The following is a 72,089-nucleotide window of genomic DNA, read 5'->3' on the forward strand; positions in this document are numbered from 1 at the left end:
TGCATCTACCCAGGCAGGTATATCACAATCAGAATCATGCTCAACATCAATTTCATTACCAATCTCATTAATAATCTCCTCTTCAATCTCTTCTTAATTCATATTCAACCTTAATTAGTCTCATTCATCATCATCATTCATCATTATAATCAATTATCACATTCATTCTCTTCATACCTCACTTCATACTTTGTTCTTCTCTTTCCAATTCATCAACTCATCTCTTTAATTCTCATTTCTAACTCTTCTATCCTTAATTACACTAGATCTATACTCTTATCGGGGTTTATAAAGGTTTAGAAGGCTCGAAGAATGGTTAAAAGCTTAAAAATTCACTTTTCAGAAAAACAAGGTGGCCGCGTACGCATGCACATACTCGCGTACTCATGAGTGTAATCTTGACAAAATCGCGTAGGCAGACCACCTTCGCGTACGCGAAAGGTTTGGGTAGTGGGACTTACTCTCGTATGCATGACTTGCGTCCCGTACGGATGAGCGTCATTTTGAAAAACTCGCATACGTAGCCCGTGTTCGCATACGCATGGGTGTTGACAGAGACCAACTTCCGTGTACACGAGCACAGGCCTTATCAGAACTTGAAAAAGCTGATATATTATAAAAAATCAGTTTTTAGCCCAAATTTCAAACCTTCATATCTTTTTCACAAAATTCATTTTTCAACCATTCTTGAACCGTTGGAAATATCGATAAATGAATTTTCATAAAAATCTAGTTTTATAAAAATTTTCACTCAAAAGACTGAGATGCGGCCCGCCGAAGTTGGTCAAAAATTAGTTTTAACCAAAAACAGTATTTACCAACTTTTCCAAAAGTTTACAAGCCAAAATCATTTTCACTCAACAAATTTACCTCAATCTATCTCTATTCACTTATTCACACTCAACTAAAACTCAAACCTACTTCATATACACATTTCAACTTAAATTCATTAATTTAACACCTCAAAATCTCATTTTTCACTATTCCATCAATCATTCCAATTTTCACACATTCAATACTGAAATTCTCATTCAATCTCATGCATCATCACATAATTCAAACACCACTTACCATTCTTACCTTTTTTCTAGCGTTCGGCCTAAAATTCAGGACCTCCGACCCAATATTCATCAATTCAATATATATATATATATATATATATATATATATATATATATATATAAACAACACATCACTATACATAATCACACAATTCTCATCCAAATCATCAATTACAACAACATCTCAACTACATATATCAATTCCAACCAAATATGTAATTTAAAAAAAGCCTAATCCTAGAGGTATCTTGCTTAGGATTTCATACTACATTATACGGTATTTAAATGAAACTAAAATCGTACCTCTTGGAAGTCAAAACTAAGCTCTTCACTTGTGAATCTCCACTCCAAGGCTCACCCAAAAGCTTCTCAAGCTAATTGCAAGTTCCCAAGGTGTACCCAAAATCATCCAACACTCTAATATACACAATTTCATACAAACATCAACCTAGGGTTCATGAAATCTCATAAATCACAAGGGTTTGAGGATCTCTTACCTACACTCACGAAATTGGTTGTGAAACTCACCAATAGCTCATACTATAGAGCACTCCTAAACAACCAAAATCACAAGATTTCTCAAAATCTGTAAACATCTTTTGAATTTATCATGAACTGCAAAAATGGGTATGAGAACTCGAGATTCTTACCAATCTTTTTAGATAGAATTATAGAGGATGAGAAGGGTTTCACATGGCCATAAACGGTGCGACAATCGGAGCTCCGGAGAAAAAGTTATGATGGATTGAATGTTTCAAAGGTTAGGGTTTCTCTCCTCTCCCTTCTCTTCTCTCATTACAGCATTGAAATACAAATGAATGGGGTGGTGGTACTGAAATAGCTTTAGGAAGGGACTATATGTTGGGTTTAGACCCAACTTGAACTCGGTTCATATATATGGCCTGTTTGGCCTAACTTTGGGTCAAAACCTTTGCGATTGGCGTTTTAATCTACGTTTTAAATATTTTTACTTTTTAAATCATAATTTTTAACTTTTTCACTCATAATTAATTTTCTCCGCTGTAGTACCAGGCTGATCTCAGCCGGTACTGTCGGTCAAATTTTCAATGCACGTTTTTATGCAGAAAAATATTTTCCAACTCAAAAAAATCCAATGAATCCAAATATTATATTTAAATTATCAAATTATAATTGCTAAATTTTTCAATTATTTTCGTCCATATTTAATTAATTACTTATTTAATTAAGGTTTGACCAAATTTTACAAAACTTGCTATCTTGATATTTTCGTGCTCAAACTCATCAAAGTTGTGTATCTAAGGGTATAGTTCGAGGACATCGATTATAGGTTAGGGTGCAAAGGGAATGTTTTGATAATATACGTACCGACTGATGTTTGTTTTACTTCTATGTTGTAGTTCTATTATTTGTTCTACCGATTCTTTCATTTATTGTTTGTCTATGCTAATTTGCTTTTCCTAAGACGTGATACTTCCTTTTAATTGTTTCTTCATTTCATTTGTTCCTTTCATTTCTATTCTTGTTGGTTCCTTTTTTTATTGTTCTTTAAGGTGTAATGTCGTTTGAAATTTGTGTTTGTTGGAAGCATTTGGTTTTTGTGAAGAATGGATATTGTTTGCATGAAAAGTAGTTGTGTTTGAATGGAATTACTAGTTTGTTGTTGGATTAGTGTAGTTCTTGCAGTGTTAATATGTTTTAATAATTTTTCTGATTTCTCACATTAAGAAAATCTTATTAATAATTTAGTGAGATATACCAATCGAAAAATCTTTCAAAAACAAGGAAAAAAAAAATTATATTTGGTATCTAGGAGTTAATATAATTTCTTGGTTACACACATTACTGTTTGAATATGATAGTGTTTTCGTTTCTCTACGTAATTGTAGTTATAATAAAAGAATCAAATTTTACTCATATCCCTCATGTATGACTAGTTGTATGAAGATAATGTTATAATTTTGAGGCTTCGACTTTTCACTTTATAACAGGGCCATGGACACTAGAATATACATATATATATCAAATCATACTAACAATTTGAACTATTAATTCATCATAATCTAACTAATATATATACTTGTTATCATCAGATATTGTTAGTTTTAATTTTAAACTCAACATAGTATAATATTTAAAAGATTGGTGTTATGAGAATTATGTTTAATCCTATGAAATTTCTAAGGTGAAAATATTATATTTGCTTCGAGTAGAAGGTACTTATGGTTTCAAAGGAAAAAGAGAAGTTTCGACTGAATAATAATCATAATATGCATAAATAGAGTACTATTATCATCAATTAAATAAATAAATAATATTTTTGTATGCATGCAAAAAATTACACTTGCCATTTTTAAAATATATTTTTGTATATATATACTAATATATTTTATATTTATAAAGTTTATCAATACTCTTTTTTTATAATTTTTATTAATTTTTAATAAATCTAACAACTTATAAAAAGTGACGCATCTAATATACTCAAGATTATTATGCTTATTTTAGTGGCACCCTACTCTTATCATCAATTAAAAGTTTACGAACATATATAATAAATAAAATATAACAGGAATATATTCCTACTAACATTTCTATATACAAATTAAAACCACATAGTAGCCTTCTAAATTACCCGGCTTGCAGAAAACTTGAAAACTGCATTTTTCAGCTTTATTATTATTACTTACATGAATTTTGATGTTAACCTTCCATTATAATTCCAGTGAAAAATCATCACAAAAAGGTTTTTTAAGAAAAATAACATTATTGGTTGTTTAGCTTATATTATAGCATTTTTCTTTTCAAAGTAATGCAATAACTCAAACCATTGCTTCTTGCACCTACATAATAGCTATATTCACTACGCCAGATGTGGAAGTTGGTGGCAGTTTTCTTAACTGCCGCTAAATGGAAAGATGGAGGTGGTTAATGTAGCGGTTAGGTGATGAGCAGCGAAATCATCGGAATTAACGGCGATTTTGCATCAAATCGCTGCTTTGCCAATTGAAACCCAGCCCCTAACTCAATTCTCATCATGAGTCCCACAAAGTCATGCGCAATTAAAGCATAAAACCCCTAACACAATTAAGATCTCTTCTAGTTGTTAATTCTATTTTTCGATAATCATTTTTGTCTGTGTACTTTCCAGTTAACATAATTTCATTTGATGAACTAATTTAAAATTCATTAATGTAGTCGAATAATTAATATGGGTTACTAGCCATGTGGACTTGTATAATTAGAACTTTTTCCATCCAGGTTACATGTACCATTGGATGTAGAAAATAAAAAGCCATAAAGCTCATTATTGCTAATTTATTCCTATTAGATTTGGGAACTATTCTTGAACCTGTACATAACAACTAAAGTTCTTTGAATATTTGTTTGACATGTTATGAGCAAGTTTATGACCAAGTGAAATAGCCTTTGATTCCAACTGCTTGCCTTCTTCAAAGTAAATTATAATTTAAGCACAAGACTTGATCAGGATTGTGCTTTTCACATTCTCTCACACCAAAAATCTCTCATGTGAGGAGTAGAAGTGCTAGAGATATAAATCATTTACTACTTATAATTATTTCTTTCTAGTATGAAAAGAGTCATCACAATATTGTATTAATATGTCTTTTGATTTCAAAATTGACTTTTTTAACTTGCTGTGTTTAATTCTTAAAGTATTCTTATTCTTATTCTTTTTAATATTTCATATTTTCATTATGGAAATTGAAAACTTAATAGCGATTTTGACGATCTTTTTCATTAAGAACAATCTAGTTTTTTCCAGCTCACATGATTCACCTAATTCAAATTTTAGGGATCTCAAATGTTTCTTGTGAAAAAGATGATAGTATATCGTTAATTAAGGTAAATATTATAAACATCTGTTTCAGCAAATTTTAATTAATTGCTTGAATATCAAAAAGGGGAGTCATAAATCATAATAGAACATAGTGTGTTGCTTGACTTGCAGGTAGAGCTAGCAATCAAGAAATTAAAGAGGAAGGCAGTGAAAGATGAAGTAGTAACAGAAAAAAATTAAAAAGTAGGCAATAAAAAATGTTTTTTAAGTTATCTAATTTAACAGTAAAGTAGAGACCTGTCACCAAACGTTGTGGTAGGGATGAATTATTTGGATGGAGAAAGCAAAAAAAAAAAAAAAATATATATATATATATATATATATATATATATATATATATATATATATATATTAAGATGGGTGTTATTTCATTAGAATTACATATTTTTAAGTTACTTTATTTCGAAACTCTTACTTAGCTTAAACATGTTTTTTATTGACATTTGAATATATACATATACACGTATTTATTTTGCATTTATATCTTTATGTATGAGTTTCACTGTCAATTCAGATTACTAAAGAAAAGAATACTAACACTTTTTAAAATTAATTAATGTGCTTTAAAAAGTAACGAAAAAAATACCAAGAATACTTCTAAACAAATAACCAAAAAATAAAAGGACAATGGTAGCAGTTTAGAGACATGTGCAATGAAAATTTCATGTTTCTAGATATCGGCGGATAAATGCCGCCACAACATGATAGATTCTAGGTTCATATATAATCGTTGCAAAGTAAAACTGTAGCAATCTCCTAATATTAAAACGTTTTGTCCCTGTCATATCATCGCTAACTAGGTACGCTTGAATGGTGGCACAATATTTAGGTTAGTAGGCACGACTGGATTTTTATGTGCGTATATAATAAAGTCAAGTGTATGTGGGGTAACCATGAACTCACTTCTCAGCAAAAGCTAGCTTTGAAGTTGATATAACAAAATGTTTGATATTGAAATTGAATTAATAAGTTAAATCTCAAGCGGCGTTATTTGTTTTTATGCCTTCTAGCTTCTATGATTGCGATTTATTAGAATCTGTATTGCCTTCTGAATCGGTAATTTGATCTCAATGATGTTATTAGGTTAGCCAGGGTTTAAAAGAAAATAGACAAAGGCAATATACAAACTTAACAAAGAGCACGAGCGAATTCAAATTTTTATTATTGCTATGAGAGGTTTTTTATTACGGTTATATTAATTGTACACTAAAGTCAGCCATACTATAAAATACATATTAAAATATAAAATATATATTAAAAATAAATTAAATAACATATATATATACTAACTGATTTTAGTAGTTAATTTTAATGTATAAATAATATTTTATTTTTTTTATTGTTATAAGGACACGAAATATTCGAAAAATAACATTTCTAATTAAAAAAATAGAAATTAATTACAATTCAAATATAAGATAAATATAAAAAAATTAGATATTTAATATTTCTTTTCTTTTAAAAAAATATAATCTAGTAAGTGTATAATTAAATTAAATTAACTAGCTAGTGCAAAACCCACGTAAATCTTTCAAATTTTCTAAAAGATGCTATCTCTAATCTGGATTTGAAAATGTACCTAATTCTTGCGCTAGCAAATAATAACTCTTCCTTGTTAATTAAATTATTAATTTAATAAAGAGAGAGATTAATAATTAAGTTGATGGTTGTATATCTAACTAGAATGTCATTATTTAAGCCTTCAAAAGGAACGAAGAAAAATAAAAAAGTGTGCATTTGAGGATTAAATTACAAAAGATCTGAATATCTTCCAACTTTCAATCTTCATAGGAACTTAAATCTGATCTACTCTCACAAGTCACATCTCATAACCACCATAAAAACATGATTTAATAGAAATTTTTTAGTCATGATTGAGTGCTTTATATATTGGGTTAGCTTAAAAGCATTATTTATTCAATGACATTAAGTGACGTTAGTCCAATAAAAGAAAAAGACGAATGGTATCTATCTAGTTGCCCCCAATCGTGTAAATTCCTCTCTCGGTTGGGGTTGTCAAATCCTTATCTCGATTCTAAAATGTCGTCTTTTGTGCCTCCAAATGTAGGTATGCTTATATATATATATTCTTGACTCAATTATTTTGTAATGATAAATTTAATTAATAATTTTTTGTTATATTTTTTATGAGTATTATAAATATTAATAAATTGATAATAATCAAAGATTACAATCAAACAATCCCTGATGCAAGTAAACCAGCAAGTGATTGAATGATACACTCCAAAACCAGACCATATATTCTTGAGAAGTTACTGTATAATGGCCTAGTTGTGGGCAAAACAGAATTTTTTGGAAAATTTGCAAAGCAGGAACCTCTACGATATTACATAGGCACTGCACCATCACACACCTCACCACATTATCAGCTATTAATTAAATTAGCGAGAAACTATCTGTTCGAGTCACTACGGCTAGAAATTTAAAAAAAATTTAAGTAACAAGGTGAGATTTGTTTGACGAACTAATTTTGAATATGTAAAAAAATAAATAATAATATTTTAATTATAATTATATTTTCAGATAATAATATTTATATAATATTTTATTATAATGATATTTTATGATAATAATATAATAATTGAATTCAAAATCTATTGGCATGAATTAATACTGACACTTTTATTACTAGTATTGTTTATACTAGTAGTCCATATATTTATTCTAGTAATATAATTTTTTTTTTTGAACAAGAGAGTTCAACACAATATAGTGGAGCGTCAGGTAACCAACATGTAGCCACGATCATAACGGAAAATAAAACAATGTAATTAAACTACCCCTGATGTCATCTCCGGCATTGCCATCAACAACAAAAGAGATCCAAATTATTCCACTCTCTATAACTGGTCAAGGATCTTTGAAACACCTCTTCTGGAATTAAAAATCCGCATGTTCCTCTTTAGCCAGACATTCCAAATAACCGCAAAGAAGTATATCATCCACTTGTTTCGCTCCTCCTTCCTGTTTACCACGCCTGTCCAACTCTCAAAATGTTCTTTTAATGAGCCCGGAATAGACCACGCTCTCCCGAAATCAGAAAGCCATCGACACCACACCTGCCAAGTAAACTCACAACCCAGAAACAAGTGGTGAATATATTCAACATCTCTTTTGCATAACACACATATGTTGTCCTCGTGACTAATTATTCCAAATCTAAGTAGTCTTTCTTTAGTATTTACTCTTCCTATCAGAACAAACCAAATAAATAACTCCACCCGTGGTGGCACCAAACCTTTCCATATGGTTCTGGTGAAGCTGTAGCTGGTGATATCCTCCGGGAGAGTATCTGACTGTACCACCTGCAAAAAAGAGTTAGTTGAAAAAATTCCTTCCTTGTCAAACTTCCAAATGATTTTGTCTCGCTTATCACAAGCTAGCTTAACCGGCCTTAAAGATTCATGCAAAATATCCACTAATTCTAACTCCCACTGATATAAAACTCGCCTCCACTGGAAGTTCCAAATCTACTCTAACCCATCCCAAAACCCACAATCCCCTATGACAGATCCTTTCTGATTTGAAACAGGGAAAAGTATCAGAAACCTCATCTTGAGCGAACCACCTTGTAGCCAGACATCTTCCCATAATCGAGTCCTCCTACCATCGTCCACCTCCATAGACAACCCAACAATCAACTTGTCTCTTACATTGTTATCTTTTAGCTGCAACTGACATATGTCCTTCCATGGACCCCCTTTAGTAGGTAGTGGCTGAGCTGCTAACATCATATTGGGATTCAAGTCATAGCAGGAGCATACAACCTTCTTCCATAGAGGACACTCCTCCTTTGAAAAATGCTACCACCACTTGAAGAGTAGAGCATCATTTCTAATCACTGCATCACCTACTCCCAAACCACCCTCCCTTTTAGGGGGCCTGAACCACTTCCCACTTAACTAGTGTTACACCATTCCTACATTCCTCCTTACTCTATAGGAATCTTCTCTGCAGCGATATCAACTTATCTGCCACAGCCCTCGGCATTTTGTACAGGCTCAGGTAGTACACTGGCAGGCTATTCAACACAGACTTTATAAGGACTAACTTACCCGCTTTATTAAGCACTTTTGCCTTCCACAAACTGAGCTTTTCCTCAACCTTGTCAATTATCGGTTTCCATATCTTGACCAGCCTTGGGTTTGCACCTAGAGGAATGCCAAGATATCTGACTGGAAGGTTCGCCTCTTTACATCCCAACAAACTGCACATATTGTCAGTCCAATGCTGTTCACAATTGATTGGGATTAAACTTGATTTATCGAAATTAATTGTTAATCCCGACATTATTTCAAAGCACCTTAGCAATCTGGCATAGTTTTTGATGGTCTCCTCTTCCGGTGGGAAGAATAATATAGTGTCATCTGCAAATTGGAGATGAGACAACTCTATACTTTCCTTACCAACCAGCAGCGGCAAAATTCGTTTGTTCCTCACTGCCTCCCCTATCATCCTGTGTAGGACATCCACTACCAGAATAAACAAGAACGGAGACAGTGGATCACCTTGTCTCAAACCTCTCTCCATCTTGAACGGTTTAGATGGGGAGCCGTTTAGTAGGATTGCCATGGATGCTATACCGATACACTCCCTAACCCATCCTCTCCATCTCCAACCAAAGCCCATCTTCTGTAGCACAATATCCACAAAGTTCCACTTTACCCGATCATAAGGCTTCTGAAAGTCTAATTTAATAATTGCTACCTTCTTCTTCCTCATCTTCAACCATTGCACTGTTTCGCATGCAATAAGTGCCCCATCATAAATCTTTCGACCCTTCACAAATGCGCTCTGAGTCTCCCCTACTAGACCTGGCATCACTGATCTCATCCTTCTAACCATCACCTTGGATATTACTTTGTATATACAGCCTACCATGCTGATCGGTCGGAGGTCTTTGATCTCCTTGGCTCTAGTGTACTTCGGGACAAGGGCCACCCAAGTAATATTGGAGTCAGTAGGCAACCTTGATGACCGAAAGAAGTCCAGAACAGCTGTCGAGAACTTTGTACTAACCTCATCCCAGCACTTCTTAATGAAGTTCATATTATATCCGTCGCTGCCTGGAGCCTTAGAGGATTCACAGTCCCAAACAGCCTCTCTAATCTCCTCCAATGTTGGTATTCTCTCCAGAGCACTTGATTCTTCTTCGTCAATCCACTTAACCACTCCATCTCTAAACCCAACCACCGGTGATCTCTCCTGATGATATAAGTCTCTGTAAAACTTTCTGATGGCTATCTTGATCCGAGCTTGATTTCTTATCAACCTTTCATTAATCACCAAAGCATCAATTCTATTATTCCTTCTTCTTGCCGATACCAAGTTATGAAAGTACCTCGTGTTTTTATCCATTTTCTTCGCATGCCTAGAGTGTGACATCTGTTTCCAGTGTATCTCTTTCCTCACATACCACTGCTTGCAGCAGCTTACTAGAGCCTTCCTTCTGGCCTCCACTGTACCATCATAAACTCCATTCCCAACCATGTCATCTACCTTCTTGATCTCTTCCTCAAAGCGCTGAATTTTCTTATCCATGTCTCCAATTTTTTCTTTATGCCATTTTTCCAAAGGCACCGATAGAGCCTTCAACTTATCCGTGAACTGCCCATCTCCAATATTCCTCTATTCCTCTCTGACCATTCTTAGGAATCCTTCATGTGTAAATCAGGAGTCTAAAGTCCGGAACGGACGCGGGCTACCTCTGTACTTGGTGTCTTCAACTATTATTGGGCAATGATCTGACAGGCCTCTCGGACCACCTTTTAATCAAATCTCCGGGAACTCCTCGGTCCATTCAACAGTCACTAAGACTCTATCAATACGACTACAGGAGCTACCTCTGTACCATGTAAATTTACGATCATTCAGTGGTAAGTCCACTAACTGCATATCTTGGATCCAACTCTTGAATTCTTCTGCAGACGCTGTTAACCTGTCCTGATTTTTCCTCTCATCAACATGTAATACCTCATTAAAATCACCCATGTAGAATATCGGAACTTGACATAAGCCAGCTATAAAACTCAGTTCCTCCCGTATAGCAAGTTTTTCCACTCGCGTATGAGTTCCATAAACCAAACAGAAAGCACAATGGAACTCATTTTTGAATAAACCCCCTCAACACATAACCACCTCTCCCCTTTGTAGCAGTTACTCATTCTAAACAACTCATCCCACATTAACAACAGACCCCCGGACGTGCCTTCCGATTCTACAAACTCCCAACCCACCGCATCACTTTCCTAAATATGAGCTACATCAATTTTAGTCACGTCTTGCAATTTTGTTTCAACCAAACATAGCATATTCAGTTTATGTTTCTTTTTGAGCTCTTTTATCATGCTCAACTTTCCAACCCCTCTCAGCCTCCTAACATTCTAAGAGCTAAAAATCATTTTAAAATATTATTACACACCTTTTTGAGTTTCTTCGGTCTGCTTCTTCGCGCCTTCTCTTTTTGTTTTGCTAGCCTCCTCTTCTCAGCTAACGCTTCATTCTGTTCTTGTAAAATCATCATTAAGTCATCTTCTTCATTGTATTGCACTGCTCCGGATTCAACAGCCGATTCTCACGCCTTCCTATTTTCAACCATCTGTTATTTCTTATCCGAACCGTTTTGAATACTGATCATCTGTTGTCCCTCATTAGTTTCCATGCCTGCTCTAGTTTCACTGCTTCCTTCATCAATTGTCGCAATATTCAGGGTCCTCCTATCATCCACTGCATTCGCACCTTCTTCGATGCTGATTAATTCCTTCCCAGGAGTCCAATCAGTCTCCTCGGTGTTTCTGCCTAGCTCGTCCGCGCTGGAGGGTCCGTCTTCTCTCATCGCCAGTAATGGAATCCCAGTACATGTTGAATCACAGCTTGTTGGTCCATGGGATCCTCCGTCGTTCTCTGTCCCATGACCTGCGTCCCCCTCATCTCTCCAGCTGGGTCCATGGATGGCTTCGCGGTGGTCTGGTCTCCTCGAGCTCTGGCCACGCGGTTCTGGTCCAGGTTCAAGCTCTCCCCGTCGATTTGTCCCTTGGCAACAGCGCTTAGCTTCGGGCGACGAAGATTGTGACCTGGATGGATCCCTACCCTGCCCAATTGCATTAGCGCCCCATCCGTTCCCTTCTCCAAGTGAGTTGGGCCACCTGCGTTTTGCTCAACTTGGACTGGCCTTTGGTGACACAGCCCATGTTCATTCCTTCCTCATAGGTGAAACCCTCTTTATTTTTGGCCCAACCTTTATACCGTTTTTGGACAACCGTTTTTCTATAACAGCATCCTTCATCCAGTCCGGCTCCGTATCCCCAGCTGACCGTTTCTTTTGATTCTGTATCATTGATCAGATCACAACATCCCTTTAGTTTAGCATTTCCTATTGCATCAATGCCTTCCGTTACCAATGGAATTTGAATTTGAACGGATTTTTCATTACTCCATTCATTCAATATATTTTCAGTAATTACCAAATTATCCTTTCCACCATCTTGCTCCCTTGAAACTGCCACCACCAACTCAGCCGCCGGATCTTTTTTTACCAATAACAATATCGAACTGCTCGCACCTGAGCTCTCGCAGATTTCTGGGCCATAATGTTTACCTATCTCATCATGCTTACATTATAATTCGAAGCTTTCGTGGCCAACCTCCTTAACTAGGACGTCAAATCCACTAGTACCAATTGTGATGTGAATCCACTCGTTGATTCTGTCCATAATACAAGTGTCAATTTACACCCAAGCCACACTAAAAGAAAGACATGATTCCGTGGCTTTGTCACATCTAACCACTTCTCCCCATTGGCTTCCTATCATTTTGAAAGTCTCTGTTGACCACGTATGCAAAGGAATACCATAGCACTCTAACCATACCCTTCAAGTTTCACTACGCTCCTCCTCATCCCATCTCCATACACTATGAAAGAATTTCAGGAGGTTGTTTAATTCGAACGTGTAGGCTTCTTCAGCACTGAGTATACTTTCAAACGTCAGGAGTGCTTTGTACGCTCCTAGTTCTCTGACTTCCACCACATGGGGAAAATTCTTACCGATCATGGCCTTCAAGGACTTATAGTCAATTGCCTTTGTCGTTCCGCATATTAAACTCCTCTGTAACCAATCCAGATTTGCCTTTGCTACCGGCACTTCCAACTTCTTTGTCCACGAATTGCCGTGCGGGTCTCCTGATGTTTCCTTCTTCTTCAACTCCTTCACATTGCTCCGCGCATCCTTTTGGCGCACTTTATTTTGAGGTTGAATCGTGACTGCATTCTGTACGGCATTTTTCTTCTGATGGCCCTTCGTAATCTTTGCTACATTCGTGCGTTGATACCTAGCTTCTCCTACTGTGACAATCTTGCTTCGTAATCTCATCCTATTCATTTCCGCAATAGCCTTCATAGCCCCTTTCGTTGTATATCGGATGAATGCGAAAATGTACAGTGTTCCATTTTTTTGTTTTCGTGACAAGTAGATATCATTTATCCGCCCAGTCCAATTGAACAGATGATACAGCTCTTTTTTGGAAATATCTTCTGAAAGATGATCTACGAAAATAGAGAACGATTCGTTTTCCAATCGATAGTACGCTTCTCTATTCCAAACCCTAGGATCTCTATGAGCAAACCTACTTCTACCCCTCTCGGTGTTTCCTGCCCTTCTCAATCTCTCTCTCTCTCTCTTTCTCTCATCTCAATAGTAATATATTGTAACTTACTATATCTAGTTTTAGTAATTATTTCCTTAAAATATTTTTTATTACCTAAGCCGGTGAGTAATCACCTCGGGTTCAATCTGTTATAATTTTGCCACCTCCTGTTTGCTCTTTTATTTATATTGACCTTTCAGAGTTACCTTTTTTTTTTCTTTTTACACATGTAATACAGAGAGGGAAAGCGAGAGAAAACAGTGAAACCGTTAACCGGCAAGCTTTTGAGGTTTAGTTGCATAATTCAAAAACTCCAATAAAAATTTTAAACTGATTAAAGTGTACGTTTCTTCCTCTTTTTTACAACTGTACTAGATTCGACAAGTTGAGAATTTTTTTCTTGAACTTACACTTCGATCATTATGTAGATCGTGATTTAAATATTATTTTGACTAAAATTAGAAAGAACGAGAGTTAAAAATTATCAGAAAATAATCAATTTTTGTTAGTTAACACGGAGACGTAATGTTCGATAAATTAATTACAAATTGATTGTGTTTGATACTTGATTGATGATTGATTTGTTTGATATATGAAAATGTATTTATATGACGTTAGAAGCTCACTGAAAGCATAAAAAATTTTAACGCTGGACACCCTCACTTTAGGTGTCCATCGTGCTGGGCGCCCCACACAGATACACCAGCACCCTCTCTATACATCTTGAGCATTCCACTTGACGCTCTACTTTAAAATTATGGACACCTTACCTGGACATGAACGCTGGACACTGGACGCGGGGTGCTCCCTTATAAATTTTATTAACATATATTTAGTTTATACCACATAATATAATATAGAAGTTTATAATATATATATATATATATATATATATATATATACGTTACATATATATTATGTATAAAAGTGATTATGGGAGTTGGGCGCCCTGTGATCAAATCCCATAGGCGTTGGGTGCTAAAAGTTTTCGTTAAGCACCTGCAACTCGCTAAAAATTATGAACACTTTGAGGGCGCTACGTGTCAGTTGAGGACGCTAAGTAGTAAGTACCACGTCCCGTGAATAATAAAATTAAAAACGAGGTTTTAGAAATATTAAGAGAAGAACTATAATTTAAAAAAGTTACAGAAGTAAAATATAGTTAAATAAAAATATTGAAGAGCTAAGATAATTAATTAAAAGATTAATAATTTAAAATATAATTAATTAAAGTTTATGATTAAATTACAAATAATTAAAATTTTGGGATAGAATGTAATATATAAAAGCTAAAGGATATAAGTAGAATTTAAATAAAAAATGAGAAAAGATTTTATAGTTTAGCGAAGTAGAAATATTAAAAATACGAATTTTGACATTAATATTAAAGATTTTTGCCTAAAATCAGATAAATGGGCCAAACCGAATTTGAACCGGGTCCGAACCGAACCCAAGGCTCAATTTATTAAACAGAGAACGTGTTCTCTTGCTTTCATTTTTCAGCACCGAGATTTATGTGAGGGAGAGAGAATCAGGAATAGAGAAAAACTTAATGTTCCTGAAAATTCAATCGCCCATAACTTTTGATCCGAAACTTCGATTGACGAGCCATCAGCAACTACGTCTTCGTCTTGGAATTCTCTTCAATTCTATTGGAACAAAGTGGTAAGAAATTGACGTTTCTCTTCCAGTTCTCCCTCTCCTCAATTTTGAAATTTTAGGGTTTGGGTATTGAGGAATTGAATAATTTTGATGGTTTAGGTGAACTCTAGTAGCAAATAATCACTGAATTTTGTCCAATTGATTCATCGGTAAGGTAAGAAACTCCTATTTCTTGGTGAATTTCTAATCTAGTGAACTCTATGTTGATTATAATGATATTGTGTGAATTAGATTGCATTCTTGTTGATTTGGACTTTAATTGGGCGGTTTGGAATAAAATCCGGGTGATTAAGTTTGAGGAATTGACGTTTGCAAGTTTAGAGCTTGTGAAAGAAAAGGTTTTTGAGGTGTTCCGAGCTTAGGGAGGAATCGGCCAAGGTATCGTTTTGGTTTCTCATAGATAATATATAATGTTTGTGAAAATATAGGCTAGATGACCATAGGATAGGTTGGAAATGTGGGAATATATTAATGCTAGTAACCTTGATAGAAATGTGAAATTATATTGCGAAAGAGTTGATGAATGATGATTTTGTTGAGTTGGTTGTAGGAATTGTGTTAATTAATGTTGTTGATGGGAGTTGATGGATGATTTTTGATGAATGTGAGTATTGATGATGAAAGATTGGGGATCAGTTGAGTTATATATATGTGTGTTTGTTGAATAATGAATGAATTGAGAGTTGGAAATGATTTTAATATTAGAATTGGTTTGGCTTATTGGAAATGATTTGAAAAGGGTTTGAGAGGTGGTTTGGTTGGGACCCGAGAAGGATGACAAAGTCCGAATTTTAAAGGAAATGCTGCCAAAATTTTTATAAAAATTGGAGATTTAATTTGAAGTATTATTTAAACAAGTATGGATAAAAGAATTATATTATTTGACTTTGATTTCTAAAGAAAAGAAATGCACTATGTTTTAGAACTTGATTTATTAAGAAAAGTATCATGTTTTGAATTTTACTTAGTTAAGAAGAGAATTATATTTTGAGTGTTAATTATTGATGAACGGAATGGGAGGTATGATGATGATAATTGTTGAATGAATTGAATGATGAAGAGGATAAATTTGATATGAAAATTATTTTGTGGGATCGTGGTTATTTACCGCCCACCAGATTTATATGAAATTGTTGTGGGGATCGTGGTTATTTACCACCGACGTAAGTGTTTGTTTTCCAATTGAAAATGTCTGTGGGGATCGAGGTTATTTACCGCCCACAGATGGTGGGGATTGAGGTAGTTTACCGCCCACCAGGTGAGGATCGTGGTACTGTACCGCTCACCGGTTTTCAAGAGGACGATGTTCGGGTTAGCTACCGGACATGTCGGGTTGGCTATATAACCGACAGATGAGACTCATCAGCCATAGGGCAGGCATACATCATATGCATATGTGTGTTTTATTTGATTGTGCATTAATTGGGCTTGCCTATGTGATTACTATGCTTACTTGCTATATTTGCTACCTGCTGTATCTATATCCTACTTGTGTTTGCTTTGTCTGTATTGCTTGTTTGTGCACCGGAGATTTTTGGGGGATTGGAGGAAGGCGTAAATTAGGGCTTAAGTTAGAATGGAATTAGAAATAAGAACCTTAGACAACCTACCCTGCTTATGGTTTTCCATTTATAAACTTTAAGATTTAAATCTGAATGTCGAAGTTCTAGGATCGCCTCTGACTTTCCCGGGACCTTATATGTTATGTATGTGGGCACCATTACCATGATGAGAACCTCCGGATCTCATTCCATATCTATGTTGTTGTTTTCAGATGCAGGTCGAGATGTGCCTCGCTCAGCGTCTGGAGTTCCCTGTGCAAGTGAAGTTTGGTTATTTTGAGATGTTGTATTTTGTATTTATGCTATGTATATATGTATATAGATTCTATTTTTTATATATTTTATGTTTGTCCCTCCTAGAGGTTGACTTGGAGAAACAGGTGTTTGTTATGTAGTTTGAGTTTTATTTTGGGTTGTATATATATATATACTCTGACCGGCCTTAGTTTCGCAGGTCAAGTATGGAGCTTGATATCTATGATTTTGGAACTCTGATCTGTATATTTTGTTTTCAACCTTCTTTTGAGCTTACCTATCTGTTTTATGATTATCCACGCGAGTATGAAACGGTTTTTTGTTTTCGCTTTGTTTAGCTTATTCTTCAAGGCTCCTAGATATAATTTCTTTCATTTATATATTTATATAAGTCCTTTCTTTTAGAGGTCGTAATACCTCGCCACCTTTACTTTACGACTTAAGCGTAAAGCTCTGTGTGGTAGGGTGTTACATTATGGTATCAAAGCGTGGTTCGTTCTTGTAGAGCCTAAGGAACGGACTGACTATGCTTCTGGGCATACTCTGGGTGTGTATATATGCTAAGTAGGATATCTAATTGATATATGTGGCATATTTTGTTATGAGCATGTATTTGGGACTTTGAAGCATTAGACTTGAGATATTGAGACTGATCACCTTAATATCACTTGTTTGGTGTGAACAGGAACCAAATGATGACTCGTGGACGCAGACGCGGTCGAGGTAGAGGCCGAAATATTAATGTTGAACCTGAAATCACTATGAATAATCCTGTGAACTTTACAGATGCTTTGGAAAACATGGCGTCTGCTATACAGGAAACAGTTGAGGCCCTTAGTCAGCAAGTTAATAATGGAAACGGGAGTAACGGCGGAAATGGGCCAATGACGTTAGCTACCTTTCTGAAAGTAAACCCACCAACCTTTAAAGGAACCACAAATCCAACAGAAGCTGATAATTGGTTTCAGGCAACGAAACGAGCCTTGTGAGTGCAACAAGTCCCTGAAGATCAACGTGTTGAGTTTGTAACTTATCAGTTAGCGAGTGAAGCCCAGTATTGGAGGCAAGGGACGCGACGGCACGATGCCTTTTGCAGCATGCTGATACTGCTATACCCAGGGATGCATTCCGAATTGAGTTTTACAAGAAATACTTTCCTAAGTCGGCCAGAACGTCTAAGGAGCTTGAACTGCTGCAATTGAAACAGGGTCAAATGTCGGTCGCTGAATACACAAATAAGTTTGAGGAATTGTGCCGATTCTCTAGGATTTGTCAGGGAGCTCCAGGAGACTTTGAGGAGTGGAAGTGCATCAAATACGAAAGAGGACTTCGGATTGATATATTGAGTTCTGTGGGCCCAATGAAAATTAGAGTTTTCTTAGACTTGGTAAACAAGAGCAGGGTCGCAGAAGAATGTTTAAAGAAGGCTGTGGTGGCAGGGGGTGAAAGCTGGTAGTTCCGCCGAAGGGACCACAACCAGAATTTTGCACCAAGGGGCCAAGAGTTCAAGAGGAGTGGCAGTCACTAGGGGAGTGATAAAAGGAAGCAAGTGACACCTTACTCAGAGGATGTGAGGTGCCAAAAGTGCAAAAGTTTTCATTCGAATAAGCCATGCAGAAAGGGTTTAGGTCTGTGTTATAGGTGCGGGGCACCAGGTCATATCTCCAGAAACTGCTCCCGCAGAAAAGCTCAGGACGCTTATCAATCATGACTACAAGGTGGAGGTAATCCTGAAAAATGTTAATAGAATTCTAATTGCATTATATGATATTGAGAATGCCGCGTTTAGACATAGTGTCTGATGGAGGTGAGGATCTAGAGCTGAAAGTGTTAAGACTTAGTTGTGACTCGAATGAGTATATACCAACTTCTCAACTTATAATATCTAGACTCGAGGTTCCTTCTTGCTTACCGCTAATAGAATTGGACTGGCACTACAAGAAAATAAGCTTTCTGCCACGCTTTTAAAACGTGGCAAAAAGTGATAAAAAGCGTGATGATAGCTTTTCGCCACGCTTTTTGAGCTATCGGCACGCTTTTGAAAGGATCACATCCACTAGTGTGCCGGTTCCTCTATCAGCACGCTTTTGTGGATCTATCGGCACGCTTTCTTTTTGGCCACGCTTTCAACTCTTGCCACGCTTAAAAGCGTGGCTATAGGTGTTAATATATCGGTACGCTTTAAAAACGTACCGAAAAGTTCACATATCGCGACGCTTTTGAAGCGTGCCAAGAAAGTTAGTTTTCGCTACGCTTTGAAAGCGTGCCGATAGAGCACATACGGCCACGCTTTTAAAGGCATGGCTTTCCCACTAAAGTCTTTTGCCACGCTTTCAAAGCGTGGCCTATTCCTTTGTCAAATTAAAAAAAAGAAAAAAATTAGAATGCATAATAATAAAAAAATTACAATTCTATAATAACTAAAAAGAGAAAATTAGAAGGCATAAGAATTGATTTTTTATTGATTTACATGAATTATTTACATGCTATAATAATAATTTAAATTAAAACTATAATGCTCCCAAAGATATGAAGGATGGAAACCAAAAAGTGATATACAGCAGAACTATGATTAACAAAAAGTTGATGTGGGAAGAACTCCTGCTACCATTTGCTTTAAAACTCCTCGTCTTCACTGGCCGCAGCTTCTTCCTTATCATATTTTTTCTAGAAGGGCAACTAAAAACTCCAGTACCTTGCTCCCAGAATCCAAATGACCATTCATCTTCACCATAAATCTGTGTCAGCAAAACACACAATCCTAATAAGTCATCATGTGACAAAATAAAATATAGGTTTCCATTACAATTTTTCATGAAAATATGTATGTGCATCATTGAATTTTCTGACATTTTGTAAAAATATAACCATTTTGTGACACTGTAACTCATGCATCAATTATGGAAATTGATGTTCATAATCCATATCTCAATTTATTCTCTAGCTATGCTTTTACAGCCATGCACTCTACAAAGCTAAAGTCAACCCATAAACACTTCACTCCCAAAATAATCTAATGTGAAACGTCTAGAATTAACACCTAGTATTTCTCCAACAACCAAATTAATCCATAGAATTAAGAGCTATATAGTTATATATACTACAAAAAAGGCAATCACAACTGTTTCTCAATCAGATAAGAATTACTAAGATTAAATTTAATCACAAAATAGTAGTATTGAGACAATTATAATTCGGTATTAATAGTGTCTAATGAACAATTCAATTACTAGGTGGAGTAATAATTATTAAGATGGTACCTTTCGCTACCTAACTTTTCATAATATACCATCAGAAATCAATGCTGCCAGACCCCAAATCTCATCTGGTTCAAGTCACCGTTAGCGTTTATGAGGATATAGCCGTTGGTCTTTGCATCTAGCCCTGATGAAAAAGAAAGAAAAAAGAAAGAGTGAGAAGAGAGAAATCACAGAATAACCCACTGCATAATATGATATAGGAGGGTACTTGAGTCATACTCTTATGATTTCTCGGCAGTTTTATGCATTGTGTGAAATTGTCACTGTTGGGTTTAGACCAGATGCCTGACTCCTGAATGAAAATGCAAACTTTATAAATGAAAAAGAATAGACATCTCTAAACACAACATATACTACAGAGGGGATTTAAGACTTACTTCGGCCATGGCAATCTCGCTACCAATTATTCCTGTGTCTACCATCTTTAGAGTTCATTCAGCATCACCTTCTCCATCCCTATAACCATAATCAATGGAGCTTCGGTCCATTATTAATCTAGAAACGGAGCTAGATAGTTCCTGATAAAAGGGTAAAATAAAGGAACATGTTCACAAAACATAGCGTCTTCGCTCGCCAACAAAAAAGATGATTAAACAACTTTGCAACACAATATCCAAAATTTGACCTTCCACTCATTAAGAAATTATATATACTTTGCATCTTAAAACTTAAGACTCCTACAGAAAACCGAATCCCCCTAAAAAATAATATTAATAAATCATTCATCATGCTGGCCACTCCTAGAAAGGAAATAATCAAGCCAACAAAGGAAAGGAAATCCCTAAAAGTCAGGGCAAAAAATAGTTACTACTCAGAATCCCAAACCTAACATGCAAAAAACCAAATTGCAAAGCTCTGTCTCAAATAAAAAAGGTGATATCTCAACTAATCAAACCAAAAGGAATGCTCCAATTAATCAAAAAGGAAAACAACAAGCAACTCTAGCTAAGCCTAACTCTTATGAAACAAAAACAGCAGCAGAATAGGTTCTTAATTAAAGCAGGGATAAACAGGAAAACCATCAGGAATATTGGAGAAGCTTTAGCTATATGCTGAATGATCAATATAAGATGTACAAAGAGAGATGTTATGTGCCCCTAGCAGGTAAGGATAAAAATCTTACCATTAGTGACATGATGAGTTCCCATGGGGATGCATCTTGTTCAAAGGTGGTCCAGCAGCATCCTTCAAGCAGCACCGCGAGCAGAACCGCGATAGAGAAGCGAGCAGAACCGCGAGAGAGAGGGGCGAGCAGCACGACGACCAGAACGGCGAACTGGCGAGAAATGGCGAGCTGGCTAACACAAGAATTCTTTAGCATTATCTATCTGCACAACTTTAACGGAATTTCCAGTTTGGTTTTTCATAAGTAACTTCTTGTAAAATTTGCAGAACTTGAGCTTTTGAATTAAGTAACTATAAACAAGTGTATCTTGTGTAAACATCTACAATGCTCATATAGTAATTCTGATCTGGAAACAATTGGGACAGGAATCCATACATCAATGTAAATTAATTCAAGAGGAGAAATAAAAACAATATTAGACAAAGAGAAATGTAAGGTATGCATTTTGCCTTTTGTGTAAGCTTCACACACAACAGAATCAAACTCAGTTTTATTTGAATATATTACAGTGTCTAAGAATAATCTCAAAAATAATAAGTGATGGATGTCCTAATCTTGTATGCCAAGTTCTAAATTAGATTTATACATAGCAAGAAAAGAGTAAAATACTTTGGATTCATTAATCTGTCTAGGTATATACATGTTCTCAAAAACATATAGATCTTGTTTAAGTATTCCTTGAAGGAGCACCTCCTTAGACACCTGAGATAACACATTTTCAATTATAAAAAATTCCTTGCCTCAATCCATAACCTACAACTAAAATTATGAAAGGAACAACTCAGCTATCTCAACTTTAGTATTTTGCAGTTAGAGTTTTCCAATGTTGCTGTAAGACTGAACACTCAATCTAGACTCCAATTTAAAAATGACCACTGAAAATCTAGTCTCCTATTTAAAAATGACCACTCAAACCCCATCATGCTAAGGTTGAAAACTCTATTTCCTGCACAAGTTCTCGAGTCCTATTCTTTCTCTGTTTTGTACTTTCAATGATCATCCAAATTACTTGGTTAGAAACTTCCAATTATAGTTTAGAAAACTTTGGTTTAATTTGTCTAATTTGTATATGCATAGAAATGAAAGGTTCATAGTAACCAATATATTAAATAAACTTTAGTGTGTTTACTTAATACATTTTTATAATATTAAGTCATAAACACAGTAACTCCGAAACTTTAACAATATGGACAAAATGGATTTTTCAAAAAAAATAAAGGGAAAAACCTTGAAAATGGGTGTTTCGTATTAGCATATAGCAAGAATGCATATTAAAAGAACTGTGCATTTTAATTCATTTTTATACGTCAGCAATTTGATTTTTGAGGGCGCATAAAATTCAAAAAACACATTGTTATCTAAAGTAGAGATAGAGTAAAGTAAGACTCACCTCTTTATTTTTTAAGTCTATCAGTAAATGTTAGGCATTATAGAAGAGACCTTAATTTTAGTAGACTAATAGCATCATAGTTGCATAGAACTTCCAATACACCTTTATCACGGATACACTGCTGCACCAAGATTGTTCTAGGTGCCGGTGCACCAGACACACTCACACCCTCAAGAAACCCCCATTTAGTATTTCTTTACCAAAAAAATTAAAGACAAAAATCAGAAACCATTCCAATAAGCAATTTACATCATAACTAAACAAAATAACAAACGATCATATCACTCAAACCTTGTATCAAGTATCTGTACTATTTGAACAAATGCATGTGTGTCATAATAAAGTATAATTCATATACTAAGATTAAAAGAATACCAGTGAATGAATCTCATTATCCAAGTTGAAATAAATTTTATATACTCCAATATAAGAAATCAGTATAATTCATATACCAGTAGTGACTTGATAGTTTTCCATGCAGATCCCACTGAAGACAAGGCATTTTTCTTGTAGTGTAATTTGTCACAAACTATTAATTTATCTAAAAATTTTATTCATTCAGACTTAAAATATGAATATGATAAATTAAAACCCTAAAAAATAGTAGGATTTGTACCTCTTGGATAATTTGAAGAGCAACCACTCCTCTGCTTTTTTTCATAATCGGTTTCTTCTTCATCCAACGACGGTAAGAGATGAAGTAGGCCAAAGCTACGCATAGTAAAATGGCGCCACCGAAGCCAACAGCGTGAAGGATGAGCGACTAGTTGGGGAACAAATTGAAGATTAATAGCAAATTAAACACAGCAAAACCAATTTAATAATAGAACCAGAAAAATAGAAGATTAACAGAGAGAAGAGAGGTCTAGAAGATTTAAAAAACAGAGTAGTTAAAAGGAGAATTTCACAAACCCAGGAATAAGGAAGAACGACGGCGGCGTTCACGGGACGGGGAGGACAGCGACGCTCACAGGACGGGAGAGTAGGACGCAGACGTTCACGGGACGGAGACGACATGACGAGGAAAACACGCCTTGGACTGAGACTGCGAGATGTGCGAGTCTGCGATGGCGTGTGCGAAGGGGATTCTGTGCGACGGTGGTTCTGGCGTGTGCGAGGGAGAGAAGAGAGTGACGGAAGAGAAAACTAAAAGGCAGATAAGAGAGCGAAAGAAGAGACTTAGGGAGTTAGGGTTCCAGAGAGGGGAGGGTGATTTTAGATTTAGGGTTCGACAGATGAACGAGGGTTCGATAGAGAGAGGGTTAGAGGAAAGGCATGGGTGCGAAGGTCATTGGCTTAGACAGATGAGGATGAAGGCGATGAAGGCGATGAACAGTCTCGGACGATGAAGGCATGAGGACGAAGGTCATTGGGTTAGAGGAAAGGCATGGGTGATGAACGATGAACGATGAAGATGGAGATGTTGTTTGAGGATGATGACGGCAAGGGTAACTTTTATGGTTTTATTTTGTGACTGGGTCACTTTTAGGGTTAAAACTAGTGTGTGATGTTGTTTGGGTTAAAATTGAAAACTAAGGAAAAAAATGTTAAGTGTGGAAAAAAATTGAATGGGAAACTAAATTTTAGGGGAGGAAACTCTATCGGTACGTTTTTTTGTGGGGTGCCAAAATAAACAGAATATGGGCGCTTTAAAAAGGTGACCATTGAAACACAAACTAGCCACGCTTTACAAGCGTGCCGGTTTTCCTCTATGGCCACGCTTTTTTAAGCATGACAAAAAAGGGTGGCCAAATTTTTAATCAGTGGGCACCCTCGTAAAAGCGTGCCCATTTCCCTCTATCGCCACGCTTTTCAAGCGTGACAGTAAAAAAGCGTGGCCAAATTTCAAGTAAGTGGGCACCCTCGTAAAAACGTGCCGATTTCCCTTTATGGCGCGCTTTTCAAGCGTGGCGAAAAAAGCGTGGCCAAATCACAAATCAGTGGCCACCCTCGCAAAAGCGTGGCACTTTTGGGCACGCTTTAAAAGTGTGGCAAGAAAAAAGTGTACCGACAGGCCTTTTTTCTTGTAGTGTGGTTATCAACATACTGCGTGTTGCTGGATTGCTTTGAATATACAATTCGATTTATGTCCGAAGGGTCTGAAAAAGCTGATGGTCGTGAGGGGTAGTGTTTGACTTCTGTGATGGTGAGTTATAATGGAGAAAGATTGATTGGGCGATAGACTTAGTAACCATGGACATTCATGACCCGATCGATTCTTTTTCCCTTATAAGTTGCTCGAGCTTTTGTCTCGGATTCTTTGTTTACAAAAGATTTAATTGTCTCCCCAATTCTATTTCTTACTCGGACATAATCGTGCATGAACTTTGTACTTTCCAAGATTAGCCTAATTTTGTTTTGATACAACCAAATGATTCTTGAATCCTTGAAAACTAGCAGTCGAATTGCTTTTCTCTGTGAACTTGTGTTTCTTCAAAAATCGACGGAGACTTACCTAATTCACTATGCCTTGATTTTTTCTAAACAAAGTGTTCAATTTGGCTTCCCTCCGTGAAATACATCTTAATTCTTATCCTGTGTATTTCGTAAAATTTTCTACAACTTTATTTGATCAGAACACCAGATATCCTTCTAATTTCTTGCAAATACCGTTTAGGTTGTTCATTCATCCTTTGAGCTTAGAATCTTTTCAGAAATTAACTCGAGCTTATTTTGTATCGCGCACAATTCTTAGATATATCCTCAGAGCTTTAGTTCCTTAGAACACGACTGGTGGACGCAGAACATGAATCTTGAGCATGTGCAGGATCATGGGAGTTGTGAAGTTTAATTTCCAAAGATTGAACCGTAAGGATACACTGTTTGTATGGATGCCTAAATGCGAATGAAGCTTTCGAACCTTGAGAGAAAGGAATTAACTACAACACCATTACTCGCGATTACCTGAAGCTGACGAACCGTTTAAAACTTACTACGATACATTACCAAAGGGCTTAGGAGACGTACTAATGCAATGTTATGATCTATTGGTGGATGTCCTGAGAAAGAAGTCTCTGAGTATTGCTTGTAGGACAATTAAGGAGAATGAACCGTTAAGTATGTTCGGAATATTAGGTTGGAAGATGAGAAAGTGGATGGAGGTGTCAGACTGGATCAACTACAAATGCTAAACAATTGTGAGGCTGGGATTCGGAGAGCGTAGTAAGAGGATAAGAAATTACCAAGAATATCGAAGCTTGTTGGGCAAGGGAATCAAGAAAAGATCAATGGAAAATAGGAATAGAATTTAAATGTATAAGAAAAGACTTAGTGTGCCAAATGTCGAAAGTTGACACGTGAACTATTGCCTGAAGCACACATGAGCGAATCTTTGATTCGCCTTAAAGTTTCTAAGATGTATCACGAAAGATGAAGTAGCGGTGCATATAACTCAGCATTTGATAGTTTATAAGGAAGACTATTCCTTGGAAGCTCAAGCATCGTAGGTCCCAAATCAAAAAGCAAGACAATGGAGAAAACTAAACGAATTCAAGTTGAGATTTTGACTGAGCAAAGCCGAGCGATAGGAAAATTATGCGGACCGAGAGAGAAAACCTAGATAGTTTAAGGAAAGAAGTTACACATTCTTTGAGGTTACCTCAATAGGCTGGAATCAAGGGGTAATCAAGACTAAGGAGATGAAACCGAGGTGTAGTGAGCCATTTGAAGTACTAAGACGGATTGGTAGCCAACGACGTATCAAATTGTTTTGCTACCGTATCAGTTCAATTAAAAGAAGATTTAATGTTTCAAGTACTTCCGATTAGAATGGACGATACCAGTGTTGAGCGACTACATGGAAGAGTAGTACTATTAGTAAAGGATTCTTGAATTCGAGCTAGAATTGAGGAACACACTTGAGAGCTTGAAATTCGGAATGGGAAGTGACTCCCACACCTATTGCCATGTATCTGAATATGAATTTTGGGGACAAAATTCTTAATTAGGTGGGTAGGATGTAAACTCCAGAAATTAATAAATAATTAGTTAATAAATTAATTATTATTCAAAGATATTATAAAATTAAAGTTTATAGTTTAGGAAAGTAGAAATATTAAAAATACGAATTTTGACACTAATTTTAAAGATTTTGGCCCAAAATCATACTAATGGGCCAAACCGGACCCGAACCGGACCCATGGCCCAATTTATTAAATAGAGAACGTGCTCTCTTGCTTTCATTTTCAGCACCGAGACTTAAGTGAGGGAGAGAGAATCAGGAGAGAAAAACCTAACGTTCCTAAAAATTCAATCGCCCGTAACTTTCAATCCAAAGCTCTGATTGACGAGTCGTCAGTGACTACGTGTTTGTCTCAGAATTCTCTTCAATTCTATCAGAACAAAGGGGTAATAAATTGGTGTTTCTCTTCTAGTTCTCCATCTCCTCAATTTTGAAATTTCAGGGTTTGGGTATTGAGGAATTGAATAATTTTGATGGTTTAGGTGAACTCTAGCAGCAGATAATAACTGGGTTTTGTCCAATTGATTCATCGGTAAGGTAAAGAACTCCTATTTCTTGGTGAATTTATAATCTAGTGAACTTTATTTTGATTATAATGATATTGTGTGAATTAGATTGCATTCTTGTTGATTTGGAGTTCAATTGGGCAGTTTGGAACAAAATCTGGGTGATTAAGCTTGAGGAATTGACGTTTGGAAGTTTATAGCTTGCGAAAGGAGAGGTTTTTGAGGTGTTCCGAGCTTAGAAAGGAATCAGCCAAGGTATGGTTTTGGTTTCTCATAGATAATATTTAATGTTTTGTGAAAACATAGGCTAGATGACCATAGGATAGGTTGGAAATGTGGGAATATATTAATGCTAGTAACCTTGATAGAAATGTGGAATTATATTGCGAAAGAGTTGATGAATGATGATTTTATTGAGTTGGTTGTAGAAATTGTGTTAATTAATGTTGTTGATGGGAGTTGATGGATGATTATTGATGAATGTGAGTATTGATGATGAAAGATTGGGGATTAGTTGAATTATATATGTGTGTGTTTATTGAATAATGAATGAATTGAGAGTTGGAAATGATGTTAATATTGGAATTAGTTTGGCTTATTGGAAATGATTTGAAAAGGGTTTGAGAGGTAGTTTGGTTGGGACTCGAGAAGGGTGGCAAAATCCGAATTTTAAAGGAGATGCTGCCAAAATTTTTATAAAAATTGGAGATTTAATTTGAAGTATTATTTAAACAAGTATGGATAAAAGAATTATATTATTTGACTTTGATTTATAAATAAAAGAAATGCATTATGTTTTGAAACTTAATTTATTAAGAAAAGTATTATGTTGGAGTTTCAATTTATCAGGAAAAAGTATTATGTTTTGAATTTTACTTAGTTAAAAAGAGAATTATGTTTTGAGTGTTATTTTTTTATGAACAGAATGGGAGGTGTGATGATGATAATTATTGAATGAATTGAATGATGAAAAGGATGAATTTGATATGAAAATTATTTTGTGGGGATCATGGTTATTTACCGCCCACGTGTGTGTTGTTTTCCAATTGAAATTGTCTGTGGGGATCGAAGTTATTTACCACTCGCAGATGGTGGGGATTGTGGTACTGTACTGCTCACCAGTTTTCAAGAGGACGATGTTCGGGTTAGCTACCAGACATGACGGGTTGGCTATATAACCGACAGATGAGACTCATCAGCCATATGGCAGGCATACATCATATGCATATGTGTATTTTGTTTGATTGTGTATTAATTGGGCTTGCCTATGTGATTACTATGCTTACCTACTATATTTGCTACCTGCTGTATCTATATCCTACTTGTGTTTGCTTTGTCTGTATTGCTTGTCTGTGCACCGGAGTTTTTTAGAAATAAGAACCTTAGACAAGCTACCCTACTTATGGTTTTCCATTTATAAACTTTAAGATTTAAATCTGAGTGTGGAAGTTCTAGGATTGCCTCTAGCTTTTCCGGGACCTTATATATTATGTATGTGGGCACAATTACCATGCTGAGAACCTCCGGTTCTCATTTCATATCTATGTTGTTGTTTTCAGATGCAGGTCGAGATGTGCCTCGCTGAGCGTCCGGAGTTCCCTATGCAAGCGAAGTTTGGTTATTTTGAGATGTTGTATTTTGTATTTATGATATGTATATATGTATATAGATTCTCCTTTTTATATATTTTATGTTTGTCCCTCTTAGAGGTTAACTTGGAGAAACAGGTGCTTGTTATGTAGTTTGAGTTTTATTTTGGGTTGTATATATATATATATATACTCTGGCCGGCTTTAGTTTCGCAGGTCGAGTATGGAGCTTGATATCTATATTTTTGGAACTCTGATCTATATATTTTGTTTTCAACCTTCTTTTGAGCTTACCTATCTGTTTTACGATTATCCACGCGAGTGTGAAATGATTTTTTATTTTTGCTTTGTTTAGCTTATTCTTCAAGGCTCATAGATATAATTTCTTTCATCTATATATTTATATAAGTCCTTTCTTTTAGAGGTCGTAATATCTCGCCACCTCTGCTTTACGACTTAAGCGTAAAGCTCTGTATGGTAGGGTGTTACAATAAGAGACGTAGAAATATAACTATTAGTCGAATTTTTAGGGAATTTTCTATAAAATACCTTGGGAGAGGCTCGAAAAGAGGAGTTATAGAGGTTGAAAATTGATAACTGAAAGGAATGATTAAGGAAAAGGAATAGAGAAAGAACCAAAAAAACTAAAAGGCTTTATAGAAAATGAAAACTGAAATGTGAGTGTTAAATGGGCCTTGGTGTCGATTGTATAGTGGGGACGCCTACAAACTGAAAACTGCTTTTCAGAAGTACGCATATCAGTAGAAATGGTGTTAAAAGTCAACTGATGTTCCTTCAACCACACGACTTCAAGCCAACTGATGTGGCTTCGGCCATACGAGTTGTATGCGTTGATGCAATTGGAAAGACATATCTGGGACTTGTTCCTAGGGAATGTCGGGCTGCAGAATGTAATACAACTAGAAAATTGCTTATTACAGACAGATTTGGTCTTTATTATAGACGGATTTTTAGTTACCGATGAAATTACCTACAGATTCCATCCCTCTGTAAAAGTCTCGTCGGAAATTATTTACTGATAGATTTTTTTTGTCGGTAATTTACTGACAGTTTTTTACCAGTTACCGACATATTTTTCTCAGTAAATTCTCCCCTCCATTCTCCAGAACGTTAAACTTTCTGACGAATTTTCCATCGGTAATTAGAGACAAATTTTCTGACGGATTTCGGTAATTAGAGTCTTGGAAAAGCATTCCAAATTCTGAATACAGACATAAAATTCGTCTGTAAATCCATCAGCAAGGTAAAATAGTATTTTTTTTAGATTTTTTCATTACAAAATAAATCTATTTTCATTCAAAATAAATATAAATTTAATAAATACAAATTTTTATGTAATTTGTCTTCGAATATTTATAATATTTTAAAAAATAAATAAATTCATCATATTATCAAACTAAAAGAAAAGTACTATAAACAAGCAATTCAATATAATTCAAAACATAAACAAAGTGTATTGATACATCAACTATAATAATAAGTAACAACCATACATCAACAAAGTGTATTGATACATCAACTATTATTCAAAACATAAACTCAGTGTAATGTTCAACTATACTAAATTTATCAGCTATAGTCCTCAGTGTCATCTTCATCCCCATCATCATCATAGTCCTCATCCGAAGAGATTGAGGCGGTAGCGGTGGTAGTGGAACAACAGTGAAACCAACTGTCTGCAGTCTATTTATAGTAGCTTCTGCTAATTTTAGTTCCTGTAAAAGCATTTGATGATACTAATAAATCCATCTAATGAATCTTTTCCTTATGCACCATTATGACCACAACAATACCTATTGCAGACAAACAACATTTCTAAATAAATATTCTCACCTGCAAAAGCTTCTGCCTTATCACTACCCATTTTGATTTCCTTTTTTAAGATTGTGGACGCAAAGAACCCATCATGGAAAGAATCTTTAGAAAATTAAAACTCTGTCATACTAGATCATTATGCACTTAATAATGCCAATGTCATGATTGTGCAACCAACATACCTCTGCAAGTTATAGGAGACTAATTACACAGAACATTATATTGGCTTTTTAAAATCATCATGCATCCACTACATATATTTACTTACTGGTTGCTATAAAAGTCTCATATGTGTAAAATCCAATACCATTAATTCCAACAGATTGTTGACACCATTAATACAACCCCAATCTGAAATCATCACAAACAGTTAGAAATCTGAGTAAATATACAAAAATTGGTATGTATGAATATTGTGCCACTTACCATTACAAATTGCACGTGTTTGCTTTGGAACAAATCCAGAAGCCTAGTTTTTGGAATGCTTTGGAGAGTTTCAATATAGTCTTATAAGAAAAATGAGTTAAGAAAAGGGAGCTCAGATGATCAAGCATATCAACTTGATTAAGAAACATTTTAACCATGTTCAATAAGTTAATGATTGGAGCTAAGAAAGTACAAGAATTTCTTCAGCTTCTTGAGAAGTATCAACATTTTTTTCCTGAAGTCTCCTTAATGCTCCTTGAAATTCCTTTTCAAGACCAACCTTCGCTGAAAAAATATATATACTTTTAATACAATTTTGCATCACTCTCTTTAAGATTGTACTAATGTATCTCAATGCTTACCAGCCAATGGTGTGCTTCAACATTTTAATCATCAAACAAGTAATATGATCATTCCTAATGCTTTCATACCTGATTTGTTGTTGCAAGTCCACCTCAAAGATTCTTTGGTGCTATTTCAGCTATATATATAGGAACCTGTTCCATTTTGCTAACATAAGATATAGCTTTCTATCAAAGCTTCTAATTAGGAAAATAAAAATATTGATAATATTATAATATAATATAGTTAATTACCACATGAGATAACTCCAATTCCATATCCTGTGAAAAATCTTCCAAAGTCGAGTAAGGATCTTGAAGCGGACAAAATAACAAATTGAACCTCATTTCAATTTTGATAACATATTTTTAGGAGATGAATTTATATATTGCATGAGATGCATACCTTTGAGAAGAAGAGGGCTAACCATCCTGTTATGCAAAATGCTGTTGACATTCTCATTGCCTATTTCCCATGAGAAACAAGGATTATTTATCAAAATTTAAAGTCCCTTATAAACTGCATAAACTTATTTGGAATTTAGATTTCACATACCCTTTTCCGGCCAAAGAAATCGGTAATCTGGCCACTCGTTACATCCCCGAGCATTGCACCAATGGTTACTAAAGAACAAACATGGAAAACTGCCATCCCCCCAAAACAGAATCAGTTTTTCTAATATTTCAAAGTTCAAACAGCATGATATAAATTAGTTGAGATATGAAGTTCTATGGTAAGGATGCATAAGCGAATAAATTGAATTTAATACTTTCAAACCCATAGATATCAAGAACTCCAATGATAGATTTAGAATTTGGCTAATGCATCCCTGCTACCAACAGCTGCAATAGGATCAAGGGTTCTTGTAATGACCTCCTCAGGTCCATCACACGCTTGATCAGTGTATCTTCCAAGCTCTTAGCATCACACCTACAATAGAATTACATAAAATGAACTGATCCACTTGGAATTTGAGAAAATGTTTTGCATTTTATCCAGTAGTTAAAATTACCTAACACTTTGAGCTTGGTATGTATCCAGCTGATATAATTGTATCCAATCTTCCATAACCTGTGCTACCGCCAACACAAATTTTTAATAAATAAAAAAGATTGAATGAAAAAACAAATTAAAATACACATTAATAAGATTGAATGAAACAACGTTAGATCTAAATTAAGGTGGAGTAAAAAATGTTCAGGAAGCAATTCCATGGAAAATTGAAGGAGAAATGGGGAAAATAACGCAGGAAGCACTTACAATTCATGGCTGCGAATCGGAACGAGCTCAGAAGAGAACAGAGATGCGTTCACCGATGGAAAAATTGTTCAGAAAAAGAGATCGTTGCTCAAGGAATTGAATAGTAAGAGAAGCGAGAGAGTGAAGGTGGAAGAAGAAATCGAAGGAGTGGTGGAGGGGAGGCCGCAGACGACGATGGAGAGACGATTGGGAAGAGATGGATGAGGCGTTCTCTATGAGCGATGTATGTATATGATAGGAGGAGCTCAAAACCTAATTAACCCTTGATAAAAAGAGAAACACGCAAGGTTACTAATTCTCTTACCGACGGATTTTCTGTCAATAATTAGTTTCCATAAAATAGATGGCAACATTACAGAGGAAATTATAGACAGATTTTTATATCTGTCAGTTAAATTTGTGAAAATTCATTCTTTTTGTTATCGATGGAAAATCCATCGGAAAATCTGTCTATATTTTGTGGGATAAAATATGTCGGAAATATCTGTCTATAATAAGTAGTTTTCTAGTAGTGTAAACCGACACGTGAGCTCATGGCCTACGTAGGACAAATATGCATCATACTTTTGTGCATATTTCCCTGCTATATATATGTGTGTGTGTGTGTGTGTGTGTGCTTTCTGTATTCTCTGTTTGTATACTATTTCTGCATTTTGTAACACCCCGTTTTTCACAGAATTTATTTTGGAAAATTCTGTGATGAGAATTCGATAAATATCCGAGAGTCACCTCATCATGAAATAATAAAGCGGATTTAGAATAAAAAAGTGAGAAGAAAAGAAAGTATAATAAGAAATAAAAGCGTCACAAACCAAAAACCGTATCGATAACGGTGAATTTCGACACCGAGTCAAAATTCATCTATGAAAACTTTACTACTAGCTTTTCTTAAACTAAATTAGCTCTAGTAGTACATTCTAAACCTTGATTTGAGGATGATATACTCTCTGCTGCCAATATGTCAGATACCGGTTATTTAAACCGATACAGTTTAAAAATGATAATCTTACGGTTTAATCATTAAATGGTTTCCTTCTTTTTCTGTTGACAATTTGGCCAAACCATCAAGGAAGCTATCTTCAACCAAAAATCATGAGGTCACTAGGAAGATTATCTAGAAGAAAAATAAAGAACCGAAAAATCTAGCCAAACTTAAATCGAACCAAACCAACTCTACTCTTTCATAATGAAACTGGTTTTTCTTCATTATAAAGGCATAGTTTTCTCTTATCCACATTTTATCATTACACCTTATCAATCTTATTCTCATCAAACCTAAACAGAAATTTAAGAGAAATTACAGTTAGACTTTACTTGCCAAGTTAAAGTTTTTCTATAAATTTCTGACGACGAGATCCGATAATTGAAAATTACCGTTATAGTAATTATTCTACGGAATAATTATTATCACAAGCTTAAAACCAAGTTTCTTGATCAATCAATATATCTTTAATTATTCATTTGATGAATTAATTAAAGAAAAGCTTAGATACATCATTAAAATTAGATAGCACAATATCACTTTTTTAAAAACGCCCTTACTAGGCTAACCATTAACCAACACACATTGAACTACTCTTTTCCTTGGTTTAATATAACCATTATCAGAATTATAACACCCAAAAAACACTAACCTTGATCAACCCTAATCCCACTCTCTTTTCCTCTCCTGATTAAACCAATGGAAGCTTTCAAACCATGATTCCACCTCTTGGTCACATCTTGCATTGATGGCCCATACATAGGTGTTGCTCAGAGGGGATAGCAACGAAGCTCTCCTCACTACCTCATCTCCCTTTCATTCATATGTATAACTAGACAATGCTTCCCATCTTCTTCATTCCATGCAAAGCAAAGAAATTAAAGAAAAGAGAGGGAGGGAGCAGAATCGAGAGACTAAGAAAACTCTTCCACCTTCAACATCTCCACGCCAATCCTCAAGCCTCCAGCCACACACCTTCATCGAGATGATGATACCAAGGAAGGAAAAATCAAGAAGGTGAAGAAGGAGCTGGTCAGAGCTTGGAGGGAAGCTCTGACCGAAGAGAGGAAGAGAAAGTTAGAACCGACTTTGTAAGAAAGAGTGAACTCCAATGAGGTAGCGATTAGACTAGTGTAATTGCATGTTTGTGATTATGTGAATGATAAATGTTGATAATGAAATACGAGATTACATGCTGAGTATGCTACTACTTTAAGTATGTTGATGATGATGATGATTGATATGTTATTATGATGAAAGTGATATTTATGTATGCTCTTGTATGATTATGTATAATTGATGAATGTAAGACCCCGAATTTTTGAAATTAAATAATAAGTTACTTACGATTTATTATATTTATTTAAGATTATATTTTTAGAGATTTTTATATATAAGTTGGGCAATTTTTATTTATAATTTAGAGCTTTAATAATTGAAAAATAATAAAAATTTTATGTGGTTTAATTTGATTATTAAGCTTTTGAACTTTATTTTATAAATAAAGGAGTCTTAATTTAACTATCTCCAATTTTTATTGAATTAGTATTTGTTTGAAAATAATTTACAAGTTGATAATTAAATGATCTTTCAAAGATAATTATTTTATATTTAATTTGGTTTTAAATTATTACTCTATCATTTTATTTTTTATTAAAATTATTATACTACCTTAATCCCAAATAAAAACCCTAATTTACACTCTACAAACCTTAATTCCATTACACATAACACACTCACCCCCTCCCCTTTTTCTTCTTCAGTCCGCCGCCCCCTTTCCCATACTTCGTCTTCGCACAACACACACCAAAAACACACGCGCGCACACACACAGCATCAGAGAAGGAGAGAGAAAAATCTGCAACGGGAAGGGAGGAGAAGAGAAAGAGAGCCATCGCAGAGCTCGCCGATGACGTCCAGCCGCATAGGAGAGAGGAGCATCGTTATCAAGCATGAGGGGAAGAGAGAAAAGTTCACGGAGGAGAGAGAAGGAGCTCACAAGGGAGCTATCACTGTCGAAGCTGGGTTCGTCATTGCCAATGGAGCCCGCGTCATCACCGCTGATCTGTCACTATCGATGCGGGTTGACAACAACACCGCTAGCTTCGTCGCCGCAAGGAGTTTCCGCTGCATGTGCCGTCATCGCCGCCATTGGGTCTATCACCACTGTGTGTTGTCGTCACAGAAAGGAGGAGTGTCGTTGCCATTTGTGCTTTGCTGTCACCGCCACTGCTGCTAGAAGCTGCGCCACCATGGCTGTGGCTACCAAAAACCACCGCTGGAACTCCTGTCTTCTTGGTAAATGTTTTGTTTCCGAAATCTCTTGAAATCAGTGTTCTGTTATAATCCGTTAGAGATTATGAGATATTGGTAATACGTAGGGTCGAGTTCTTGTTGTTGCATGTCGTGATTGGAGTTGTTGTTGTTATTGTGGAAGCGGTATGGAGCTGTAGTTGCAACTACCGATGTTGCAGGCTAGTAGAAAGGGGTTTTGACGCATTTTAAAGTAGGGACTTTTTTTTAAACTCAAGTTTATTTACAGGAATTGTAATAAATGGATATCCATACGAAAAATATATTTTTGTGATTTTTGCAAGCCTTATGGATTGAATTGGGTTGCTTTTTGGATGAATGTAATTATTTGTCTGGTTAATTTATTGACTATTTGAGAAGGTTAGGTATTCTGGTTTGTTGGTTGACTTTGTTGAATTGATTTTCTTGGTTTTTAGATTTGATATTGGAAGTGAATTGATATTCAAAAATGGTTTAATATTGAAAATGATTTCACATTGAAATTGAGTTGACATTGGAAATGATTTAATGTTGAAAATGATTGGATATTGGAAATTATTTAAATTGGAAAAGATTTAAGATTTGGAAAAAATTTTGGTATTGGAATTGGTTTAATTTATTGGAAATGATTTGAGATTTGAAAATTATTTGATATTGGAATTGTTTTGACTTATTGGAAATGATTTGAGAAGCATTTGAGAAATGGTTTGATTGGAACCTGAGAAGGCTGGCAAAGTCTGAGTTTTAGAGGAGATGCTGACAAAATTTTATGAGAATTTGAAAGTTTTATTTTGGTTAATTTGATTAAAAATTATTTTATTTGATTTTTGATTTGACTAAAGAAAAAAATATGATTTGGGGTGTTTTAACGAACTTTAAAGTAATTATTAAAGAATAATTGGTTATAGTGTTTCGGTTAAAATTTTCATTTGCAAAGAGGATGATTTTTGCGTCTTTTGAAGGAGGTTTGAACTTGAAAAGGTTTTAAAGTTAGTTTGAAATTTTTGGTTGAGTAGAGATGAGGATTAAGCTTACTTTTCAAGAGGATGAACTTGGAAATAGTTTAATGATTTTGAATGTACTAAGTTTTTGGGTGAAAGTTGGTTTTTGGTTACTTGAAATGAGTCTTTAAAAGAGAAATGGTTTTGAAGTTAAATTGGGACTTTTGTTTTGGTGAAAATAAGTTCAATTGAAATATGAGGCTTCCTGGGTAGATGCAATGGTTTGTTCCAATTCCTAGAAGTTGAGATTGGAATGAGTTGGAAGTGATTAAAGAGGTGAATTGATGTGGTTGAATGATGAGAATAAATTTGATTGATATGAGACTCCCTGGGTAAATGCAGTAGTTTACCCCACTTGCTCCAGGTTGAGATATGAGGCTCCTAGGTAGATGCAGTAATTCGCCCTATTTGCTCCAGAATGAGATTGAGACTCCCTAGGTACATGCAGTGGTTCACCCCACTTGCTCCGGGTTGATATTTGAGACTTTGTTGACCCTCCATCGCAAGATGTGGCCGGACACTTAGACCTTTCCGGATAATTTTCTCCAAGAAAAGTGATTACCTCTTGGGGATGCGTGCACCGAAGGACTGTCCAGCATTTGCTACTAGACATGTTGGGTTTGGCTGTTGATGAACGAATTTTTGTACAGTAAAGAATTTTACAATAAATTCTCGTTGCTAGTATAGTTTCTAAACCAACAAAGAATCCTTTCATACAAAAATTTGTTTGTCACAAGTAACAAACCCCTATAAAAATAATAACCGAAGTATTTAAACCTCGAGTCGTCTCTTAAGGAATTACAGGGAAGTGTACTTATAATTGGTTATGAGATTGTATCTTTTTGGGGTTTTGAATAAAGGAAAAGAAAAGTAAATTGCAAGAATTAAACTAATAGCTAATAAAGCTCTTGGCAAGGTATGAGAATTAGAAGTCCTATCCTAGCTATCCTTAACAATTGTGACATCAATTGTCCATTGCTCCCACTTAGTTAACCTCTAACTATGAAGGAAAGTCAAGTGGATGAATCAATTTGACTCCTCAAGTCTTAGTCAACTCCTAAGGGAAGACTAGCTTTAGAGGGATCCAAATCAACTAGCAACTTTCAATTGCTAATCAACAAAAGAGTTTGATAACTCAAGAGTCTCCAATTACTCAATGTAAGCTAAGAACATAAAAAACTAACTTAAATCCAACCAAGCATTTTATCAAACACTTGGAAGGAACAACATAAAAGCATAGAAAAGTAATAAAAGATAATAAAATCCAAACAACCAATTGAAAGCATCAATAACATAAATTGAAGGAAGCAACCATAAATATGAAATACCTCAAATTGCATTAAATAGAAAATCAAATCTAACATGAGAATTCATAAACTAAAATAGCAACATAAAGAGATCAATAAGAGAAATAGATAAACTAAAGTACTAGAACAAATAAAAGTAGAAGAGAAACTAAATTGCAATAAGATAAAATTCAGAATTTGAGAAGGAATAAAACTAAGAATCCTAAAACCTAGAGAGAGGAGAGAGCTTCTTTCTCTAGAAAACTACATCTAAAACCTAAAATTATGTGAATGAAAGTTGTATGAATCAATGAATGTGATTTCCCCACTCTGCAGCCTCTAATTTATGTTTTTCGGACTTGAAACTGGGCCAAAAACAGCCCAGAAATCGCTCCCAATATTTTCTGCAATTTCTGCACGTGGCGCATGTCACGCGTACGTGTCGATGGTCTTCTGCATGTGTCACGCGTACGCGTCAGGTACGCGCACGCGTCGCTGTAAAAATCTCCAGATCACACGCACGCGTGAGGTACGCGTACGCGTCGATGCTCGCTGGTCATCACCTTTGTTTCTTATGTTCCTTCCATTTTTGCAAGCTTCTTCTTCATCATTTAAGCCATTCCTGCCCTATACAGTCTAAAAATACTTGACACACAGATCACGGCATCGAATGGTAATAAAGGGTAATTAAAATTGACAGTTTAAAGGCCTAGGAAACATGTTTTCAACTATGTCACAGAATTAGGAAGGAAAATCTAAAACACGCAATTTATATGCATAAGTGTAAGAATAATGGATAAAACCTGCTCAATTCAATACAAAATAAACCGTAAAATAGCGGTTTATCAGCTGTATAACCGACAGATGAGTTCCTTGGCCATAGGGCAGGCATGCATCATTTACATCTATGTGACATTATTTGGGTATGCATATTGCATTTGGTTGCCTATGTGAATATTTCTATTTAACTGCTAATTACCATACTTGCTATAATTGCTCTTGATTGTGTTTGAACTTTATTAATTATGATTGTGACTGGTTAGTTTGGAGCATGGTGGTTTGAGTGGTGATTTGATTATTCTTTAAGTCAGAGGTCATGATTTGATTTTGTGTTGGGTCGGAGGCCGTGATTTGATTATATTTGAGCCAGAGACTGTGATTGGATGAATATATGATAAGTTTGGTATTATGATCCTTTGATTCGTAGTGAAACCTTTTGGTTATTATGTTTGATTGATTTTTATAAATTTAAAATATGAATTTAAATTTTTGGATAATTTAATCGTTGGACAATTAATTTAAAACGTTATCACTGGCGTAACAATTAGTCGTCGCACCACTTGTCTTAGCTCACAAAATATTCATGTGATATTTTTTTGATACTACACTAATTAAGAATTATTAGTAATTAGTTTTTTTTTGTCATTATTATTTTTATAAGATTTTTTGAATTTTTATTACAGAATTCTTGAAAAATCTTACCGGAGAATTCTAGTCTTTATGCAAGAAATATTATTAGTTAATCTTATTTATTTATCATTATTTTTCATTAATAAATATATTTTATCTGGGCCCGCCTCATCAAGACGAAGGGAACGAAAATTCTCAGTCTTTGCGAATTCAAATCACAGAAATTTGAGAAATTATATTACAGAAAATTGGGTTATTATATCATCTTAACTACAAAATATCTCTAAAATATTTCTGTGAAGTTAATCAGATCAAAGAATACCGATAATATTTCTTATTGATTGAATTTAGACCTGGTGATTAAATGTCATCATTAAAAAATACTTTTTCTCCTATATGAAAAACAATATTTGAATGAAGATTTTTTTTATATGGATCTGCCTCGTTAAAAATGAAGTGATCACCGATTTTGTGAATTCTAATCATAGAAAGCCTGAAAAATCATTTTATAAAAAATTGGATTCTTACAATTACCGAGTGTCCTAAATGTACATGGTTCCGCCCATGATGTACGTATGCTTAGTGTACGCAATTGAAAATCTATATTTGGACTAGGTCTCGAGTGATGTCAGATTACGAGTAATCAATTGACGCGTGAACTCATGACCTACAATATGGATTAACATTCATTATGATTGTCTCTTGTATTTTTCTATAACTCGTGTTTGCTATTTCCTTGCTACTTTCTTATAAAGGTATTTTGTATACATCTGATTGGAATTAAGAATGAAATGATATAAGCCTAAGCTAACACACTAGACCTTCACATCGTTAGCTCGATGTATCTTGTTCGGAACCTTAGGTTCTCACCCTTCCATGCACTGTTCTTAAAGATGGGTTCGGGAGTGCTATTCTTTGAGATGCCAAAGATGTTTATTTACGAAGATCTAGTATGAGGTAGTACCATTACTTGGAGTGAACTTCATACATGCATGTACATCTTCACGACCGTCCTTTTTCTCACCCGCTTCTCAGCCTAGAGTTCGACCCAGACATGCCTTATGATTTTTCACTTGCCGACTTGCACCCCGAGGAGCACATCATCCATTCTCGCCTTAGCCACTTTTCAGGTAGATCCTATGCCTAACTCCTCATCATGGTTCCATTTTGACTTACCACAGTGGTTTTAGCTTGATCCTCAACCAGATGTGCCACCAGAGCCTCAGCCAGACCCTCAACCCATTAACCTAAGCAGTTTGGACCCTTAGGAGAGGCACTCACTCCGACCGTGGCCAATGGATTCTTGACCAGTTGTTATGAGTAGGAAGACCCTGACGAAGAGGTGTCTAGATGGGAGAAGCAGATGGCGATGAACCTAGCTTCCAGTTCTTTCAAGGATAGTGTAGTTAGAGGAGATGGAGAGCCGGGGGCTTTGCCCAATAGCCACTTATGAGATGCTAGTAGGAAGAAATCCCTTTTTTATGACACCCAACAACGATTACAACTCTAGAAGCTAGATATTTTTCCTTCTCTTTTGATAGTTTTCTGAGGAGTAGGACTTTTATTGTCTTTAGGCTAGCATTGGTTCCTGATTAGGGGCTCCGGTGTGAGCTAGATTCTGGAGTGTTGTATGTATTATATATATATAAGTCTAGTATATACTAACTTTTAGGAACGCATTAATGAATTAAATTTATTTAAGTTTAAGCTTAACTTATTTAATACGTGAATTAAAATTTTGGATTAAATTTTACTCAAGTTTATGAACTTACTCAAGTTTATAAGCTTACTCAAATTTAAATTCGATTCACATTTAATATATGAACTCAAATTCAATATCGAGCGTGACTCGCAAACTCATGAGATCAAGTGAAAATCAAATTGATTCATGGGTTGGCTTAACTCACTTCCAATTCTAATTCTAAGTCCTACGTACAAAGATTGAATTTTGTTATGATGAAATTTCAATAAAATTTGTTATCTTACCTATATATAGCTCATGTGAAAATCAAATTGACTCACGAATTGACTTAACTCATTTTCAATTCTAATTCCAAGTCCTACGTACTGAGAGATTGAATTTTGTTGTGATGCAATTTCAATGAAATTTGTTATCTTACCTATATATATATATATATATATATATATATATATATATATATATATATATATATATATATTATATATATATATATATTTAATTGGACTGATGGTAGAGTTATTTGCATCACAAATAATCAATGTTAAAAAGTAAAGTAAAAGTCATATTAGGTTGATTATTTGTTAAGCACTTCCTTCTTTTGAGAGCTCTGATCTTTTCTATTTGCTTGCTTCCTTTTTGAAATTTTTTGGGTGGGCTAAGATAGTAGGTATAACAACACAGTCAATCTGGAATAAAATCAAAATCTAATAACAGAGAATCATTACAATGATCATGATAATGGGTTTGATAGCAAAGACTCCTAAAAAATATAAAGTAGATGTTGGGATGAGTATAGCCATTGAAACTTGATAGCACTATTTGACAGCCTTGTGGCAGGAGAGAAAAAACAAATAAATAGTCTTTGAAAGCTTCATTGCCACCAAGAAAGTAATTGTCGATGGAGAATAAATTAAGGAAAGAAAGAAAAACACTTATATGCATTAAGAAATTCCACATAGCTATCTATGGTGTGCCTAAAAGGCTGTACACTCTACACACACTTGCATATGAAAAGCTCATAGGAGAAATTAACATTAAAGATGGAATTTTCAATTTTCTCCATGTCCCACTACTAATCTCTAAGAACACCTTTCTCATCCATATTGGATTCTTGTGACGACGCAAGAACCAAGAAAGAAACCAGTTGAAATTTGATGAGAGTATGATTTAAAAGTTAAAAGCAAATCATGCACAATCAAGTGCCTTGATGTCCCATTGAAACTAGAATACTTTAAGTCTAAAACCTAAATATAACATTGTGGACAAACTATTCCATGGAGCTTCTGGTGACAGCTCCATCGATAATAATAATAATAAAAAATTGTGTGAGACAAGGTAATTAATTTATAATTCATTTTTTATTAAGTATGATATAAATGAATCTACATCTTTTTTAATAATAGAAATATGAAAATTATAAGTTGATATAATGTCTAACACGTGTGTATATAATTATGATAATCAATATCCATAAAATAAAATGTTAGAATACCTACCATTTTATTTTTATTTTGTCGGTAGTCTAAAATATTATTCATAATTGATAATTGGTATGGGAATGAGCACATATTCTAAAATCTAAATAGTTTCTTCACTTCTAAGGTGATCATATTCTCCAAGAATTAGAATAGGGTCGCGTCATGCTTTTGATCATATCTTTAAATAGCTTTGAGCTATTGACCCACTATCTTCGCCTAATGAGTATGCAACTGCACTAACCCATATATATGCAGCTTTATCTTATTGCCCATAAAAATAAATTAAATATATATAAAAAAAAATAGTCAAATTTAGAGAACTCAGATTTCGAAAAGAGCCACTTTGAGTGTGAGGTGATGGAGACTTTAATGGACCCTTTCCTAAAAAACATTTCAACTTCCAGAATGATGATACACCCTCTTCAGCTACTCTACTGTTTGTTCTTGGTGTCAACGCTGTGCAATAAACCACAACCTCTAAATTTGAATATTAGGAGTTTGAGACTCTGAGAAAATAAAAAGGGTATCGGGACTCTTGATAGAAATAGAATATGCACTATTATCTCAATTGTCAAGTTCAAATCACTTGGTTACTGGTAAAACAATTTACCAACAAAATCATGTCACAGTACAAAAACAGTTGATGGTGCATTGTCAATTTCTCATTCAGCCTACAATAACATTAGTCGCAAGGAATGTACTTTAATTAAATTAATGTGACAAGGATAACACAAAGTAACAATACTAATAAAAATAATTGTTATTAAAATACTAAAATAGAAGTCAGATTTTTTCCCCTCCAAAGAAATGCACCAGAGCGTGATCGCATTATACTTTGGTTCATTAGAAAAAGAGCAGGCACTAGGCAGAATTTAACTAGGGATTATGAGATATCAATGGTAAAAGCTAAAAAGTAAAAAACATTCATCTATGTGACATACTAATTGAACATTTAATTTCGTTCTGGCTTCCATATTAGATTACAAACTAGTATTTTTACCCGTAATAACATGACGGGAATATATATTTTTTAAAACTACGGTTCACTTTGTTCTGAAAGTAAAAATTATGCATGACATAAAAGATTTATAAAATCAAATTACTTTTATAAAAAAAAGTCGTAGATTGACAAAAGTCTTTGGCTAAGAAGACCAATATATCTATAGATAAAAAAAATCAAATAATAAGATTTAGTTATTATTTTTATATGAAAAAACCTCATTTTTTATTAATAATTAATCTTAACATTCGTTATCTAAAATTTGAAACAATTTAACGTGTATACTTTTATATTTAATTAGGTATTAAGTCTGTTACAAAAATAGAAATAATTAATTTTTATACTTGTTATTTAAAAATAATATTTTTCTCCCTCTCTATGTATAAATATAATTAGATATTAGTATAAAAAAATTATACGAATAGTTATAAAATTAACTCAAAACTAATTTTTTTAAAACAATTGAATCTTAATTCTAACTTTTAATTATAACATTAGTATTCTCTCCAAATTATATGTAATAAATATTTGAAAGAAAAGAAATGAAAATATAGATTAAAAAGATAAGCGGTGAAAATTTAAAATTAAATAAAAAACTAAAAAAATATGTATATAATAATAATAATATTTTTTATTTGAATTATATTATTTTGTTTTCTGTAGAATAGAAAGGTAGAAAAAATAGAGAATGAGAGAAAAGAGAGAGAAAGATAAAGATGAAAAATGAGAGTGAGAGTTTGTTAACTTTGGAAGAAAAAAAATTTATTTTAATTATAATAAAAAAATAGCGGATGACATATTTTGATTTATCAAATTACTAATATAAAATATAAATTATATATAGAGTAAAAATGGTAAAGAGAAATAGAAAAATGGAGAGAGGTAGATGAGAGAATTTAGGAAGGGAGTTTATTAATTTTGGAAAAAAATATTTTCGCTTAATTTTAATAAGAGAGTGTCATGTGACACATTTGATTATTAAATTAGATAGTAATATATGATACATAATATAGGTATATTTCAATTTCAATCTTAATATTTTAATTTTAATTTTAATGCAATTAAAGAATATCGTGTTGTACATTTTGATTGTCAAATTAGGAATTAGTCATTGTTTTTAATATTAATAATGATATATAAAATAGATAGAGTGGTTGAAGGAATGAGAGAGATAGAGAAAGGAAGATGGAGGAGGGGAGAACTCTTTAATTTTGGAGGGAAATATTTGATTTCAATTGAAATGAGGGAGTGACATGTAGTACATTTTGGTTGTAAAATTAGTAAATAGGAAAGGAGAATTCCTTAATTTTGGAGGGAAAGATTTGATTCCTATTGGAATGAGAAAGTGACATGTGACACATTTTGGTTGTAAAATTAGAATATATAATAGATTGGTAAATTCTACTCTACCATTCCTATAATAACATGTACATTACTCTTTCTGACATGTCACTCTTTAATTGGTTACTATGTTAACTATGGTTAAACTATTGGTAATTAAATTATAGCCCAAAGAGGGTAATTGTATAACTTACTAAAATATTAAACATCCAGTCTTTGCTTCTTCCCCAAATCATGCTCCCAGACAATGAACCCTAACTCTCTGTATCTCCTCCCCCATTCCGTCGCCGTCGTCTCCACCTGAGCATAACCACCTCATTTGGTGCCCCGTTCTCTCCGTCTGTCGTGTCCTCTCCGTCCTCCAAAACATCGCCGCCTTCCTCACGGTATCCTTCCCTCTCACCAAATATTATTATTATCAAGATCGGTACATGGAAGGATAGACTATAAGCATAATTCCTTTGTATTTTTGGGGTAAAATTCTTTTATAGATTTCAATTCAGATGACATAAATGCTTTGATCTCATTGACTTTTTTAACACTAAAAAAATTATTTGGATAAGTTTTGCAAAGAAACACATCTAGATGCTCAGACCCAGTAAGATTGTGCTTGATACACTGGCTTGATGGTAATAGTTTCTTGTGATTTGGAATTTTATTTTTCTCTAAAGGATGTAACGCTACATGATCTGGATGCTGCCAATGCACGACCTCAAGGTGGGCAAGAATCGATTGATGAGTGCAAACAGTGGATCTGCTGGCTTAGGAGTACAGGGATAGAATCGATTGATGAGTGGTGTGCTTCCACAAGGTACGTATTTTTATGGATGTCCATTATAATGGTGTCGAAGCAATACTTATCCATAAAGATGTTCTCATGCAATGACCCCTAATTGCTTTTGCTTTGTGCATGATGAGTGTCCAAGTGCAGCCATATAGAAGATGACTTTATTTTCTGTTTGCATTGGTTCAGCTTGTCCAACTAGTTGGTCTTCTTCTATGCAACCACATTGTTCGCTTCCACATGTTGAAAACTGTTAAAGAACTGCTGGTTGTTTTAGATTTGTATGTAATATGCTTGATGAAATCATTTATATTTGTTTTCATGCATGTTGAATGCATAAATATTTTTTCTATGATTGATTCTCATTTGAGCTTACAATAGGTTTTGAAGTATTTCTTTGTGGTGACAAGAGCTTCTTGATTCAGGATCTTCGTAGGCGATTTCAATGCTAGGAAACTCTTATCCCAATGCTGGTGGTCCACTTTCACAAAGCCATGTTATGGGTATGTTGAATGATGTAAACTCGAGTGATAATTCTCCTTTTGACATGAATGACTTCTCTCAACAGACTGGTTGACCTAGTTCTGCTGGAGGGCCTCAAGGACAATTGGGTGCAAACGAAGATTTTCCAGCTTTTCCAAGATTCAAAGGTGTAGTAACTGGAGAAGATATGTGACCTGATTGGTTGTTATGCATTTTTTTCTAGCAATTTTGGCTGTTTTATGTTATCAAATAGTTTCTTTGTATAGTTGCCTTATGATTTGTTGTTTAAAGAGTCTCCTCTTAGAGAGTTGAGTTGTAGAATGAATTATGCACTTTCTCTTATGGAAAGTTTTATGGATTTACATGCATATCTGCCTTAGTTCCTTTGGTGCTTGGTTTTATTGCTTTGTTTATTATATTCTGACATTGTAAGTCGTGTAAGGTGTTAAATAAGCATATGGTTTCCTGGTTTGTATCTCATCAAGTGATTGAATGATCGGTTATATATCTAGTGAGGATGCTAAAATGTCTCGTAAATGACAATTTAGTGATTCTCCTTAAGAGGAATTCATGATGCCGCACTGTTGGAGGTTTGATTAAATGACAACTTAGTGATTCTCCTTATTTTTGGTCACCTTTGTTCGCAGATCTTTAATTTAGTAACCATATTATATTATTTATTTTTACAAGTGGCAATGCTGATTATGCTATGGATATGCACCAGAAAGAACAGCTTTATGACAACGCTGCTCCAATGATGCAATCTCAATATTTCTCGGTGAGTTGCATGTTTAAAGACTAAGAAATCTTTATATATATATATATATATATATATGTATTCCTCACTTATTATTCTATCCTTGTAATATGCAGATGGGGAGGTCTGCTGGTTTTAGCTTGAGGGGAATATATTCATCACATCGTACACAACAGCCACAACAACATGCTCCTTCAGTGAGTAGTGATGGTGTCTCATTTTCATCCATAAACAACCAGGATCTTTTCCATCTACATGGATCAGATATTTTTCCATCTACGCATTCAACTTATCATTCGCAGGTCTGCAAACTCTCTAAATTGCTGTTGTAATGAATAAGTCTCGTTCTTTCTCTAGTTTGCTTGACTTTAATATTCATTCTGAAGCAAGATTTCAGACATCCTAACCACTTCTGGATTTTTTCTAGGCAAGTGGACCTCCTGGGATTGGATTAAGGCCATTAAATTCTTCAAATACAGTCTCTAGTATGGGTCAGTATGACCAGATCCTCCAGCAGTATCAACAGCACCAGAAGGAGTCGCAGTTCCGCCTTCAAATGTCAGCCGTAAATCAGTTGTTTCAGGATCAGGGCATGAAAGCTATGCAAACTGCACAATCCACACCATATCCATTTGGTTTGCTTGGCTTGTTAAGTGTGATAAGGATGAGTGATCCAGACTTGACATCTCTTGCACTTGGAATTGATCTTACTACACTTGGATTAAATTTGAATTCATCTGAAAATCTACACAAGACGTTTGGGTCTCCATGGTGATCCAGAGTTTAATGTGCCACAATGTTATTACGCAAAGCAGCCCTGATACAAAACTTGTTGTCGGTCTAGATTTTCTTCCTAAAGAAAGGAATTACTTCGTTGTAAGCACAGCTCCAAACTAACAAACAACTCTCACATTAAATTAAAATATGGTTTTGTCACAAGTACAAACCCCAATAAGAATTAACCGAAGTATTTAAACTCCGGGTCGTCTCACAAGGAATTGCAATAAAGTGGTCAATTATTGGCTATGAAGAACAAAAGGGGGGGTTTGATTTGATAAGAGGACAAGAAAATAAATGGCAAGAAAAGTAAATCAAGCAAGTAATTAAAGGAAGCAAGTAATAAAGAGAGACATTCATGGCAAAGTTTGAGATCATAGGCTTTCTATCCTAGTCATTAATCATAACAATACTTAACAAGAATTTATCTTATTTCGTCATCCCCAATGTTGGAAGAAGGTGTAAGTTATCTTCCATTAGAGAAAGTCAAACAAGACTAGTTAATCTCAATCCAAGTGTCCTAATCAACTCACTAATGGAATTAGCAAGAGATTAGAGTCAATGAAGATCATATTAACTAACAACTCTAGATCACCAATCTAAATTGGGTATTAATGACTCAAGATTGCCCAATTACTCTTCCCAAGCCAAGAATGCTCAAAATCTACTTTAAAGCCCAACCAAGCATTTTGTCAAACACTTGGTGGGTACAAATGAAAATTATAGTAAAAGTGCAAGAATAATAAATCTACCAACTATCAATTGCAAGAAAAGTAAATTCACAACTCAAATCAACAATTAAAAGAACATCAAACATAAATTTCATAAAAGAGATCCAAATTCATCAAGAGTTCATCATCACAAAAGAGAGAAAAAGGGAAATTAACACTATAAATCATGAGAATGAAAGAGTAGAAGCATGAAATTGTAAAGAGAAGAAGATAAAAACATGTAATTGAACCTAAATCTAGAAGAGATTAACCTAACCTAATTCTAGAGAGAAGAGGGAGCTTCTCTCTCTAGAAACTAACCTACATGATGCCAAAACTACAAACAATTACTTCTCCCTTACCCAAGCTTGAATTCAGCATGAAATAGCATCAGAAATGAGTTAGATTGGGCCCAAAATGAGCTGCAAATCGCTGGCCACGATTTCACTTTAGTGAACCATGTGCTCCATCGGTGCGCATGAGTACAGTGCACGTGCGCGCCCTTATACATCAGGCAACTATGGCAAATTTTATATCATTTCGAAGCCCCGGATGTTAGCTTTCCAACGCAACTTGAACCACTTCATTTAAACCTTTGTAGCTCAAGTTATGGTCGATTGAGTGCGAAGAGGTCGGGCTTGATAGCTTTGTGGTTCCTTCATTTCTTCATGAGTTCTCCCACTTTGCATGCTTTTCTCCTCACTTCTTCCATCCAATACTTGCCTTATGAACCTGAAATCACTAAACAAACATATCAAGGAATCGAATGAAATTAAAGTGAATTGAATTTAGCTATTTTAAGGCCTAAAAAGCATGTTTTCACATTTAAGCACAAATCAAGGGAGAATGGCAAAACCATGCTATTTCATTGAATAAATGTGGGAAAAGGTGATAAAATTCCCCAAATTAAGCACAAGATAAACCACAAAATTGGAGTTTATCAACCCCCCCTGCTTTACATGTGAGGTCTTTTAATTATGCTATAGAATCGATTTCGTTATTTGCAAATCCTTCATTAGGCTTACTGTTTATTGCATGATGCAGCAAGGTTACTTTTCAAAGTTTTTGGTGGAAACATTGTTTTACATATTCTACAGGTTTGTAATTACATCTTACTTGGTTTCTAATTGGCTTGCTTAGTATTATAATTAACCACTTTTTTTCCTTGGTTGCAGCATGCCCAAAGATGAAGCACAATTATATGCTGCAAATTAAATGAGCTGTATGCACATACCCTCCAATTCATCCTTTTTTTGTTATTTATATTTTATTTTTCTGTGGTTAGGGCTTATTTCCAAATTATGTTGGGATTGTTACAATTTGGGAGCAATTAATGGTTAAATCAGTCAATACTTGGTAACCTTTCTTTGTTTATCAGTCACGGATTTTAAATATTCCTAGAGCAAAACTTATATTGGCAGGAACTCCTGAATTAAAATCTAAATTGTTTTTCTCTGATTAATAATTTCTTTCGGCTTTCATATTAAAACAATTAGAATGTTGCTTGATATTTTAAATGATCTAATCCATAACTATCTTGGTATTTTAACAAATGGTTATGAAAAATTGTCTTTGGGTTCCAAATTCTTTAGTAGTATCATTGAGGCTCTGGCTCAGAATATTTTATGTTTGATAAGCAGACATTTAAGTATGGAAAACACCCGAGTATTGAACTTTGCACGAGATGAATTAGTAAAAATGATCTTTGTACTGTCTAAAACAAAATTGTAAAAATTTTCTTTAGTCTACACAATTGTCATAAGCTTTCACTTAAGGAACTAGACGTCACTGAATAATTGTTGTATGAAATGCAGCCCTGCTCGATTGAGGTGTGAAATGTTACTTATGAAGATTGTTGTGTGTTGGCCAAAACTAAGCTTTTGAGATCCCACATTTGACTCTCCAGAAGTTCCCTTTTACTCAAAATTCTATCAGATGCACAATCATCTTCCTATAAAACCTGGGGGCAAAAACATGGTAATTTACAATGTATACATTTTCCAATTATTCAGTGATATGGAAATAACCATGAGTAGCCACAATATTATAGGTTTCTTCCTCTTGACCGAATCTGTAACCTTCATTAGCAGATTCATTTTCTGTGGTTTCCCTAATCAAACTAGAAGTTACCAAGGAACCGTGCATTGCACTGAATAGGGAGTCGCTGAATACACCAGCTACGCCTAACATATGAAATGGATGCATAAGAATATTGTGTTTAGCCTGAAATACAATCATAAAATTGAAGGTACTAGAAATTCCTAGAGGCATACCATCCGAAAAGCTTCCTTGACTAATTGGATAGATCAAGAAAACAGCAGTAGCCGCTGCAACAGGAGCTGAATATGCAACAGCAATCCAAGGGCGCATACCCAGACGAAAACTAAGTTCCCACTCACGACCCATGTAACAAGCTACACCAAGTAAGAAGTGTAGAACAATTAGTTCATAAGGACCGCCATTGTATAACCATTCATCAACAGATGCCGCTTCCCATATCGGGTAAAAGTGCAAACCTATAGCCGCCGAAGTAGGAATAATGGCACCCGAAATAATATTGTTTCCATAAAGTAGAGATCCAGAAACAGGGATAATATTAAAAGAAAAACGAATATTTTGCTTCTTCATGATTGCCGACATGGTCAGCTTTTCAGAGTAAAGTTAACTGAGTAAGCGGTTTCTGTTTCTACTTTTTAAAGATAAAAGATTCTATTAAAAATGTTTGTGCAAAGAGTTCATTAAAAGGATGAACTCTAGAATTCTTATCTAGCTTTTTCGAAATGTTGATGAAAATTTAAGTTTTTTCCTAACAAGCAGGACATTTGTTAAGAAACCAAGAGTGGAAAGGTTTACTTTTTACAGATAAAAATTTATATATATTATTATACGAAATTTAAAATCTTACATTTTCAGTAAAAAAAATTCCTCCTTTAGTTTACTACTTTGAACTAACTTAATTTAGTGGGGACAACTATTTTGAATGAACTCAGCCAATAGATGTACAAAATGCAACAAGCAAGCAAGCATGATAAGTAATACTCATATCACCAGCTGATAATAGCGCTAAGAGTCACTGTAGCAGCTTGATAATCCGTCAATACCTTGTGTGCTGAGTCATCGAGCTTATCCTGAGAAGTTTTAAAGCGTGAAAAAATAAATCTCTGAGGACTTTTGAGATATGTTAATGTAAAATATTATATGATTGCATGAAATACAGTCCTGTTAAAGGTGCCAAAATTTGTCTATATTAACATCATAGATACAATCTAAATAAGCCTAAAATATTCATATTTAGTGTGATATTAACCCACAGAGAGAGAACATACCTTCAATTGGGAAATAGCAATAGAGATTGCCCTTCCAAGGGCTTGAACAACTTTATGGTAAAACTGTACAAAAGTGGAAGAAAACAGTAAGGAGATGGTAGGCTTCAGAAAGAGAGAGGGGCTGTGGAAGCAACCAAAGTTACCTGGATATAAACTAATGACACAACTTTTGGCAGAAGGGATACAGGGTCAATCTCAGCAAAAACATGATGGTAGGCCAACTCTGATAAATATTTTCCCCTGATTGGAAATTTGTTCCTCAGGACTTAAATTAGAATTTTCCTTCCAGATGAAAAGAACTTGTTCATTAATATTTTCGGTAATTTTCAATTGATCTACCAATCTGATATTTAATACATTTTCAGTGTTATTGATAGTATATTAGTGAATCTAGTAGCTTCAAACAAATTCTGCTAAAGCTTTATGAGGGTGAAAGCATAAATACCTTAGATGTCAATTTGCACATTTCAATTTACATGTAAAAATACCTTAGTAAATGCCTATGTAAAACAACATGCCACCATTTACATGTCAATTTGCACATTTCAACAGTGAGAATAGAAAAATTAAAATTCTAAGAAACAAAACAGAACTTACAGAAGTTGATTGATCATGTTCAAACAATTCCAAGGCTTTTTCATAGAGCTGCATGTTTAAGAAAGAATGCCAGCAGGGAAACACAGAAAAAACAATTAAGATAGTAAACTGTATGTATAAAAGACAACAAAAGTTGTGTTTGTGCCATTTTAGCAAGCCTCATCAAGTTTCTTCTGCAAATTATCAAGTAATTGTTTCATTTTGTCTGCATTTCTGTTAGTAATGCCTTTCTTTTCTCCATCCAAGAACTGATTACTGTAGGCCTTAATTTGTTAGCTAAAGGCCCAAGAATTGTTTTAGGATCATCTAGACCTATCAAATTTATAGCACTACATTTGAGAATATAGAACAACTTGTATAGGAAGAAAGGAAAGATTTGAAGTTAGAATGAACAGACTTTGTTCTTCAAACTCGGGAACCAGTGTAAAATCCAGTTAATTAATGGCTAATTAACCCATAAAATAAAATATATTCTCGAAAGTAAGAAATGAAGTTTTTATGGTTTAATGTGGTAGAGAAATTCGAAATGAGAATTTCGACACCAATTTTAAAGAAAACGGCCCAAGATTAGGCCCTTGGTTTAGCCCAATGCCCCACTTAATGAAGGGCACAGCCCTTCTTCTCCCCCCCATTCTAAACACACACGCTGAAAACACTTGGGGGAGGAAGGAAGAACATGAACCCTTGTTCCTATTTCACTTCCAACTTCAATTGATCATATCTTTTCGCTCCGAGCTCCGATTGACACACCGTTTGCGGCCACGCGACCACGACGTTGAGCTCTATAAAATCCAGCCAAGAAATCTTGAGGTAAGTCACAGAATCCTCTTTGAATTCTCAGCCCTCATTTTCAAAAATTTGTGGGTAAAGTGTTGAGATTTTTGAGTTTGGATATTGTAGGCTCAAATTAACTTGAAGAGAAGGCTTTTTCTAGCTCCATTGGTCTTTGGGTAAGGTGAGAATCTCAACCCTAAGCTAGAGACTTGAGATTTTGTGATTTAGTGATTGAGTTATTGTGTTTTTATATGATATTGTGGCTTAGGCTTTGTATATATGTGTTTTGGAGCTTGATTGGTGATTTTGGAAAGTTTTGGTGTGGAATCCCAAGATTGGAAATCTGTTGGTGAGGCTTTGGAAACCTTGGAAGTTGATTTGAGAGTGTTCCGGGTGGAACGAAAATCGGCCAAGGTATGGTTTCGGTTTTCTGTATCTAAAATGTAATATGGTGTGAAAACGTAGGCTAGAGACCCTATGGTAGGAGATGAATCATTAATAATGTGGATGGTTTGATATAAATTTTATTGTTGTATGTGAATTTAGTAAATTGCGGAATGATGATAAATGTTGGTACCATTTGTGAAAATTGGGTGTGATATGGTTCGATATGTAGAGTTGGTGATAGCATTGAGGCTCTTGTTGAGGAGATGAGTTGAAATGTGAATTTGTTATGTGTGGATATATATATATATATATATATATATATATATATATATATATATATATATGGTGATTGGTGGATTGGATATTGTTGGAGATTGAGGTGTGAATTGTTGATTTTGATGTGGAAATTGTCACCTCGAAATTTGGTTAAATATGGTGGATTTTGTGGGTTGATGATTGAATGAGTGGATGTAAGTATTTGGTATTGAAACATTGAGTTTGGCTGGTTTTTGAATGAGTTGGTAAGAATATGTTTTGAAATTGGGAGTTTATGAGTTTTGGTAAAAATGAAAATTTGATGAACTTCCACGGATCATATCTTAAGTTATTGTTTTCGAAACTTAATAATTTTTATATCAAATAAAAGGCAATTTCATAAGCTTCAAAATGGTTTAAATTTGGTTGAAATATGATTTTTGTGGAAGGAGATATGATTGTGGGAAGTTCGGGCCAAAAATTTGAATTCTGCAACTTCTGCAGAATTTGTGATCTTTGGTTTGTGTGCGGATGCACACTCGACGAGAATTTGGTTCTTGTGTGCACGCACAGCCTTGTGCGTACGCACATGCAAAGACAGGGCTACTGGTGGCAGCGTCAGCACACACTGTGCGCATGCGAAACCAACGAAAAATTGCGAGCTGTGCGTACGCACAAGCCTGTGGGAACGCATACGTTGGGAATGACACACTGATGGCAGCACTAGCACGCGCCCCCACCCTAAAGATTTTTCTTTCTGTGCGTGCGCACGGACCTGTGCGTACGCACACGTCTTAAAATATTTCTGGGCGTGCACACGCACACCCCTGTGCGTCCGCACGCGACCCAGTTCTTTTCTAAAACTTTGTTTTCAAGCTCTTCATATTTCCAACAAGCTCGTAACCTTCCAGAATGTTATTTCACACTTATAAACCCCCAATTTCATCCCTAAGTCTTAATTTGTTGTTAAATGCCTAGTGATTAAGAGAAGGTTAGGAAAGGGGTAACTTGTGGGGGAAGAAAAGGGATGTAATGATGAGTATGATGTATAAGGATGATGTGAGCAGTTGGGAAGGATGGTGGAGTGCTGAATATGTTTTGAGCCGAAAGGGCTGAGTATGGAATTATGATTGGTAGGCCAGAATGGCTATGATGTATACTAATGTATGGCTGTGATTATTGCATATATGTTGAATTGATGATTATTATGACTATTGCACTTCACCTATCTGAGATACGAGTTTTCCTGGGTAAAAGTAGTGACTAGCCACCACGTGCTCCAGGTGGAGACTCGATACTCTGCTGAACCTATGTCGTAAGTATGGTCGGACACTGTGAAAGTTTCGGATGAGCTCGCCACCGTGAATATACACCAGTGAGGGTGTTGGATATAAATTATGATTATGTTTGTGGATAACTCGAGTTGGGGATGCGCGACAGAGGGACAGTTCAATGGTTAGCTACCAGGACTTGTCAGGCTGGCTTTATAACCAACAGATGAGACTCATCAGCCACTAGGACAGGCATGCATCATATGCATTATATGTGATTTGTATGAATTGCCTAATTGACTTCACCATTACTTTCTACTTGCTTAATTGTTCTATCTGCTTCTTACTTGTACATTTCCTTGTCTAATATACTTGTGCTTGCATTTATTTCACTGTTGGCGGTTGGGAGGTTTGCAGAATTTGGAAAGGGGATATATATATAGTTAGACCGAAGATCCTTAAGTTAGTCGCCTATTTACTTTTGTCATGGTTTAGTTCTGTTTACACGCTTTGATTATAATTTGGAAGTTCTAGGATTGCTTTCGGCTTTCCCAGAATATTACATGTTAGATATTTGGGCACTGTTACCATGCTGAGAACCTCCGGTTCTCACCCATACGGATTTTTGTGGTTTTCAGAGGTAGGACGTGAGGCTCCTCACTGAGGCATGCTGGAGACCTTCTTTTGGCAGAGATCCTTGTATCTTGAGATTTTATTTTGGTTATTATATACCTGTTTAGATTCTATGTTCTCCACTATATATGTATTTTGTATCATCTCCTCTTAGAGGTTATTTTGGAGAAACATGATTTGTATATTGTCTTTTGGGTTGTCTGATGAGTGGATAATTTATACCCTTTTTGGCATTGTGTTTACATAGTTTTTAGTACGTTTTAGTTACTTTTTATTCTATTTTTATTAGTTTTTATTCAAAAATCACATTTCTGGACTTTACTATGAGTTTGTGTATTTTTCTGTGATTTCAGGTATTTTCTGGCTGAAATTGAGGGACCTGAGCAAAAATCTGATTCAGAGGTTGAAAAAGGACTGCAGATGCTGTTGGATTCTGACCCTCCTGCACTCGGAGTAGATTTTCTGGAGCTACAGAAACCTAATTGGCGTGCTCTCAATTGCGTTGGAAAGTAGACATCCTGGGCTTTTTAGCAACATATAATAGTTCATACTTTGCTCGAGATTTGATGGCCCAAACTGGCGTCTAAAGCCAGCCTAAAATATCTTGGCGTAAAACGCCCAAACTGGCACCCAAGCTGGCGTTTAACTCCAGCAACAGCCTATGCACATATAAAGCTCAATTCTCAGCCCAAGCACACACCAAGTGGGCCCCAGAAGTGGATTTCTGCACTATCTGCACTTAGTTACTCATTTTCTGTAAACCTAGGTTACTAGTTTAGTATAAATAGCACTTTTACTATTGTATTCGTATCTTTGATATCTTTGGAATATCTTTTGATCACTTTGATCTTTGAGACCATTGTTCACATTTGGAGGCTGGCTTCACGGTCATGCCTAGACCTTTTTCACTTATGTATTTTCTACGGTGGAGTTTCTGTACCCCATAGATTAAAGTGTGGAGCTCTGCTGTTCTTCATGAATTAATGCAATTACTACTGTTTTCTATTCAATTCACGCCTACTTCTCCAAGATATACTCTCGTACTTAATTTAGTTAAGTCAGAATGAAAAGGTGACCCGTGACAATCACCCAATCTTCGTTACTCGCTTAGCCAAGATCTGCGTGCCTGACAACCACAAAGCGGTCTACATGATGTTCAACGTAGTCATTGGATGACAGTTGGAGTATACTCTCTTGGATATCTAATACACGAAACGAGTCCGTGAGACTAGTATCTTCGTGGTATAGGCTAGAATTATTGGCAGCATTCTTGGGATCCGGAAAGTCTAAACCTTGTCGGTGGTATTCCGAGTAGGATCCGGAAAGGAATGACTGTGACGAGCTTCAAACTTGCGAATGTTGGGCGCAAGTGACAGTGTGCAAAAGGATCAATGGATCCTATTCTAACGCTAGCGGGAACCGACAGATGATTAGCCATGCGGTAGCTGTACCTGGTGATGAGCGGATATTTTATATGGTTTTTGTGGTTAATTTCATATAGTTTTTAGTATGTTTCAGTTAGTTTTTAGTTTATTTTCATTAGTTTCTAGGAAAAATTCATATTTCTGGACTTTACTATGAGTTTGTGTGTTTTTCTGTAATTTCAGGTATTTTCTGGCTGAAATTGAGGGAGCTGAGCAAAAATCTGATTCAGGCTGAAAAAGGACTGCTGATGCTGTTGGATCCTGACCTCTGCACTCGGAATGGAAGTTCTGGAGCTACAGGAGTCCAATTGACGCGCTTCCAATTGCGTTGGAAAGTAGACATCCAGGCTTTCCAGCAATATATAATAGTCCATACTTTGCTCAAGGATAGACGACGTAAACTGGCGTTTAACGCCAGTTCCATGTTGCAGTCTGGCGTCCAGCGCCAGAAACACGTTACAAGTTGGAGTTCAACGCCAGAAACAGGTTACAGCCTGGCGTTGAACGCCCAAAACAGCCCAGGCACGTGAGAAGCTTTAGCCTCAGCCCCAGCACACACTAAGTGGGCCCCAGAAGTGGATTTCTGCACTATCTATCATAGTTTACTCATTTTCTATAAACCTAGGTTACTAGTTTAGTATTTAAACAACTTTTAGAGATTTATTTTGTATCTCATGACATTTTAGATCTGAATTTTGTACTCTTTGACGGCATGAGTCTCTAAACTCCATTGTTGGGGGTGAGGAGCTCTGCTGTGTCTCGATGAATTAATGCAAGTATTTCTGTTTTCCATTCAAACATGTGTGTTCCTATCTAAGATATCCATTCGCACTTCAACATGAATGTGATGAACGTGACAATCATCATCATTCCCCCACGAACGCGTGCCTGACAACCACTTCCGTTCCACCGTAGAATGAAAGAATATCTCTTGAATCTCTAAATAAGAATCTTCGTGGTATAAGCTAGATTGATGGCAGCATTCAAGAGAATCCGGAAAGTCTAAACCTTGTCTATGGTATTCCGAGTAGGATTCAGGGATTGAATGACTGTGACGAGCTTCAAACTCGCGAGTGCTGGGCGTAGTGACAGACGCAAAAGGATAGTGAATCCTATTCCGGTACGATTGAGAACCTGCAGATGATTAGCCGTGTGGTGACAGCGCACCTGGACCCTTTTCGCTGGAAGGATGGATGGTAGCCATTGACAACGGTGATCCACCAACACACAGCTTGCCATAGGAGGACGTGCGTGCGTGAATCAGAAAACAGAGGAAAGCAGAATTTCAGAAGACAAAGCATCTCCAAAACTCCAACATATTCTCCATTACTGCATACAAATATAATTTTGTTCTGCCCTTCTTACTTTTTACAATTCAAATTAAGAATTATTATTGATATTATATCCTGACTAAGAGTTACGAGATAACCATAGCTTGCTTCAAGCCAACAATCTCCGTGGGATCGACCCTTACTCACGTAAGGTATTACTTGGACGACCCAATGCACTTGCTGGTTAGTTGTGCGAAGTTGTAAGAGAGTAATGTGAACATTGACATTACAATTTCGTGCACCAAGTTTTTGGCGCCGTTGCCGGGGATTGTTTGAGTTTGAACAACTGACGGTGAATCCTATTGCTTAGATTAGGAAAATTTTGTCTTTTGGGTCAGAGTCTTTGACATTCTTTTCAAAAAAAAATAATAAAAATAAAAATAATATTTTTTCTTAGTTATTAAAAATATTTTTCAAAACAAGTGTTACATTTACTGCCCATTTGGCTAGAGCGTTGGTCTGTGTTCTTGGTAATTGGGTACCTTCTTTTTAAAATTCTTTTTCAAAAATAATTTTTACATTAAATCTTGTGCCAAACTTTAAGTTTGGTGTTTTCTTGTTGATTTTTCTTTGGTTTTCGAAAAATCTTATTTTGGTTTTCTAAAAATGTTAAGTTTGGTGTTCTTTCTTCATGTTCTTGTGTTCTTGTGAATCTTCAAAGTGTTCTTGAGTTTTCCTTGTGTCTTGATCTTAAAATTTTTAAGTTTGGTGTTCCTTGGTGTTTTCCCTCCAAAATTTTTGAAAACAAGGAGCATTAGATCTAAAAATTTTAAATCTTGTGCTATCTTATTGTTTTTCTCTCTTCTCTTTAAATTCAAAAATATCTTCTCTCTATTTTAAAGCAAATTTTCGAAATTTACCTTTAAAATGCAGATTTTTATTTCAAAATTTAAAACCTTTTTCAAAAATCATCATATCCTTTTCAAAACTTCCTAACCACTTTCTCTCTCCTCATTTTTTCGAAAATCTTCACCCATTTTTATTTATTTTATTTTCGAAATAAATAAATAAATAATAATAATTTTTTTATATTACATCATCTCCCTTTCTCCATCATGGATCTAAGTGGAAATGAACAGTCCAGAAGGACTCTGGGGTCATATGCTAACCCCTCTACTACTTCATATGGGAGTAGTATCTGCATACCCTCCATTGGAGTCAGTAGCTTTGAGTTGAATCCTCAGCTCATTATCATGGTGCAGCAAAGCTGCCAGTATTCCTTCCATAGGAAGAACCTACAGAGTTTCTAGCACAGTTTTTACAAATTGCTGACACAGTACATGATAAGGAAGTAGATCAGGATGTCTACAGATTATTACTGTTTCCATTTGCTGTAAAAGATCAAGCCAAGAGGTGGTTAAATAACCAACCTAAGGCTAGTATAAAGACATGGAAACAGCTGACAGAGAAATTCCTGAATCAATACTTTCCTAAAAAACGGATGACACAGCTAAGGCTGGACATCCAAGGCTTCAAACAAGGAGATAATGAATCTCTTTATGATGCCTGGGAAAGATACAGAGAGATACTAAGAAAATGCCCCTCTGAAATATTTTCAGAGTGGGTTCAGTTAGACATCTTCTATTATGGGCTTACAGAAAGGGCTCAGATTTCTCTAGATCACTCAGCTGGTGGATCTATCCACATGAGAAAGACAATTGAAGAAGCGCAAGAGCTCATTGATACAGTTGCCAGAAATCAGCATCTGTACTTAAGCAGTGACCCTTCCATGAAAGAAGAGGCTAAAACAGTAACTGCTGAACTTAGTCCTGTAGAACAAGCTGCTGAATTCAATCAGCAATTGGACTTTCTAACACAGAGTTAGCCAAATTCAAAGATAGACTACAAGAGACAAGGATGGCTAATGTAAATATGGAAGAACAATTGAAGCAAACAAAACAGCAGCTGTCAAAACAAATAACAGAAGAATGCCAAGCAGTTCAATTAAGAAGTGGGAAAACATTAAATACCCCACCTCAAGGTAGCAGAAAGCCAAGAAATGAGCAAACCACCCAAAATCCATCTGAGGACAGTAAGAGCCCAGGAAAAAATAATTCTGGCGTTAAAACGCCAGAAATTGGGTGGAAGGCTGGCGCTGAACGCCCAGACCATGCTCAGGACTGGCGTTCAACGCCAGAAACAAGCAAGGAACTGGCGTTGAACGCCCAAAGGAAGCACAGTTCTGGCGTTTAGACGCCAGGAACAGCTGAGGAGTTGGCATCTAACGTCACTCCAGCTTCCAAACCTGGCATTCAAATGCCAGTGAGGGATCAGACACACACAAGTACTGATGACAACCCCTCTAAAAAGGCTTCTTCAACCACTTCTGTAGGAAATAACCTACAGCAACCAAGGTTGAGGAATATAAAGCCAAGATACCTTATCCTCAAAAACTCCGCCAAGAGGAGCAGGATAAGCAATTTGCTCGCTTTGCAGATTATCTCAGGACTCTTGAAATAAAGATTCCGTTTGCAGAAGCACTTGAGCAAATACCTTCTTATGCCAAGTTCATGAAAGAGATCTTGAGTCATAAGAAGGATTGGAGAGAAACTGAAATAGTTCTCCTCACTTAAGAATGCAGTGCAGTCATTCTAAAAAGCTTTCCTGAAAAGCTTAAAGATCCCGGAAGCTTTCTGATACCATGCACATTAGAGGGAAATTGTACCATGACAGCTTTATGCGATCTTGGGGCAAGAATCAACCTAATACCTGCATCCACTATCAGAAAGCTTGGTTTAACTGAAGAAGTTAAACCAACCCGGATATGTCTCTAACTTGCTGATGGCTCCATTAAATACCCATCAGGCGTGATTGAGGACATGATTGTCAGGGTTGGACCATTCGCCTTTCCCACTGACTTTGTAGTGCTGGAGATGGAGGAGCACAAGAGTGTCACTCTCATTCTAGGAAGACCTTTCCTAGCAACTGGATGAACTCTCATTGATGTCCAACAGGGGGAAATAACCCTGAGAGTCAATGAAGATGAGTTTAAGTTAAATGCTGTCAATTCCATGCAGCATCCAGACACACCAAAAGACTGCATGAAAGTTGATCTCATTGACTCTCTGGTGGAGGAGATCAACATGGCTGAGAGTCTCAAATCAGAGCTGGAGAACATCTTTAAAGATGTTCTGCCTGACCTAGAGGATTCAGAGGAATTGAAAGAGCCTCTGAAATTTCCTCAGGGAGAGGAAAAACCTCCTAAACCCGAGCTCAAACCACTACCACCATCCCTGAAATATGCATTTCTGAGAGAAGGTGATACTTTTCCAGTGATCATAAGCTCTACTTTAAATCCACAGGATGAGGAAGCACTAATTCAAGTGCTAAGGACACACAAGACAGCTCTTGAGTGGTCCATAAGTGACCTTAAGGGCATAAGCCCAGCTAGATGCATGCACAAGATCTTATTGGAGGACAATGCTAAGCCAGTGGTTCAACCACAGAGGCGACTAAATCCAGCCATGAAGGAAGTGGTGCAGAAAGAGGTCACCAAATTACTGGAGGTTGGAATTATTTATCCTATTTCTAATAGCCCCTGGGTGAGCCCTGTCCAAGTTGTCCCTAAAAAGGGAGGCATGACAGTGGTTCATAATGAAAAAAATGAACTGGTTCCTACAAGAACAGTTACAGGGTGGCGCATGTGTATTAATTACAGAAGGCTCAATACAACCACCAGAAAGGATCATTTTCCTTTACCATTCATAGACCAGATGCTAGAAAGACTAGCAGGTCATAATTATTACTGCTTTTTGGATGGCTATTCAGGCTACAACCAAATTGCAGTAGATCCCCAGGATCAAGAGAAAATAGCATTCACATGTCCATCTGGAGTATTTGCTTACAGAAGGATGTCTTTTGGGCTGTGTAATGCGCCTGCAACCTTTTAGAGATGCATGCTCTCTATTTTCTCTGATATGGTGGAAAAATTTCTGAAACTCTTCATGGATGACTTCTCAGTATATGGAGACTCATTCAGCTCCTGTCTTGATCATCTGACACTGGTTTTGAAAAGATGCCAAGAGACCAACCTGGTTTTAAACTGGGAAAAATGTCACTTTATGGTGACTGAAGGGATTGTCCTTGGGCATAAAATTTCAAACAAGGGAATAGAGGTGGATCAAGCTAAAATAGAAGTAATTGAAAAATTACCACCACCTGCCAATGTTAAGGCAATCAGAAGCTTTCTGGGGCATGCAGGATTCTATAGGAGGTTTATAAAGGATTTTTCAAAAATTACAAAACCTCTAAGCAACCTGCTAGCTGCTGACACGCCATTTGTGTTTGACACAGAGTGCCTGCAAGCGTTTGAAACTCTAAAAGCTAAACTGGTCACAGCACCAGTTATCTCTGCACCAGACTGGACATTACCATTCGAATTAATGTGTGATGCCAGTGATCACGCCATTGGTGCAGTACTGGGACAGAGGCATGACAAACTTCTGCATGTCATTTATTATGCTAGCCGTGTTTTGAATGATGTCCAGAAAAATTACACAACCACAGAAAAAGAATTGCTTGCAGTGGTTTATGCCATTGACAAGTTTAGATCATACTTAGCAGGATCAAAAGTGATTGTGTACACAGATCATGCTGCTCTTAAATATCTACTCACAAAGTAGGATTCAAAACCCAGACTCATAAGATGGGTGTTGCTTCTGCAAGAGTTTGATATAGAAATAAGAGACAGAAAAGGGACAGAGAACCAAGTGACTGACCATCTGTCCCGGATAGAACCAGTGGAAGGGGCGTCCTCCCCCTCTATTGAGATCTCTGAAACCTTTCCGGATGAGCATTTGTTCACCATTCAGGAATTACCATGGTTTGCAGACATTGCAAACTACAAATCTGCAAGGTTCATTCCCAAAGAGTACAGCAGGCAACAAAAGAAAAAATTAATTACTGATGCAAAGTACTACTTGTGGGATGAACCCTATCTCTTTAAGAGATGTACAGACGGCATAATCCGTAGGTGTGTGCCTAAGGAAGAAGCACAAAGGATCTTATGGCATTGCCATGGGTCACAATATGGAGGTCATTTCGGAGGTGAGCGAACAGCCACCAAGGTCCTCCAATGTGGTTTCTACTGGCCTACACTTTACAGAGATTCCCGAGAGTTTGTACGTAACTGTGATCGTTGCCAGAGAGCTGGTAATTTACCTCTCAGTTACGCCATGCCTCAACAAGAAATCTTGGAGATTGAGTTATTTGATGTATGGGGAATTGATTTCATGGGGCCTTTCCCACCATCATACTCAAACACTTATATTCTGGTGGCGGTTGACTATGTATCAAAGTGGGTAGAGGCCATTGCCACACCTACCAATGATACTAAAACAGTACTGAAGTTCCTCCAAAAACATATATTCAGCAGGTTTGGTGTCCCTAGGGTACTAATCAGTGATGGGGGCACTCACTTCTGCAACAAACAGCTTTACTCTGCCATGGTCCGGTATGGGATTCGCCATAAGGTGGCGACTCCATATCATCCACAGACAAATGGGCAAGCTGAAGTCTCTAATAGAGAAATAAAAAGAATCCTGAAACGGATTGTAAGTACCCGTAGAAAGGATTGGGCACGAAGCTTGGATGATGCTCTATGGGCTTACAGAACAGCATTCAAGACTCCCATAGGGACCTCTCCTTACCAACTTGTGTATGGTAAGGCTTGTCACCTGTCCGTGGAAATGGAACATAAGACCTATTGGGCAACCAGATTCCTTAAATTTGATGCCAAATTAGTTGGAGAGAAAAGATTGCTCCAGCTGAATGAGCTAGAGGAATTCAGATTTACTGCTTTCGAAAATGCCAAGCTTTACAAAGAGAAATAAAAAAGGTGGCATGACAGAAAGCTGTCATCTAAAATCTTTGAACCAGGACAAAAGGTTCTGTTGTTTAACTCTAGGCTCAGGCTATTTCCCGGGAAACTGAAGTCCCGGTGGAGGGGACCATATGTGATTACAAGTGTATCACCATATGGTTATGTGGAACTTCAAGATATTGATTCTGATAAGAAGTTCATTGTTAATGGACAAAGAATCAAGCACTATCTTGAAGGCAATGTTGAGCAAGAGTGCTCAAGGCTGAGGCTAGATTAAAAACTCAACAAGGTCCAGCTAAAGACAATAAAGAAGCGCTTGCTGGGAGGCAACCCAGCCATGGGGCATCACTTCCTCTAAGCATTTTGGCCTATTCTTGATTTTATTTGTTTATATAAAGTTCATTAATACTAAGGTAAAGAGTCAATTGTATAAGTTTACAGGGTTACAGAAAGGATTCTGCACACAAAACAGAGAAAAAAAGAGCTAAATGGCAAGAAAACGCCAGTAAAAGCCTGTTTTGGGTGTTCAACGCCCAAAAGAAGCATCCACTGGGCGTTGAACGCCAGTAAGGATAGCCATCTGGGCGTTAAACGCCAGAAAGAAGCATCTTCTGGGCGTTGAACACCAGAAAGAAGCTCCTTCTGGGCGTTTAACGCCAGATTTACAGCGTCCTGGGCGTTCAGAAAAACGCCCAGTGACAAAGGAGTTCCTGGCGTTCAACGCTAGAAAGAAGCAACAGCTGGGCGTTGAACGCCCAGGAGAAGCAGCAGTTGGGCATTGAACGCCCAAAACATGCAGCGTTTGGGCGTTCAAACGCCAGGATGGTGGGGAGGAGGTAAATTCGTTTTTAGTTCAAATTTTTTATTTTAATTTTAATTTTCATGTTTCAATTCATGATTTCTTGCATAAACATGTTACAAACCCTGATTTCTAAAATCCCTAATTTCTAAAAACCCTACTTTAAAAATATCAAATGTATCTTAATCCATAAGCACAAATCCTTTTTTCAATCCAATTCAACTCTTTTTCAAAATTTTCAAAACAAATCTATCTCTTTTCATTCAAAAATCTTTTCAACTAATCAATATCTTTTTCAAATCTCCATATTATCTTTTTCAAAAATCCAAATTTATCTTTTTCAAATATCTTTCATATCTCTTCAATTTTAAATTATATCTTTTCTTATCAGACTTATCTCTTTTTAAATCATATCTTCTATCTTATCTTTCTCCCTATTTTCGAAAACCCACCCCCCTCCCTTTTAAAAACACATTCGGCCTCCTTCCGCTCATCCACCATTCAACACTAGCTCTCCTTCTATCCCTCTCCTTTCTTTTCTTTTGCTTGAGGACAAGCAATCCTCTAAGTTTGGTGTGTTTATCCGTGATCACTAAACCATACCCACTAAGATCATGGCTCCTAAAGGAAAACAACCCACTCTAAGAGGCAAGAAAGAGAGTGTTCCAAAACCACTTTGGAATCAAGGGAGGTTCTTAACCAAAGAACATTCAGACCATTACTACAAAATAATGGGTCTAAGATCTGTGATCCCGGAAGTCAAGTTCGATCTGAAAGAAGATGAATATCCGGAGATCCAAGAGCAGATTCGAAACAGGAACTGGGAAGTCCTAGCTAATCCTGAAACAAAAGTGGGAAGGAATATGGTTCAGGAATTCTATGCTAATCTGTGGCAAACAGACAGGCAGAGAATATCTGGAGCTACCCTCTATGACTATAGGACTGTGGTCAGAGGAAAGATTGTTCACATCCACCCTGACAAAATCAAGGGATCTTTAAGCTACCTCAGCTGAAAGATGACCCAGACTCCTTCAATAGGAGAATGATGAGAAAAAACAAGGGCCTGGATAAGATTCTAGAGGATATATGCATCCCTGGAGCCAGGTGGACCACCAGCACGAGGGGTGCCCCAAATCAACTCAAGAGAGAAGATCTCAAACCAGTCACCAGAGGATGGCTGGACTTCATTGGGCGTTCTATATTGCCTACCAGCAACCGTTCTGAAGTCAATATTAGAAGAGCAGTGATGATCCATTGCATTATGTTGGGAAAAGAAGTAGAAGTTCATCAACTGATCCCATCTGAATTCTACATACTTGCCAATAAGAACTCCAAGGATGCCAGGTTGGCTTATCCAAGCCTAATCTCTATGCTTTGCAAAGACGTTGGAGTAAAGATGGGAATAACAGAGTATATCTCAGTGGAGCAACCAATCACTAAAATCACAATGGAAAAACAACAAATGCAGGATGACCCCATCAAGAGGAGGGCGCAAAAATTCCTACCAGAACTCCCTCAATTTGAATACTGTGAGCATCTTAAGGCATCTGTCACTAAGTTGCAAGAAACCATGGACCAATTGAAGGAAGAACAGCAAAATCAAAACAGCATGCTTTGGAAACTGCTCAGAGAACAAGAGGTGCAAAGGCGTGAATTAAGAGAACTAAAGCGTCAGAAACTATCTCTTGAAAGGCCAAGCACCCCACAGACTAAAGAGGCATCCGCTTCCCAAAGTCAAGGTTGTTGAGTTCTGATCTTAACCTTAACCCTGTGATAACTTTTTTTTATTATTATTATTTGAAATTTACCTTAGGAGTCATATAGTAGTAATTAGTATTTATATTTTGATTTTATCCCCAATTAAGCTATAATTTATTTTTCTCATCATCATTAAACATGAATAAAATAGAAGATTTTCTTTAGAATAAGGAGGCAATATTTTTCAAGTTTTTAATAAAACAAATTCTAATTGTTTACATGTGGTGGCAATGCTTTCTGCCTTCTGAATGAATGCTTGAACAGTGTATATGTCTTTGGAATTTGATGTTCTTGAATGTTAAATATGTTGGCTCTTGAAAGAATGATAAACATGAGACATGTTATTGGTAATCTGAAAAATCATAAAAATGATTCTTGAAGCAAGAAAAAGCAGTGAATACAAAGCTTGCAAAAAAAAAAAAAAAAGAGAAAGCAAGCAGAAAAAGCCAATAACCTTTAAAACCAAAAGGCAAGGGTAATAAAAAGGATCCAAGGCTTTGAGCATCAGTGGATAGGAGGACCTAAGGAAATCAAATCCTGGTCTAAGCGGCTAAACCAAGCTGTCCCTAACCATGTGCTTGTCGCGTGAAGCTGTCAAGTGAAAACTTGAGACTGAGCGGTTAAAGTCAAGGTCCAAAGCAAAGAGAAGAGTGTGCTTAAGAACCCTGGACACCTCTAATTGGGGGCTTTAGCAAAGCTGAGTCACAATCTGAAAAGGTTCACCCAATTATGTGTCTGTGGCATTTATGTATCCGGTGGTAATACTGGAAAACAAAGTGCTTAGGGCCACGGCTAAGACTCATAAAAGTAGCTGTGTTCAAGAATCAACATACTGAACTAGGAGAATCAATAACACTATCTGAATTTTAAGTTCCTATAGATGCCAATCATTCTGAGTTTCAATGGATAAAGTGAGATGCCAAAACTGTTCGGAAGCAAAAAGCTACTAGCCCCGCTCATTTAATTAGAATCTGAGCTTCACTCAAAAACTCTGAGATATTAATGTTTCTTGACTCATGTGTATTATATTTTATTTATCTAGTTGCTTGAGAACAAGCAACAGTTTAAGTTTGGTGTTGTGATGAGCGGATATTTTATACACTTTTTGGGGTTAATTTCATATAGTTTTTAGTATGTTTCAGTTATTTTTTAGTTTATTTTCATTAGTTTCTAGGAAAAATTCATATTTCTGGACTTTACTATGAGTTTGTGTATTTTTCTGTAATTTCAGGTATTTTCTGGCTAAAATTGAGGGAGCTGAGCAAAAATCTGATTTAGGCTGAAAAAAGACTGCTGATGCTGTTGGATCCTGACCTCTCTGCACTCGGAATGGAATTTCTGGAGCTACAGAAGTCCAATTGACGCGATTCTAATTGTGTTGGAAAGTAGACATCCAGGGCTTTCCAGAAATATATAATAGTCCATACTTTGCTTAAGGATAGATGATGTAAACTGGCGTTCAACGCCAGTTCCATGTTGCAGTCTGGCGTCCAGCGCCAGAAACACGTTACAAGTTGGAGTTCAACGCCAAAAACAGGTTACAGCCTGGCGTTGAATGCCCAAAACAGCCCATACACGTGAGAAGCTTTAGTCTCAGCCCCAGCACACACCAAGTGGGCCCCAGAAGTGGATTTCTGCACTATCTATCATAGTTTACTCATTTTCTGTAAACCTAGGTTACTAGTTTAGTATTTAGACAACTTTTAGAGATTTATTTTGTATCTCATGACATTTTAGATCTAAATTTTGTACTCTTTGACGGCATGAGTCTCTAAACTCCATTGTTGGGGGTGAGGAGCTCTGCTGTGTCTCGATGAATTAATGCAAGTATTTCTGTTTTCCATTCAAACATGCGTGTTCCTATCTAAGATATCCATTCGCACTTAAACATGAATGTGATGAACGTGACAATCATCATCATTCCCCCACGAACGCGTGCCTGACAACCACTTCCGTTCCACTGTAGAATGAAAGAATATCTCTTGGATCTCTAAATAAGAATCTTCGTGGTATAAGCTAGATTGATGGCAGCATTCAAGAGAATTCGGAAAGTCTAAACCTTGTCTGTGGTATTCCGAGTAGGATTCAGGGATTGAATGAGTGTGACGAGCTTCAAACTCGCGAGTGCTGGGCGTAGTGACAGACGTAAAAGGATAGTGAATCCTATTCCGGTACGATTGAGAACTTGCAGATGATTAGCCGTGCGGTGACAGCGCACCTGGACCCTTTTCACTGGAAGGATGGATGGTAGCCATTGACAACGGTGATCCACCAACACACAGCTTGCCATAGGAGGACGTGCGTGCGTGAATCAGAAAACAGAGGAAAGCAGAATTTCAGAAGACAAAGCATCTCCAAAACTCCAACATATTCTCCATTACTACATACAAGTATAATTTGTGTTCTGCCCTTCTTACTTTTTACAATTCAAATTAAGAATTATTAATGATATTATATCCTGACTAAGAGTTACGAGATAACCATAGCTTGCTTCAAGCCAACAATCTCCGTGGGATCGACCCTTACTCACGTAAGGTATTACTTGGACGACCCAGTACACTTGCTGGTTAGTTGTGCGAAGTTGTAAGAGAGTAATGTGAACATTGACATTACAATTTCGTGCACCACCTGGTATTTTTCATCCGAGACGAGAAATTCGATAGTTGATTAGCCGTACAGAAACCGTAGAGGACTATTTTCACTGAGAGGATCTTACAGCTTGCCATGGAAGGAAGTAACGCATGGTTGGAAGAAGGCAATAGGAAAGCAGAGGTTCAGAAGCAACAAAGCATCTCCATACGCTTATCTGAAATTCCCACCAATGAATTACATGAGGAACTTTATTTTATTTTATGTTTTATTTATCTTTAATTATCAAAACCTTATAACCATTTGAATCCGCCTGACTAAGATTTACAAGATGTCCATAGCTTGCTTCAAGCCGACAATCTCCGTGGGATCGACCTTTACTCACGTAAGGTTTATAACTTGGACGACCCATTGCACTTGCTGGTTAGTTGTGCGGAGATGTGAAAAGTGTGAATCACGATTTTTGTGCACCAAGTTTTTGGCGCCGTTGCCGGGGATTGTTCGAGTTCGGACAACTGACGGTTCATCTTGTTGATTAGATTAGGTAATTTTATTTTATGTTTAAGCTTTTAATTTAGTTTTCAAAAAATTTCAAAAAAAAAATATAAATGTATTCTTCAGAATTTTAAAGAATGAATTCTAGAGTTTCATAAGCCTGGCTGGCTGTTTAGCCATGTCTAATCTTTTGGACTGAGGCTTCCACTTCTCATTGACATGCTTGTATGTTTTATGCTAAAGCTTGGCTGGCTATTTGGACATGCCTAATCTTTTGGACCGAAGCTTTCACTTAAAGCTTGGCTGGCCTTCTGGCCATGTCTAATTCTTTTGGACTGAAGCTTTAGACTAACATTGCATGATTCCTGGAATTCTTATTAAAAAATTTGTATCCCTTATTTTATTTTTCCAAAATAATTTTAAAAAAATTACAAAAAATTAATAAAATCATAAAAACCAAAAATTTTATGTTTCTTGTTTAAGTCTAGTGTCAAATTTTAAGTTTGGTGTCAATTGCATGTTTTAACTTTTCTTAAAATTTTCGAAAATTCATCATGTGTTCTTTCTTGATCTTCAAGTTGTTCTTGATGATTTTACTTGTTTGATCTTTAAATTTTCTTGTTTTGTGTCTTTTCTTGTTTTTCATATGCATTCTTGAATTATTAGTGTCTATAGTTTAAAAATTTTTAAGTTTGGTGTCTTGCATGTTTTTCTTTTCTTAAAAATTTTCAAAAATATGTTCTTGATGTTCATCATGATCTTCAAAGTGTTCTTGGTGTTCATCTTGACATTCAAAGTGTTCTTGCATGCATTTTTTAGTTTTGATCTTAAATTTTTATGTTTGTGTCATGTTATTGTTTTTCTCTCTCCTCATTAATTTCAAAAATAAAAAATAATATCTTTCCCTTTTTTACTCATAAATTTCGAAATTTTGTGTTAATTTAGTCAAAAGTTTCAATTTTTAGTTGTTTCTTGTTAGTCAAGTCAAAATTTCAATTTAAAAATCCTATCTTTTCAAATCTTTTTCAAAATCAAATCTTTTTCATTTTTCTTTCATGTTTTTCGAAAATTCTCCAAAATTAATTTTCAAAATCTTTTTCTTATTTTTATTTCATAATTTTTGAAATCATAGCTAGCATTTAATGTTTTGATTAAAAAATTTTCAAGTTGTTACTTGCCTATTAAGAAAGGATCAATCTTTAAATTCTAGAATCATATCTTTTAGTTTCTTGTTAGTCAAGTAATCAACTTTAATTTCAAAAATCAAATCTTTTTAATTTCCTTTTCAGATCTTTTTCAAAATGAATTTCAATCATATCTTTTTCAAAACTTAATTTCAAATCTTTTTCTAACTTCTTATCTTTTCAAAATTGATTTTCAAATCTTTTTCAATTAACTACTTGACTTTTTGTGTGATTTTAAAAGTTTACTATTTCTTATCTCTTTCAAAACTACCTAACTACTTTTCTCTCTCTAATTTTCGAAAACCACTAACAACTTTTTCAAAATTTCTTTCAATTAACTAATTGTTTTAAATTTTAATTTAATTTTAATTCTCTTCTTAAATTTCGAATTCTAACTAAAAATTAAAATAAAAATAAAAATATTTTTATTTTATTAATTTTCAAATACTCTTCTCTCTCTCATCTCTTTCTATTTATTCTATTTATTCACTAACACTCTCTTCTTAAAATTCGAACCCTCTCCCTCTCTCTGTGTTCAAATTCTTCTTCTCCCTTCTTCATTCTATTCTTTTATTCTTCTACTCACATAAAGGAATCTCTATACTGTGACATAGAGGATTCTCATTCTTTTCTGTTCTCTTCTTTTTCATATGAGCAGGAACAAGGATAAGAACATTTTTGTTGAAGCTGATCCTGAACCT

General features: G+C 35.7%; 1 protein-coding gene, 1 long non-coding RNA gene and 1 pseudogene across 32 annotated transcripts; 2 read left to right on the top strand and 1 right to left on the bottom strand.

Annotated features, from left to right (window-relative positions):
- Positions 1-30,306: 30,306 nt before the first annotated feature.
- LOC112720707 (sugar transporter ERD6-like 16) lies at positions 30,307-33,089 on the bottom strand. Of its 31 annotated transcripts, none has more exons than XR_011867510.1 (11): positions 32,742-33,089; positions 32,494-32,552; positions 32,037-32,411; positions 31,887-31,946; positions 31,736-31,762; positions 31,571-31,636; positions 31,333-31,424; positions 31,140-31,219; positions 30,982-31,064; positions 30,732-30,897; positions 30,307-30,613 (listed from the first exon to the last, which is right to left on the bottom strand). XR_011867510.1 is itself a non-coding variant. In XM_072206737.1 (7 exons), exons 3-6 carry the CDS (start codon positions 32,130-32,132, stop codon positions 31,595-31,597), a joined length of 225 nt encoding a protein of 74 aa, XP_072062838.1. In that variant the 5' UTR covers positions 32,133-32,411; positions 32,494-32,552; positions 32,742-33,089; the 3' UTR covers positions 30,307-31,424; positions 31,571-31,594. The 31 variants fall into 31 exon arrangements, 4 of the variants coding, with proteins under 4 accessions (XP_072062838.1, XP_072062839.1, XP_072062836.1 ...); XR_011867498.1 differs by having other exon boundaries at positions 31,736-31,794; XR_011867501.1 differs by having other exon boundaries at positions 31,502-31,636; positions 31,736-31,794.
- A 7,405-nt stretch (positions 33,090-40,494) lies between these two features.
- Positions 40,495-41,413, top strand: LOC140176349 (uncharacterized). The gene is made up of 2 exons (XR_011867513.1): positions 40,495-40,842; positions 40,903-41,413. It is a non-coding gene; the product is annotated as an uncharacterized lncRNA (long non-coding RNA).
- A 3,957-nt stretch (positions 41,414-45,370) lies between these two features.
- On the top strand, positions 45,371-50,275 carry LOC112721259 (probable NOT transcription complex subunit VIP2; annotated as a pseudogene).
- Positions 50,276-72,089: the final 21,814 nt, after the last annotated feature.

The sequence above is a fragment of the Arachis hypogaea genome, chromosome 11 (genome assembly GCF_003086295.3).
Source record: "Arachis hypogaea cultivar Tifrunner chromosome 11, arahy.Tifrunner.gnm2.J5K5, whole genome shotgun sequence".
In the NCBI taxonomy this organism is placed as follows: domain Eukaryota; kingdom Viridiplantae; phylum Streptophyta; class Magnoliopsida; order Fabales; family Fabaceae; genus Arachis; species Arachis hypogaea.

What these genes read in the sequence shown, in the direction of transcription:
- LOC112720707 (XM_072206735.1), bottom strand. Translation starts at nt 32,132, where the DNA reads ATGGCAGTTTTCCATGTTTGTTCTTTAGTAACCATTGGTGCAATGCTC. An exon ending in ATTTCTTTGGCCGGAAAAGG is followed by an intron (nt 31,947 to 32,036) that starts GTATGTGAAATC and finishes CATGGGAAATAG; the next exon opens with GCAATGAGAATGTCAACAGC. An exon ending in TAGCCCTCTTCTTCTCAAAG is followed by an intron (nt 31,795 to 31,886) that starts GTATGCATCTCA and finishes GTCCGCTTCAAG; the next exon opens with ATCCTTACTCGACTTTGGAA.